A 60,948-nucleotide genomic window follows, 5' to 3' on the forward strand; every position below is an offset into this window, starting at 1 on the left:
AGAAAGATCAGCAGGATGGTCAGGCAAAAGGAAAAAAATATGGCAGCCTCCATAGCCTTCTTACTACATGGTAATAGTTTATTGACTGTTTCTGATCAGCCACAAGAATTCACTTCTTGTCAACAGAATGTTGATGAGTTTGTCCATTGTTCAGCAGTGAATATAGGCTTGTGTGTACAACGCTGTACAGCCTCCTAGGCAGAGGCCAGCCAAAAATGGGTACAAACTCATCATCAGCCCATGCCCAGCCGTTGGGATGTCTTTATCCAAGGCCAGCAGCTACTGCATGGTTAACCAATATCTGGTAATGACAGGTAATATGTAATGTCATAAACTGACTGACTAAAGTGTTATTAACAAGATATCGTTTAATGTATATTGTGTTTTACTTTTATTCATTTAATTTGTTGGATTGAAGATTTAATTTAAACCATACAAATGGCACTTTTGATGCTCTTACTAGCTAAATTCCATATTTTTTTGCTCATGTACTAAACTTTCTCCTGCAAATGTATCACCTGATTAGACTTTTAGGACAGGGAATACCGTCAGATGCTTCTACTGAACATGAAGTGACTGCCAGTATTGGATTGTTGTTCCATCATAGCACATAATCATGAGTGGTGTTACATATCACAGGGCGTGTGCAATTTGTATGCTATTCTGTGTGTACATCGGTTTACGTATGTTTTTATTGTGAGCAATGACAGATTGTTTTTCTGTATAGAATCTATAGTATGGGTCAGAATGTGATCACATACAGGTTAGTATGGAGATGATTAAATGTGATATGTAACTTTTACAAGTCTGAATGTAGTCTCCCATGGTTAAACAACAACAACAAAAATCTGTGACTCTTACTTATCAGTGTCTAAAAGCTGGTACACACAATGCAATTTTCCAGACAGATCAACGGGTCAATCGATAATTTCCAGCATGTCTGATCTGCTCCCAATTGAGAATGGGATTCACTTTGTGCAGTACTGATTTGAGAATTGATCCCGTTCTGGATCGGGAGCACATCAGCATGGCAGAAGTTATTGATCGATCTGTCCATCTGACTGGATTGCACTGCGTGTACCAATCTTTGAAGTGAACCTGAGGTGGAAATAAACCGATGAGATAAACAATTATACTTATCCTCCTACTCCTAAAAATGACTTTTAAAAGAATCCAATGGTTTTATTTTATACTTAAACATTTACAAAGTAGGTTGAATGCCTTACTGTCTTTAATCAGTGGCAGCCTATTAAGTGTCCCAGACTTAGAAATAGGTCAATAGTTCATGTATTTTATCTCTCTATGCCCTCAGAAGTTGTATTCAGCCAGGAACACTTTTATGGCTGTAATTTGATGTTTACTATATTTCTGACAAGGTACCGATAAGACAGAAGCTGTCACTTCCATGCCTAGAAATTAACTCTTTCAGGCAGCAAAATAAAACAAGTAAAACAGCCTGGTTATTAATAACTAGTACTATACATATACGTTTATCTCATAATGTTGCATATCGACTTGGGTACACTTTAAGAAACCATTGCCTACAGCATGCAGAGTCTTCCAGTTATTGTCCTGTAAAGTGGGAGGATAGTGGGAGAATCTGACAGCAGATATTGTGGCCACTGATAAATAAGGGCTGCAGGCATGCAGTAGCATATAGTGAATGTTAGCTGTGCGTGTGTGGTGGTAAAGGTTGGTATGTAGCTACATCCTCCATGTGTGATCCAGTGAGTACACAGTGACATCTGCCAGTGTGTGGCAAGATCAGTGCCCCTGGAATGTCGGCGTGTGAGTGCGTGCCAGCGTGCGTGCGGCGAGGCTCTGCGGATATGGGTTCAGACGCCTCTCTTCTTGTTTCTGTGTGTACACTGCGTGTCACTCAGTCTGCGCAGTAGTTTGGTTGATGTAACTCTTTATGATCCTCTGATATATTCAAATAAATCCTGTTTCTTTCTCATCTTGGTTTCTAATTCTGTCTGTCTCATTTTTTGGGGGGAACCTTGGTAAGCATTAACAGAAGAAAAAAAACCTTGTGCTTAGCGGAATTTGTGAAGGTTCTGTCTGGCACCGCTGCGCAGCGGGAGGGCCTGGCCTGCTCTCATTTCCTCTAATTACTGCCAAACAGTTTTTAGTTACACTCCTCATTCATTGACGAATTAGTGTGGTTAATGATCTGTGAACTTCAGGAAAGTTGCTTCAAACAACCATTATCCTGCCTCATTCCGCCACTGTAAACAGTGCTGCAGGCTGACCCCAAGTGACAGGCGCTACAATGGCTGACGGGGGCAACAATGGCTCAGCCTTGCTTTCACTTGTGTCTCCTTGTGGCACCAGACAGAGAGAAGTCTGAGAGTTACACAACAAAGAAGCGCTTTGTGTTCTGCACTTTCCACGTCTGAAAGTGAAAAAATATATTTTTTTCCATGTAATTGAAAGATAAAGATTTTTGCAATGATTAAATTTTGATCTTTCATGTTAAAGTACATCTCAACTTTGGAAGAAAGAAAACAAAAACTGAAAAGATTGCAATTACTTCAGGAAAGATAATAGTGCCATTTTACCCTTTTTATTGTGCAAGGTCACAACAGGGCTTGGAGCTGGGCCATTCAAAATGGAAAAAAAGTGCATTTGGTTACACTGGTTCCAACCCGTATATAATATGCATTACATTTGCATTCAAGATGAGAATTATTTACATCTCTTTGACTATATCTGCTAACCTGACTGAACACCTGATGCACTCTGGGAGCTTTTAAAACGGAACCTAAAGTAATTGAAAAAAAAAAACAGTTTGACTTACCTGGGGCTTCTACCAGCCCCCTGCAGCCACCCTGTGCCCGCACATGACAAACTGAGCCTGCGGTCCTCCGCAGCGATGCACTTTCGGTTCCAGCAATTCAGCGAGTCGATGGCCACTGCACCTGCGCAGCCCTGGCTGCATGTGTCCTCGTTCACGTTCCCGGCGATGGAAATCCTCTGCAAGTTAAAATGGCTTTTTCAATGAGTTAAGGTTTCCTTTAAAGCAGGTATGTCAAACCGGTCCTACGAGGGCCGAGATCCTCACACATTTTTGATACAGCTCAAATGAATTGATGGGTCTGAATCAGGAAAGGTGTGGTCTAAAAGGTAGAACACATTCCTCTCTTTCTCAGTCCATCCTAAACACTGGCATGGATCTGGCCCTCCAGGCCTGGAGTTCGACACATGTGCTTTAAAGGGAACATGAAGTGAGGGGGATATGGAGGCTGCCATATTTATTTTCTTTTAAGCAATACCAGTTGCTTGGCTATCCTGCTGATACTCTGTCTCTAATACTTTTAGCCTTAGACCTGAACAAGCATGCAGCAGTTCAGGTGTTTCTGACATTTTGGCAAATCTGACAAGATAAGCTGCATGCTTGCTTCTGGTGTGATTCAGACACTACTGTAGCCAAATAGAATAGCAGGGGTTCCAGGAAACTGGTATTGTTCAAAAGGAAATAAATATGGCAGCCTCCATATCCCTCTCACTACAGTTGTCCTTTAAAGCTCTGCAACTGGCGCAACTGGGTATTTTTTTTAGATAAATCTTTATTTAACAAGATGAACATTAAACAAATTTGGTACTTTTGATTCAGGACAATGAATATCTGAATTATACAGGTACATTATGTTGATAAGGTACCCATACACCTCTCAATCTGCCACCAGATCAACCATTAGATAGGTCACCTGTACCATGTGACAACGCATGTAGTGACACCAGTGCATATGGCTGTGTCACACGGTATAGCCATTAGAGGGGGCAATTCCAAAAAACATCAGACATAGGAGGAGGCAAGTTGTCACGTCAACGTAACAGATGAGCCTGCAACACTCACTATGGGCCCAGGGGGTCTGTCAGTCATCGAAAATTGAACATTGTTATTGCTGTGCACCTGATTGAGTCTTGCCGATTGAGATTTTACACCATGCCCGATCAATCATCACTATCGATTTGGACGGAGATTGATTGATCTCTGCCTGATTTGATTATTATGATCAAATTAGCTGGATATGGATGCTGAAAATCAAGTAATGTATGGGTACCCTCAGGTTATCAAGGTAGCAGATTAGATTATGGTGATACCGTGATCTGATGCATTGAGAGACATCCATGGCAGCACCACTGTATCGATTTCCCAAAAATTTCCCAACATGATGTGAATGCATAGCAAAGAAATGAACAGCGCTACTTAAAAACAGATAAGTGCCTACCTGCAAGAGATTGCAAGCCCCTGTGGGATAAAATACACACTTAGCATACACATATCCTGTCTACCACTGGAGGATGTTGGTTTCCTGTAACAGCTTGCATGCAACTTGTTAAGTACCTGTCCCTCCCACTGCGGAGAAGTCATCCCCCTATGGGAGGGGACCTAACACTAACTAAAACCTAACCTATGCATATGCATAGCCTGGGTGCGCTACCAAATAAAATTTAAAATTGCGCAAAAGGTGGATCAGCGCATCACCAGGCTGCCTCCGAATCGCCTACAATCAGAGGTGCGCTGAGCCCCCCAGAAACTGCAAACGCACCTTGAACCCAAACAGAAGCTCTGCATATACACTGCATACTCTGCATATACACCAAAAGCAAGGGAGCAACTGACCAAAAATGAATTAAATTAGTACATAGCAAAGAAATGAACAGCGCTACTTAAAAACAGATAAGTGCCTACCTGCAAGAGAGTGCAAGCCCCACTTGTGTGATAAAATACACACTCAGCATACACATAACCTGTCTACCACTGGAGGATGTTGGTTTCCTGTAACAGCTTGCGTTTGCAGTTTATGGGGGGCTCAGCGCAGGCTATGCATATGCATAGGTTAGGATTTAGTTAGTGTTAGGTCCCCTCCCATAGGGGGATGACTTCTCCGCAGTGGGAGGGACGGGTACTTAACAAGTTGCATGCAAGCTGTTACAGGAAACCAACATCCTCCAGTGGTAGACAGGTTATGTGTATGCTGAGTGTGTATTTTATCACACAAGTGGATTGTCCGGATCATGAACGAATCGTTCATTTGATCCGGATCTTTTTTGTGAGTGGAATCATCCGGATAATCACAATGAAAGATTCGGTTCACAGTGGATGTCTGTCTGGAAGAAACAGGAACATACAAAATGTACAGTGCAGGGAAAGTCCTGTCCTGCTAGTCATTTCACCCCCAGTCTGCTTCCCTAGTAAAATTATTATTATTATTATTGTACAGTCATGACATTGAATAGAATAAATACAGATACATACATAGTTGATATGTAGTTGGTACATATGCATATGTTAAAATTACAGCAGTATGAGAAACACTAGGAGGAGGTCCCTGCCCTTGCGAGCTTACAATCTAGAGGGTAGTGGGGAGGAAACAAAGGGGAAGGAAACACCAGGATTAGTGGGTGAGCCAGTGTGCCTTCAGTGCTGCCTATAGAAAATTATAGGCTTTTCTGAACAGGTGTGTTTTCAGAGTACGTTTGAAGGTTTCCAGACTCGTGGCATGACGAACCGGCTGAGGGAGAGAGTTCCAAAGGAGAGGGACCGCCCGTAAGAAGTCTTGGATGCGAGAGTGAGAGGAGGTGACTAGGCTAGAGGACAAAAGGGTCTCCTGTGAGGAACGGAGGGTCCGAGCGGGGAGGTATCTGGAGATTAAAGAGTGAAATGTATGGAGGGTAAAATGGTAAAATGATTCAAATGATTTAGTTCAAAGACCCGGATCTTTTCAATGATTCGATTCGAATGATCCAAATCCTTAAAAAGATCCAGACTTCCCATCACTATCCTGCAGCGGCTGCTTGGAGAGCCGCATAACAGGGCTCAATCTGACGTCCAACTTCAACACCACCAGGCGTTGCGTTAGGGGCACGTTATGCGACCTTAACGTCCCCTAAAACTTGGTGTGAAAGTAGCCAAAAGCTAACATCCAAATATAGTTAGAATTCCAAGAAGCAGGCTAAATCATTATGATCATTAAAACCTAGAGGTCCCATCGCTTCACTTTTCATTATAATCCAGGATTCCTGTCTGTTTGAGTGTGGACAATTGGCTGCAGAGAGGGCGGCGGTAACCACAGGTGCAGACACTGCTCCCACTGCCAGTTTATGCAGACAGGTATATTTTTCCAACTGGGTGGTTTCAGTTGGAACATGCGGGAGCTTATTACATGTAGCACTAAATTTGTGGTGTATGCCCTGTGGTGTTCCTGCGGCCGCTTCTATGTAGGCAAGACCACCCGCCCCTTAAAAGAAAGAATACAGGAGCATTGGCGCTCCATTGATAATGGGAAGGGTGCCTCGAGGCTCAGTCACCTCAGTACCGGACCTACAGCGCGTGCGCAGAAGACTCAGGCTGGGCCCGACTGAGCCAGTTACTGGGGCTGATCGCGGCTGAACGGCAGGAGGATGGCGTGGGACGTGTTTATGGGGCGGGAGGTAACCTCGGGTAGCATCAAATCTTTAGTTTTTCAGGTCTCTGGTACACTTTACCCCTAAAGGACCTTTCAAACCCAGATCCACTGTAATCCAAAGATTTTACAGAAAGAAAACTAAGAACATGCTTTCATTATCATCGTTATTTTACTGTTGGCAATATATTGTTAGTTTTTTTTTACATTTTTCCGTAATCTTTTAATGCACTGTATTTCCTTTCTTTAAAAAATTTCTATAAAATCATTTAAGGTTATTTCCTGTTCTGAGTTTTCACAATTGAAACCCGCCTCTGAACGTTACCTTAGAAATATTGGCCCATATGCAATTCACTTTTTCTCCTGCGTTATCTCCAAGTAGATATGTTTCATGCGCAAAGGTGTACAGGGGCGCCGGTAGGATAAAAGTAACTAAAAAGTTTAAAATTGTTTTGGTTGCAGTGGTGGACCAGCCAACCATTAACAGACAAAGGCTGTCGATTTTCAAAACATATATACAGTTTATTCAATTACTCCCAGTAAAAAAGTCGCAACGCGTTTCACGGGCAATAACCCGCTTCTTCAGGCAATAAAGGACAGGAGCAATACACAGCGTTTCGTCTAGATGATGCTTGACACCTCTGCCTTCAACTGCTTTATTACCTATTTATTGGTGATAAGCTGGTAATGGTCACTTCTATATATATATATATATATATATATATATATATATATATATATATATATATATATATATATATATATATGCTTTGATTAGTTGTAACCATTCATAGACTGTTCTCCTTCCCAGCTTTCACCTCTATGACACTGCAGATGTATTTGGTAGATTTTGGTGCTCTATACCAATTGTGAAATATAGAGCGCTTGAGGAGGGCCCAGTGTAAAACTCACACTGTGGCCCAGAGCTCCTTACCTATGCTACTGGCGAGTTTGTTGTGTGTATGAACACCCTGGTTCTCTTGTTCACCTGCTCTCACCTGGCTGGAATATATCTTGTAGTCCAGGATGCTGTAAAATCTATGTGCAAGCTGTGAGAGATGGGACTGAGCACAAGGGGTAGTGTGGCAGTGATTGGCAGGGTTTGGGATATCTGACTGTATATACAATTATCAAAGTTGTCATATTGGCTCCACCAGCCTTCGCACTCCCTAGCCTCTACACATTTATTCTAGTAAATGTGCATCCAGATCACTACAGTGGTTGATGATGTGGTTTACATGAATTTGCACATTAGGTATAGTCAAGGAGATTTTAAGTAAAATATATGATGCTTGGAAATGTGCCAACCAACTGCATAATATCATAAAATTAGAATCAACACAGAATTATTAGAATCTCATTGACAATCCCTAGTGCACACATATGCACTACAGTCCTGACCAAAAGTTTTGAGACTGTCAAAAATATTGGAAATTAGAAAAGTTAGTGCTTAAGTTTTTATAATCGCAAGTTGCATATACTCCAGAATGTTATGAAGAGTGTTCAGATGAATTGCATAGTCCTTATTTTCCATGGAAACTAACTGAATCCCCAAAAAAACCTTTCCACTGCATTTCTCTGCTGTCATTAACCACTTCACCACTGAGGGGTTTTACCCCCTGAGCACCAGAGCAATTTTCACCTTTCAGCGCTCCTTCCATTCATTCGTCTATAACTTTATCATTACTTATCGCAATGAAATGAACTATATCTTGTTTTTTCCGCAACCAATTAGGCTTTCTTTAGGTGGGACATTATGCCAAGAATTATTTTATTCTAAATGTGTTTTAATGGGAAAATAGGAAAAATGTGGGGAAAAAAAATAATTTTTCAGTTTTGGGCCATTATAGTTTTTAAATAATGCATGCTACTGTTATTAAAACCCATGAAATGTATTTGCCCTTTTGTCCCGGTTATAAAACCGTTTAAATTATGTCCCTATCACAATGTTTGGCGCCAATATTTTATTTGGAAATAAAGGTGCATTTTTTTCAGTTTTGCGTCCATCCCTAATTACAAGCCCATAGTTTATAAAGTAACAGTGTTATACCCTCTTGACATAAATATTTAAAAAGTTCAGTCCCTAAGGTAACTATTTATGTATTTTTTTTAATTGTAAATTTTTGAATTTTTTTTTTAATTACAAAAAAAAAATAAAAAAATGGGGAGTGTGGGAGGTAATGAGTTAATTTTTTGTGTAACACTCATTTATTTCTATGTGAAAAATGCTTACGGTGTAGTTTTACTATTTGGCCACAAGATGGCAACAGTAACTTTTGGTGTATTGCGACCTGCGAGCGTCCTTCCGAACGCTTGCAGGAAGTAGTAGGAGGCTGTGTTTGTTTTTTTTCACAATGATCGTGCTGCCCCTCGGAGAGCAGCGGATCATTGTGGGGCTAAGATCAACGAACGGGAATGGATTTTCCCGTTCATTAATCTCTGGGCGAACGGGCGGCGGCGTGTTTACTAGCGGCGGGCGGCGTGTTTACGAGCGGGAGCGCGGACAGCGTCGGGAACGCAGAAAGTACGGATTTCTCCATCCCTGGGGGTTAAAAGATGGAAAAAGGAACGGAGAAATCCGTACGGGCGGGGGTAAAGTGGTTAAAGGACCTGCTGAGATCATTTCAGTAATCGTCTTAACTCAGGTGAGAATGTTGACGAGCACAAGGCTGGAGATCATTATGTCAGGCTGATTGGGTTATAATGGCAGACTTGCTTGAAATCATTGATCTTCCATTGTTAACCATGGTGACCAGCAAAAAAACGCATGCAGCCATCATTGCGTTGCATAAAAATGGCTTCACAGGCAAGGATATTGTAGCTATTAAGATTACACCTAAATCAACAATTTATAGGATCAAGAACTTTAAGGAAAGAGGTTCAATTCTTGTTAAGAAGGCTTCAGGGTGTCCAAGAATGTCCAGCAAGCGCCAGGATCATCTCCTAAAGAGGATTCAGCTGCAGGATCGGAGTGCAACCAGTGCAGAGGTTGCTCAGGAATGGCAGCAGGCAGGTGTGAGCACATCTGCACACACAGTGAGGCGAAGACTTTTGGAAGATGGCCTGGTATCAAGAAGGGCAGCAAAGAAGCCACTTCTCTCCCAAAAAAACACCAGGGACAGATTGATCTTCTGCAGAAAGTATGATGAATGGATTGCTGAGGACTGGGGCAAAGTCATATTCTCTGATGAAGCCCCTTTCCGATTGTTTGGGGCATCTGGAAAAAAGACTTGTCAGGAGCACTACCTGTGTCATGCCAACAGTAAAGCATCCTGAGACCATTCGTGTGTGGGGTTGCTTCTCATCCAAGGGAGCGGGCTCACTCACAATTTTGCCAAAAAACACAGCCATGAATAAAGAATGTTACCAAAACACTCTCCAACAGCAACTTCTTCCAACAACAGTGTGGTGAAGAACAATGCATTTTCCAGCACAATGGAGCACCGTGTCATAAGGCAAAAGTGAAAACTAAGTGGCTCAGGGACCAAAATGTTGACATTTTGGGTCCATGGGCTGGAAACTCCCCAGATCTTAATCCCATTGAGAACTTGTAGTCATTCCTCAAGAGGCGGGTGGACAAACAAACAACCAATTCTGAGAAACTCAAAGAAGTGATTATGAAAGAATGGGTTGCTATCAGTCAGAATTTGGCCCAGAAGTTGATTCAGAGCATGCCCAGTCGAATTGCAGAGGTCCTGAAAAAGAAGGGCCAACACTGCAAATACTGACCGTTTGCATAAATCTCATGTAATTGACAATAAAAGCCTTTGAAAACGTATGAAGTGCTTATAATTATATTTCAGTACATCACATAAACAACAAAGATCTAAAAGCAGTTTAGCAGCAAACGTTGTGAAAACTAATATTTTTGACAGTCTCAAAACTTTTGGCCAGGACCAGGGGTGCTCGGATACCCCTTTTTAAAAACCGAATTGATTCGGATCCGGATAGCCAGATATCCGAATCGGATATCCGAATCCGAACTTTTTGGTATCCGAGTAAACTCGGATATCCGTACCCAATATCCAGCCGGATTCGGATAGAAAACCGGAAGTAACCTGAAAAGTCTCTTCAAATGGCAAAAAACTCTTTCGGAGGTCCCTCTCTCTCTCTCTAGGCCTAGATGCCTTCGAAAGGGATTTTTGCCATTGAAGGTGATTTTGGCTTCTACTCGGATATCTGAACTAACTATCCGCCCGGATTTCGGATGGGAAATCCGAGTTTGCTCGGATAGTCTATTCGGATTTTAAAAAATATCCGAATTGTTATTCAAAGTTCGAATAGTGGAAAAAGTTTGGATTATCTGGGTAGTTCGGATATCCGAAATCTTGCTGAGCACCACTGGCCAGGACTATTTTCCCATTCAGCTCAATGATGCAATAGCAGCTAGTAAAGTCTCCAAAAGTGCAATAAAGTGGACATTAGGCTGTGTGCTGCTGCTTCCCCACTGCTTAGCTGATAGCTGCAGCACTACAGTGGACTGTAATGTGCAATGCCAAGGGATACGGAGGTTGCTATATTTATTTCCTTTTAAACAATACTAGTTGCCTGGCATCCTACTGATCTCTTGGGCTGTGGTAGTGTCTAAATCACACACCTGAAACAAGCATGCAGCTAATGCAGTCAGACTTCAGTCAGAAACACCTGATAGGCATGCTTGTTCAGGGTCTATGGTTTAAAAAGTATTAAGAGGTCCAGTCTCAGCAGTACAGACAGGCAATCTGCATTGTTTAAAAGGAAATGTATGCCAGCCTCCATATCCCTCTTATTTCAGGTATGCTTTAAGTGTAGCCCCTTGATTTTGGGAAAGTGTGTGTTGACAAAGTGTGCAGGAACTCAAAAGAAGCACAGTCCTCTTACACAACTCCGAATTTACAAACATTATGTGTAGTGTTATGAGACAATAGTGGGGTTAGTTCAGCACTTACATCTTTTGGTACTGCAGGTGGAATGCACATACTGTGCCTTTAATTTGCTAATGGGCTTTTATATGGGAGGTGCTGCTCTAAAGCCAGTTTTAACCCATTTGCTTTTTTTTAAACAACCCTGAAATTTACCAGATATGTGTGCAAGGGTCACTACATATACAAGAAAAATTGAACATCAAATGTATCCTATTCTGCTGCTTTCCTCTATGCTGGAAAAAAACAAACCCCAGTAACCAGTTTGTAGAAAAAATGACCAGCAGGCTTCAGAAAACCTTGTGAGCTGCTGCTCTCAGACTGCACTAAACTTTGATTCACAATTGATACGCAAACCATTGTGTATTTTAGCAGTGCAGCCTGCAGTCATATGCTAGACCTGCTGTTTTATGCTTCCTTGCAGCCATGGCAACAGCCAGTTGTCTGCTTGATGTAACTACTCCAAATGTCCATGTTTGCACCCCAATATCTTTGTGCAACAAATGTTTCATTCATGCAACCAACTTATCTCTCCTTTCAGTGCACCTGGGGCTGCACTATGTTCAGAGGGAGGAAAAGGGAAGTTCTACACCTCCTGAAATATTTGAAATGTGTGCTATAAATATCCGTCCCTTATTTTGTGCATGGAGACAGGTAAACTTTAAAGATTAACTATCTATAAAGAGCAACATTAAAGGACTCCTGAAGTGAGGGATCTGGAGGCTGCCAAATGTATTTCCTTCTAAACAATACCAGTTGCCTGGCCACGCTGCTGATCTCCTTGGCTAAAGTAGTGTCTGAATCACACACCTGAAACAAGTATGTGGCTAATCCACACAGACGTCAGTAAACCATGAACTGCATGTTTATTAAGTGCCGGTTCACACTTGCGTTTTCTGCAAATATTGACCGGTGGCACGGATCCGTTCCTGTCCGTTCTGAGAACAGCCGTTTGCCACCCGGATCCGGTCAGTTCACGTTCAGTTTGCATCCGGATTTACTTCCGTTCTTCATGCGGATTTGGATCCGTTTCCAGTTTCAAAGAGGGGTCTGGAAGGTCTGGAAAAGCGCTGGGGTCATTTTTTGGAGAGAGCCTGCTGTGTGGACATCATCCTTGGAGAGAGAGTGCTGTGTGGACCATGGATCCAGTGGTCTGCGTGCCCCTTGTCCCTTGGGGCTGCGCCTCGACGGTCGGGTCCTCGGTGGAGTATTCCCTGGCCTCCCGGGTACCTCTGGGAGAGGCTGGGGGCTGTCCGGCGCTGGGCACATGCGTTTCGCTGTCCAGATGGCCGCCTTTACCATAGAAACCTCACAGGAATTGGGGTAGGACGACCGGCTTTCATCCGGAAGTGTGCTGTGCACGTCCGTTTTTCATTGGTTCCTGTTGTGCTGGGTAATTTGTCCGGATCCGTTCCGGCGGCGGTGGACGGAGGTCCCGGTCAGGAAAAACGGCGCAGGTTGGAAAAATCCGTCCGCAGACCGGACCGCAATCCGCATCCGGAGGAACGGACGAGTGTGTACGCATCCATTGATAAACATTGGACCCTTTCTCGTCCGTTCTGTTTCCGCAGTATGCGGTCCGCAAAATAATGCCAATGTGAACCGGGCCTAAGAGGCTAAAAGAATTAGAGGCAGTGAATCAGCAAGACAGCCAGGCAATGTGCCATCCTCCACATCCCTCTCACAACAGGTGTGCTTTAACATGTTTTTTTGTCACAATTAGCTGCTCCATGTATTCTATTCAAACCAAGTGCTGCGGCATATGGTGATCCAGGGCACTGAACACAGGAATGACTGTAATTCTGTGCTAACTTATTGAACAAAAAGGGGGAGGGGAAAAAAAAAAAAAAAAAAAAAGGTACATTGGTTCTTTAAATACGACACTATTAACTTAACCCATGACAAAGCTTTATTCAACAACAAAAATATTTTTAGATGTCTTATTTACAATAAATATTCTTAAAGTGCAACAGCCTTGCTCTACAGCGTAGCAAAGGCACATCCTACCTGTAGGTATCCTGGTATATAGTTGCTCATGGGAATAAAGTTATAAAACATCTCAACAGCACAGAAAAAAAGAAAAGAAAAAAGAAATGCAGCAATGTACGTTAACCCGCATCACAAACAGTTCACTTACGTCTTGGCTCTGAACTGTGAACTGAATTTCAATGACAAAAAGCATAAATGTACTTAGAGCGCTAACTGCCACCCCTGAAACGTGCTCCTACCTTGCTGCACCCACAAGCACCTGAGGGTCCTGCGATCAGAAAAGCAGAGGCAGCATTGGATGTAAACAAAGAGAGCTGGCTGGTCGGATCCCTGGTGCCTGCAGGTGTGGAAAAGGGGGTAGAAGGTACTGAAGGGGACCGAGACGAGCATTTTTTGATAACTGCACTCTACAAGTGCAGACGTCCTTTAAATTATTACAAAGAATCAGGCCAGAAACGCACTAGGAGTGCTTTCTAAGCGCTAGTGATTCGAAAAATGCTAATCAATGCTATGGGGGATTTTGATAAAATCACATCGCTCCAGTGGGATCACACTCATAGCATTACATTAGCAAGAGTTTTGCACATCCTAGTGGGTTTCTGGCCTCATCAGGAACGGAAGCAAGACTCCTGTGTGATACGTCTCATATGAAAGCTGTACACAAGATCTAAAACATCAGTAATACTTATACTGTATATGGCTGTCGCAATACACCGCCGGAAGATGCTATGTGTCACGCCCCTTCTACCTTCCCCATAGAAACAGACATCACTCTGCTACAGTGAAGCGAGGTATCGGTACAAGACTCAGCCTCCTCACACACTTCCTTTAGCTCTGAGATATCTGCTCCCTATCACATAAGATAATCGTTCAATAGCTAACATGTTTATCAACTTATGGACTTTGAAGAATGCCAGGTGAACAAAAGTGCATAGTGTCACATACATACACAACATGACCTTTTTCATCTGACTACAAGTAGCACCATGGTCACATTCTCTGTCTACTCCAGTATTACTACAATTCGTCAAGCTGCAGTAAGTTAACAATGAATGGCACACAGGGATTATGGTTCACAAAGTTATAGTACACTAATGCTTTAAAGGATACCACAACCGAATGGTTGTGGTAAAATTGATTGCCGCACTGTGTAGGGGGTGATGCTGCATTTCCTCCCGCCCCCCTCCGTCTGCCGCCGTTCATACTCTATACACTCCAGTGTGCGGCGACTTGCTTGACCTCTGCCCCAGACATACTGCGCCCTGTGTGCGCAGTATGTCCTTCCCCCTTCGATTCTGGCCGGCGCATAGTGCCAGGCTCAGAAGCACGCTGTCCCTTTTGCTGCGTGTGCGCTCCATTACACTGAGCGTCACATGATTAGCATGTGACGCTCAGTGTAATGGAGCGCACACGCAGAAAAAAGGGGACAGCGTGCTTCTGAGCCTGGCACTACGCACACAGGAAATGCAGGTATGCGCTCATCACCCCCTACACAGTGCGGCAATCAATTTTACAACAACCATTCGGTTGTGGTGTCCTTTAAAGAATAATTGTTAGCCATACAATGCATAAATAAAAAAACACATTAGCAAGTAGATAATTACTTGCTCTACTTAACAGATGTATTGCGCTGTCCACGGTTTAATTCAGATTTTACAACGTTTGTAAAATCCAGTGACTTTTGGTTCTGGTGGTGGCTATCTTGGATCCCATATGCTTAAGTATTCCCCCTGGCATCCCCTCTCCTCCCCGCACTATTACAAAGCAGAGCGGGGAGTGATAAAGGTAGCGCAGACCGACTCACCTACTAATAGTTCCAAGCACTGAAGTTCCCATGCATAATCTCTGCACTACCACCGGAGGCAGTGCAGAGAGTATAGACGGGAACGCCACCGTCTGGAACCATAAGGAGGAGAGTCTGTGTGCGCTGGCTTTATCCCTCCTTGCTCTGCTCTGTAATAGTGTGGGGAGGAAAAAGGATGCCGAGGGGGCATGCAGGGGGAGAAAGATGCGGCAGGAGTGCGGACATGGCACACTGCAGGAGGGGGGCCGAGGACAGTGTCAGGGGACAGCTTCTGGCCCCCCTTCCTGCGCCCTAGCAGCTGGCAGTGACAGGAGTGACTGCCAGCTGCTGCATTTGCATGTGACGTCACTTCTCTTTTGCGGCAGCTACTCTGCGTACCACATTAGAGCCAGGGGGCACGAGGAATAAAAATCAATCAGCAAGAAGGTGAGATTGATTTTAGACTTTTATATTGCCTCTTTAGCATCCATTTTACTTGTAGAACAGCTACTTATAGAGAATCGATTTTAGATTTTATGCCTAAGAGTTACCCTAAGTAACTGGTCTCTGCATGCTTCTTGGTGCTATAAAAGGCAATTATCAGAGATGCCTTCAGCAATATGAACAGAACTCCAGTAAGATAAAGGCTGCGCCCAGAGGTGGACAAATGTATATGGAATTCAGGGGCCAGTAGGATTTTTTTTAGGGGGCAGCTCCATTGCCAACACGTTAGGAGTCAGCTGCCACTGTCAAGCAGCTACCTGGGATTTGTCCAAATCTTATCAAATTAATAGCAGCCAAGTATGCATTGTTATGTGTCTGTTTTTGTGTATTGTAAGAACTACATGTATAGGTCCAGTTAAATAAGAGTTCAACGACTCCTGCTCAAGCTGTGCTGAATGCAGACCCTGCCAAAACAACATGTAGACCTCCCTGCGAGACAGTTTATATCTATTTTGTGGATTGCTTTATCATTTATGTTACCTGGTTTCATCGATTTGCTTATCAATAAAGCACCTTTTGAACACTAAAACATACACGTAAACCTTCCTTTTATCTGCATACCCAGCGAACATTTTTAGGCACATTAAAGGGAACCTAAACTGAGAAGGATATGGATTTTTCCTTTTAAAATAATACCAGTTGCCCGACTCTCCTGCTGATCCTGTGTTTCTTATACTTTTAGCCACAGTCCCAGAACAAGTATGCAGATCAGGTGCTCTGACTGAAGTCAGACTGGATTAGCTGCATGCTTGTTTCAGGTGTGTGATTCAACCACTATTGCATCCAAAGAGATCAGCAGGACTGACAAGCAACTGGAATTGCTTAAAAGGAAACATCCATATCCCTCTCAGTTAAGGTTCCCTTTAAGATCACTGTATAAAGCTCTAAATCAGCCTTTCTCAACCTTTTTACCTAGGAGGAACCCTGTAAATAACTTTTGGATCTCAAGGAACCCCTGCAAACAATTTTTTGATCTCGAGGAACCCCTACATTTATTTTTCAGGAAGCATGGTCTTTAAATAGGTTAGGCTGCTAATTTCACTATCTCCTATTACACTGCCAATCATTATACTGTCTCCTGACCCCCCAATTTAGTGCTTCTTGTTACAGTACCACCTATTATAGTGTTCTCTATTATACTTCCCCCATGATGGAATAAAATGCCAAGGAACCCCTGGTTGAGAAAGCCTGCTCTAAATGGTCTAAAAATCATACAACTTCTACACTGCTTTCGTAGCCAATAAAATAAAAATAACTTAATCCTATACCGGTAATTCTCTGCCTTTGACGGTGGTTGTCAGAAACCAATTCTTCTACCTGTAGATTCGTGCAAACTGATGGGAGAATTAAAGGTCAAGTTTATGCATATTTTTTTTATCCTTGCAAAGTTTATTTTTTAAAGGACAACTGAAGTGAGAATAGGGGGGCTGCCATATTTATTTCCTTTTAACCAAAGCCAGTTGCCTGGCTGTTCTGCTGATTTATTTGGCTGCAGTAGTGTCTGAATCACACACCTGAAACAGGCATGCAGCTAATCTTGTCAGATCTGACAATAATGTCAGAAACATCTGATCAGCTACACGCTCGTTCAGGGTCTATGTCTAATTGTATTAGAGGCAGAAGATCAGCAGGATAGCCAGGTAACTGGTATTGCTTAAAAGGAAATAAATAAGGCAGCCTCCATATCCCTCATTTCAGTTGTCCTTTAGGCTAGTTACACACCGGGACGTTGCTTTATAGTGGACGTTATGGTCGCATAACGTCCCCTAACGCAACGCCTGCCGGTGTTGGTAGAGGACGTTGAGTGAGCCGCGTTAAGCGGCTCTTTCCGCATTAGGGCAGTGAGAGTGGTGCTGATTGGCCGGCGGGACCACGTGATGCGGAGTGAAACACTCCGCATCACGTGGTACCGCCAGCCAATCAGCGGCCACCAGTGCAGTGCATATTGAGTAGCCATGTGCGTGGCTACATAGCGGCCTCCTCCCGCCTCCTCTCCGCCCCAACACTGAGCATGTGCAAACAGTCTAACGCGGCTTAAGCCGCTGGAACGCTATAGTATGCTGCACGTTCTGAAGAACGTGCAGCGTTACATGTAACGCAACGTGGGCAGTGTGAACAGCCCCATTGACTTTGTATTGCTGTGAGTTGGGGAGCGTTACAAGCTGCACTAACGTGCGCCTGTAACGTCCCTGTGTGGAAGCAGCCTTAAAGAATACACAGTGCAGGTATAGCAAAAAGCAGGGCAGTTTTTGCAAAATAAAGGGAAATATGTTCTGGAACAATGCATATATCCCCAGCCTGCTTACTCACCACTAGTGTTGGAATTCAGCATAATGAATTAGGAACGCCCGAATATTGCTGAACACCATACTTCTGTACCAAATAAGCGGATAGGGTCAGCTGGAGGTCGCAGTTTTTGCACTTCATTTCATATAACTGATACTTCCTCCTTCCAAAGACAGAAGGAGGAGGTATCAGAGTCACGTAACATAGACCTTGAATTCCATATAGTGACCACCACCTGACCCTGTTCGGTTGTTCAGTACTAAAATGTGGTGTTCAGCAATACTGGGGTGTTCCAAATTCACTATGCCGAAATCAAACACCAACACTACTCACCTCGCTCCCTCCCTCCAAGTCACTATGCAGCCACATCCCACTACTGGAGACTGACGGCCGCAATAGGTAATCAGTCAAGGGGGAGTGGTGCAGATTGACTGGGAATCAGCACTAGAGATGGTCAATACAATGCACCTAATTACTTGCATACAAGTTTAACGTAAATTGTTTGGAGTATGGAATTGAGCCAATCAAAATCAGCAGGAAATACATTTAATTAACCAAATTTTAATCGACTTGCAACCTGCATTAAAAGGGAACCAGAGAGGAATACAATCTAAAAATAGAAAAAGGCTTTTATACATACCTGGGGCTTCTTCCAGCCCCATAAGCCTGGATCGCTCTCACGCCGCCATCCTCCGCTTCCTGGAACCGCCGGTACCGGGCCCGTCACTAACGGCGGACGCAGCCAATTGTCCGCATCACAGGGGCTCCCTCCATACCCGTACGCATGCGGCTGCGCAGTAGGCAGCGGCATGCGTACTTGTATAGAGGGAGCGCCGTGTGATGCGGAGAATCGGCCGCGTCCGCCGGCCGACTGGCGGCAATGATGGGACCCGGTACCGGCGGATCCAGGCAGCAGAGGACGGTGGTGTGGGAGCGATCCGTGCGTATGGGGCTGGAGGAAGCCCCAGGTATGTATAAAAGCTTTTTTTTTTTTTAAATCATATCTGGTTCTCTTTAAAGGCTGCTTTCTCACCAGGACGTTGCGTTTAGGGGACGTTATAGGTTGCATAACGTGCCCCGAACACAACGCCTGGTGGTGGTGGAGGAGGACGCTACCAAGAGCCGCGTTAAAAGCAGCTCTTGGTGCGCCTGTTCTGTCGGATAAGTGCAGTGAATAATAAGTAGCCATGTGCCTGGCTACGTAGCGGACTCTCCCCGCCTCCTCTCCGCTTATAAAATAAAAAAAAAAAATTCACCCATACTGAGCATGTGCAAACAGTCTAACGCGGCTTAAACCGCTAGAACGCACAGTATGCTGCACTTCAAAAGAACGTGCAGCGTTACTGTGCAACGCAACGTGGGCAATGTTTTTCATTGCTGTGCGGTGGGGTGCGTTACAGGCTGCACTAACGTGCGCCTGTAACGTCCCACTGTGAAAGCAGCCTTAATTTGCATGCAAGTCAGAATTATTTGCATCTCACTGGCCATGCAGCTATGGTCAATAAAGAGATAAGGATTTACAATTGATGCAGCAGATAAGTTCCTTAATCAGTTTGCACAAACTTTATAACAACACAGTTTATGTGAGGCTATTTTTTTAAAATAATGTTCTATTAAATGAATATCTCAAAAGGTTCGAACTGGGGCTTTACAGTGATGTGTAGTGAGAGGGATATGGATGCAGCTATATTTATTTCCTTTTAGACAATGCCAATTACCAGTACCTGGCTGTTCAGCAGACCCTCCATCTTTAATGCTTCGTGCACAGGTGTGAGGCATGTCGCCCTACGGTGATCGGAACCCAATCTCCTGGGCGATAATGCGAGTCCAAGGCTGTACAGATACATCACTAGCCTGCAGGTTAGTGATGTGTTATGTTTATAAACGGGAGGGGGGGGGGGGGCAGTGAAAGGCTAATGGAGCAGTGGGCGAGATAAAAGGGGAGAACAACGCACTTGGCTGTGGCAAATGGGGAGAGAAGGGGCTTGTGTCGAGGGCTGCTGTACACATGCTGGATTCTCGGCAGAGGTCAAGTTTTATCTAGCGTGTGTACAGGAGCTTAACACTTTGAGCTACTGACTCAGGCCCCATACACACACTCAACCAACAGCGGTCTTTTATGCAGCACAATTATCAAAAAACTTTTGTTGTGAATCAAGTTGAAACAACCAAAAAAAAAAGGTTGTTTGTATTTGTTCAAACTGATAAAACGTCAATCTTAACTTTTGGATTGACGTCTTATCAGTTGTTTGAACAATAGTAAACAGCTTTTTTTTGGTTGTTTCAATCTGTTTCACAACAAAAGTTGTTTGATAATTGCGCTGCATAAAAGACCGCTGTTGAGCGTGTGTATGGGGCTTTAGACTGGAGTGGGACAGAAACTACTGAAGACAGAAAGATCAGGAAAGCCAGGCAACTGGCATTGCTTATAAAGGAAATTATTACAGGGTTACTTTGCGTCTCTAGACATATATCAAAAATGATGTTGGAAAAGTTGTCCCAGCCTCTCCAAGAGTTGCCAATAAGAACCTACATTTCATTGTCTTTTCCTTGATACCCAGAAAAAAAAATATAAAATATAATTTGTTAAAATGGACACTTTTGCAAAAAAATAAATCTGACTGTTTTTTAAACTTCTTCAGATATGCCCATTCGCTATAAATGTTATGCCGATTACAAATGCAGTAATCTAATCAACAGTTGTGTAATATGATCTTGACACAAGAATTAATATAATTACTGACTATTAAGGCATCATAACAGGCTAGTTAGGTAGGCCCTCATACTATACAAATGTGGTAAGATTGCCCAATCACATTGCAGTGAGTGTCAGGAAGTATCTGCATTACAGATGGGGAACAAGTATTATTATGACGTTTAGATGGGCCCATCAGTAAGGTGGCAAAACCAAAAGAACATTTGTACAGTGAATTTGGTGGGGCTTGATCAGTTCTTGAATGAGAGAAACAGGAAGACGGCAGGCAAGACTAGGATAACTGTGACTAGTCCCATCATCTCACTTCGTTGATTCACAAACGTTTGCTTCTCTCTCTTTTGTTTCTGTAATTCTTCCCGCCTTGCTCTCCAAGCCTGCTCCCTTGCCAACTGTTCTCCATAGTGTGCCTGATAAAAAGCATCAAAGTCAAACATGGGCTTTGAAGGGGTGGAAGATGTACTAGATGCCTGCCTCTGGCTGGTGGCCTCTTTGCGCGATGGGCTTTCACTTTTCCCACTGGGCTTTTTGGCAGTGCGGACATCCTGCAAGCTCAGGATCCCACGGTCATACTTCTTCCTCAGGCTGGTGCTCCCCAGTACATGATAAGCCTCAGTCACCTGGCCAAACCGCCTAGAAGCATCCTCATCCCCAGAGTTGCGGTCTGGGTGGAAACGAAAGGACTGTTTGTAGTACGCAGACTTGATCTGAGCCTGTGTGGCATTGGGAGATATTTCCAGAATGTTGTAGTAGGCAGTAGGGCTTGAGAACAGTGGCATTCCTAGGTCCTGCGCTCCATTGTTGGTACTCCATTGGCGACTCCTGGTCTGGTGGAAGGAGGCTCTAGGACCACATCCTTGAGAGTAGAAGCGGACCTCCTGTGGAGAAGCTAGCAGACTGTGTCTAGGCACCCACATAGACCTGCCCCTGGATACTGTGGGGGGCCGTTCTGGCTTCTCCCTAGGGCTGCATTCAGAGGTGGAGGATGCAGCTGTCTCTCTGCTACACACAGCGACAGAAACTGGGCATGATAAAACCAGCAGACTCTCCGGAGCTCTTCCTCCCGGGATCACATCAAGCATATGGAGCTGAGTACTTCTTCCCAACAACCTCAGCCTGACCTCCGCCATGTCAGCTTCAGAGGCCGGTTTCCTCTCAGCCAATAACATCAACGACCCCCGGGGGGAGGCGGGACACAAGCACTCCTTGTAATAGGCGGATAGTCCTGTCACTCACTGCAAGCCTCCAATCGAGACGCTGTAATCTCAGGACTATTACAGCGCACCTATGTTCGCAAAGCGGAAGGGCTACGTGGAGGCCATTTTCTTGGAGACTTCGGTCCTGTCCTGTGTGTTTTAGTAGAGCTGACAAACGCAGGAAGCGGATATCGAGGTGGAGACAAAATAATTGCGGAAGGAGTGCGCCTCCTCACAGTGACGTGTATTGTGTGCGCGGTTTGCACGTGTGTAAGAATCATGGCTGGCAGTATAAGGCGCCCGGAGCAGACTGGACCCCCAGAGCTGGTGAGAGGGGCACTCTGAAGCTGGGAGCGATATGCTGTGGCGTGCCGGGCCAGACAAACTGCAGATGTCACCCAATAGTTTTACTGTACATACACTCGTCTTAGGGGGTTTCCTCTGGGTGGTTTAGCTAAGCTCCTAGTTAGGATTAGGTATCAGACGGGGATTTGAGCAATGTACGTATAACTTTCAACATTAAGAAATGGTAAAGAGGGACACGATTGCAAAGAACACGACCCTGATGATACACAAGTAAATGTCAATTCACATCTCTGTAAATGCTGCAAACGTCACATAAAAAGTACTAGAAAAGCATACCGCCTAACTGTGAGATGAGAAAAAGGGAGAGAGGTCCCTGCTACACATCTAATCACACCACTAGCCACACATACCACTAATAATTCATAAGCAAAATCATAGATCCCAACTGTTTCTCTTTTGGAGGGACAGTCCCTCTTTTGGAGCCCTGTCCCCTTTTCCTCCTCATTTGTCCCTCTTTCAGGACTTTGTCCCTCTTTCTATGTAAATATATCTATATATATATATATATATATATAAATATCTACTAAAAAATGTTTGACTCCACTTTATTCCCATCCTTTGACTTGATATATTACTAATTTTAAAATGAACCAGGATAAAACGTACCAATGTGGTTTGAATTATAAATCAACATATATTTCTTATGAAATCTTTATGGTATGCGTGACTAGGGGTGTGATCAGGGGTGTGGCTGAAGTGTCCCCTTTTCTCATTTCAAAAAGTTGGGAGGTATGGCAAAATATTTAATTTTAGATTTCAAACCACACTGGTTCTTTCTGTCATCAATATTTTTTCTTTATATTATTATTTGAAATTTGGGAATAAAGTTTGGAGTTAAACCCTTTTATTTTAGTGGAAAAGTACATAGATCAGTGTTCTCCCCAGGCTCTTTTAGCCGGGTGCTCCACCCGGCTAGATTTGGTGACCACCCGGCTGTCATCGGCTCACCTCCTCACCACCTCCTATGCTGTAAGCACAGTTGCCCTGCATTTTCAACTCGCCCACCCGGCTACTTTTTTATGCCACCCGGCTATTTCATGCCACCCGGCTGGGAAAAAATTCTGGGGAGAACACTGTAGATATGTACATTAGTTCTGAAAGGGGGGCAGAGGGACTGTCCCTCTGAAAAAAGCACAGTTAGTAGCTATGAAAAAGCAAATTGCCTCGCAAACCCCAAATACAAATTGCAAAACAAATTCAAATAAAGTATAAATGTACTTTTAAACGTAAAATATAAATATTTGAAGTAGTTTTAAGTACTAATATAGGGAAGATAATACTGAATGAAGCCCATGATGGGCTACATTACCTCCTGCTTAGTCTCCTGATGCTGCTCGTTGTCTGTGGGGTCCCTTCTGTTTCTTGTGCCCAGTCTTCTTTTCTCCCTGCCTCCTAGAAGTACCTCAGAGCATTGTTGTGTGATCATGAACTGCGCATGCACAAATTTTGAATTGTACATGTGCTCATGGATGGGTGCTTACGGTGCACATGCATTTTGGAACTTGTCCCTGTGCAGTTATTAATTTGCTTGGTGGGATCCAGTTGAATACTTAGAGGACCTGGAACAGGGAACGTGTGGGGGTGTCAGAACTCATGAATATGCGTTTGATCATGTGATATATTTGTAAAGATTTTATTTTTATGATGTCCTGTTTTGGCACATGGTAATGAGAAGCAATTCAAATCCTTAAAGTGTACCTGAGATTAAAGTAAAGAAGAAATTTATACATGCCTGACGTACCTGGGGCTTCCTCCACTCCAGAGAAGCACCTATGATCTCTTCCTTTAGGGGGTGGGTCTACGGACAGAAGAAGTTTTTTATTCAAAAAATCGCAAAGCTGAAGCATTGTACAGTCAGGTAATTGCAAATGTCCTAACAATCGCTGCACACACATTACTACAGCGATTTTAAAGCACTGCAGCAATTCCTTTTGGATTTCTAGGCTGACTGCCTGATGAAGCACGATTGTACCTGCGCAATGCATTGTATTGTGGAGTATTTTGAATAAAGCTACTTATTGACAAAAGCAACATAATTGTCTTTGAGGAGGTAAGTCCACCACTGCCTCCTCTTTTAAACAGTTTTAGTATATTTTACTCTTGTACTGGCGCCTCTGTTCCTACCTACAGTCATTATTTAGTTCACCCTCGGTGGAGGGTTGCAACCACCTTTTTCTTCCTATCCACAGAGAGCGACTACTTGAGTGGGGTAAGGTCTAATCTCCCCACCTACCTATTCAGTGGTTACTTGAGTGGTAACCTTTTGTGTTTCCTGCACAATAATTGTAACCTGTCTTGTTTTGCTTTTTAGTTTTACAATGAGGATGAAGCAAGAAAATATACACAAAAGTAAGAAAATAAGAACATTTAATGAATTAATATATTCAAACATTGCTCCATTGTTTGAATACTTTTTCTTTCTTTCTTTCTTAGCTCCCGTATTATAGAGATTCAGAGTCAGATGTCAGAGCGTGCAGTGGAGCTCCTGTGTTTGCCAGAGGATCAGTCGTGTTACTTGTTGGATGTGGGGTATGGTGGCTCCCTTAGAACTGAAGCAATTGTTGGTTTGTGTTCCATTCTCTGCATGACACCAATAATTTGTCTTCACCTTTTATCATTCATCTTCTAGCTGTGGCTCTGGGCTGAGTGGGGACTACATAACAGAACAAGGGCATCACTGGGTTGGAATAGACATCAGTACTGCCATGTTGGGTAAGTTGGCGTACCATATTTTTGGGGACTATAAGACGCACCTAGGTTAAGAGCAGAAAAAACAGAGAAAAACATCTACTAAAAAGAAACAGAACAATTATTAATTGGCCTCAGGCTCCATGTCATCTTGGTTCAAACAACAATTACTTTATTGCACAAACATGATTCAAATCACAAAAAGGCTCCTTAATTGGAACCAATACAAAGGTATCAGTTAAAAACTTATTTCTGCACAGAAAGTCTCTACATTAAAACCACCAGAGCCTGCCCACATTACCCCTCAGTAGATGCTAGGCTTGGGTGCATGGAGTCTGTCCTCAGACCATTGTGCTCCATGCACCCAAGCCCAGACCACCTAACTGTCATACAACAGCACACCACCAATCACACAGCAGCTGCCTCCCCCTATTGGGGATAAGTCCATTCAGGATGTAAAGCACAAAGCTGCAGCACGAATAGATTAGCCAGTTTAAGCACAAAAAGGCAGGTTAGTTGACTTAGCAAGCCACATAGAGACAATGCTGCCCAGACATCATTCCTCCAGCATTAATCATGGATTATTATACTTGCGTTGGTCCACAGGGTATGGCTTCTCCCAGCTGGATGCCAGAGCGCTCTTTTCACCAGATGATCTGTGGCTGTTACTGTAATGATCGTATTCTTTGTATGGGAGCTCAATCTCTTCTTGATGTTTCCCAGTATTTCGCCTCAGTGCCACCTCACACGTGCCCCCTGTTTATGGGTTGCTGCACTCGGCTGCCATAGCCCTCTCATGCCCTTTAGTTAGCGCTTGCTATTACCGGCTGACTGTGTCAGTGTATGGTGGTGGGGGACGCTAGTACAGCGTGGTGCGGGGTCAGGCTCCTCCCACCGACCAGTTTCGCGTCACATGACGCTTCATCAGGGCGTGGCTTAAGGGCGCTCCGTCCATCTCTTTATAGGGAGGTAAGATTACTTCCTAGTGTGACTCACTCGCCTCTTGGTGATGTCACACTGTTCTTCAATCCATTACAGCTTTATTGTTCACATTGTCCCATAATGTTAATCACGTATTTGTTCGAATCTCTTTCCTTTCTTGGTGTCATTTTTCCCCCCGATAGTCTTCAGATACACTTCATTTCAATCACCATTTTTGGCATGTTACATTTTATCTAAAGTGATATATCCACATAGAACGTGGTATTTCATCATTATTCAGTTCTTCCATGCCATCTAGTGGATTTTATATATATTGCAGGAGTATTGCTAAAAGGACTATCGGTCTCTTTTCCCTATTCATTCAGCCATCAGTCATACATACCTACTGGCTGCATTTTTGCATATCTTTAACCCAGGATTACATCTTAGTTTTTAATTTTTATATCTTTAGCAGATTTCTAAGGGGGATTTTTATTTTTTATTTTTTGGTATTTAATATATCCTTTTGTCCTCATCTCACCCTAGTTTACTGCTTCTTTGGAAAAAGGTTATTACTGTATGCTTTAATTCATTCCTTTTTACAGTCCTCTCACCAGTAATCCTTGTTATCTATGTTTTTTTAGGGCTTAATATCACTTATAAGCCATCTGACGTAGAAAAGGGGTTAGGTTTACCTCAGAATTGAATCCGTGCGGCTCCACAGTGTTTAGCTTGTAGATCCACATTGACTCCTTTCCCAAGAGCACATCATCAAAGTCTCCCCTCCTCTCCGAGAGGTTCAACCTGTAAATGGCTTTCACAGTTGTACCCCTCAGGGAAGCTCCATGTTGCTCCCTGTAGTGTTTATATAATGGCATCTCAACCTCCCCCTCCTCAAACCCCAAACTATTTATGCTGATATATGAGAACAAACCCCAAACTATTTATAAAAACATATACTAAACCTGGTGCATCCATGGTCCAGGGAGTCTCCGGGTGATCATAAGTCGGAGGCTCCCTGTGTTTGGACTATAAGACGCAGGGACTTTTTCTCCCCACTGCATCTTATAGTCTGAAAAATATGGTATATATTTTTATAAGTTCCCAAACGGATTATGCCTAAATTGAAAACTTGTTTATTTCTCTAGATGTGGCATTGGATCGAGAGGTGGAAGGTGATTTGATCCTTGGAGATATGGGTCAAGGTATTCCTTTTCGTCCTGGCACCTTCGATGGTTGCATTAGGTAGATGAACTATATAGAAAACTCACTATTTGCTTTGTTTGTTTCATGAGTGTAACCCTGAACACATTAAGATGGCCATAAGGATATGATGGGGAGTGGAAGAGTGCTCATCACTGTGTTAATGATGTACTGTGTGCTGACCAGCCCATGAAAGACCACACACACACATTTTGCCTCCACATACATGTGTTATGCCTCCACATGCAGAAAAATACTTTGGGACTCATTTCTGAGTGAAATAATTCACCTCCTACTGCCAAGGTCTCAAACACTATGCATCAGCAGGAATGACATCACTTACAACTAGAAACCATATATGACCATCGCTAGTGACATCCCTCATGGCTCCCAAAATATTAAACACAACTTTATCCACTTTAGTGATCAAAGATTCAAACAGCCATTAAAAACACTTAAAGAAGACCTGTAATAAAGGAAAGTGCACCTGGGGGTACTTAACTCGGGAGAGGGAAGCCTCTGGATCCTAATGAGGCAACCCCCGTCCTCCTGTGCAGCATCAATCCAGTGCTTGACCCCCGGATAGTGGAAAATAGCAATATTTACCTCTGAGAACCAGTACAGGCGCAGTACCACCTCACCCCCCCCCCCCCCCCCAAACCACCACCAGCCAGGCACTGGCGGAAATTAGCCAAGCCTGATCGGGTGTGCTGTACTGCGCAGGCATCTCGCACCTGCGCAGTAGTGCATACCCGATCGTGCTTGTCTATATCCGCCTGAGGCAAAGGGGAAAGCTTCACTACTCATATACTATATCAGAATCAGAATTCGTTTATTTCGCCAAGCACGGTTGCACCGTGCCCGGAATTAGTTTTGGCACATTGATTGGCAAGAAAGAGTTGTACAAACAGACAGGAATAAAAACAACATAACGAGTGCAGCAGTACAAATCAACAGATACAGGAGTAATATAACATTTGCAGTAGGTCAATTGCGGGTCTAGCAGGGACAGCAGCGTGTAGCAGAAGATAATTCTAGTACGACCTAGGCAGGGCAGTAAACAGAGCGGCCGCAGCCAAAGTCAGGTATTAGTCCGGTAGATGGCTATAGGGGCGGTCAGCGGAATGGGCAGAGTTCAAGACTCTGACGGCCGTGGGGAAAAAAGTGTTCATACGCCTAGTAGTCTTAGCAGGGATGGACCGAAACCTCCGGCCCAGTTTGAGTCGAGTGAAAAAACTGTGGCCAGGGTGACAGGGGTCGCCCACAAATTTCCTTGCTCTATTCCGCAGTCTAGTATTATAGATGAGATCCTAGAGGGGGAAGAGGTTTCCCAATAATCCTTTCCGCTGAGCTGATGACCCTCTGGAGTTTGTATCTGTCGCTGGCGGTGCAGCTAGCGAACCAGACCAGGATGGATGAGCAGAGGACTGACTCGATCGTAGCAGAGTAGAAGGACCTCAGAAGATCATGGGCCATGCCAAACTTCTTAAGTTGGCAAAGAAAGAAGAGTCTTTGCTGTGCCTTCTTCTGAGTCGCGGTAGTGTTTGCCCTCCGGGTCAGGTCAGTAGAGATGGTTGTACCCAGGAGGCGGACGTTGGGAACCCTAGCGACCTCGATGCCCTCGATATATATCGGAGGGGGGTTGCTGGCATTCTTCCTGAAATCAATGACCATCTCCACGGTTTTGGCTGTGTTAAGAACTAGCCTATTCTCTCTACACCAATTGCAGATTCTGTCTACCTCCTTGCGGTAAGCCTGCTCGTCGTTCTCACTAATAAGGCCAATGATTGTGGTATCGTCCGCAAATTTGATGATTTTGACAGTCAGCTGTGGATGTGCAGTTATTCTCTAAATAAATTCACTTTGGTACAGGTACTAAAACTCCTCCGAAATCTTCAGAGTGGGGAGATAATGGGGGAAATATGGATGAGATAACACTTGCAGCTTCAGTTCTTATCACTGTAATGGAATCAGAAAAATCCTGATCAAGGCACCCTCAATACCTGGTGTTCAGGTGTTTTACTCTGTGATTGTCCCTGATGCTGGCGGGCCACACAGTACAATGGCTGGAGACTTTCGCTGGGACACAGTGTGCTCGCTGATCAGGTTTGCCAGTTCCTTTGCTGCAGCCATTAGGAGTGCTCACCACTCCTGCAACAGTCAGCTTTAGGCTTGGTACACACAATACAATTTAATTTTTTTTCTAATAGATTAGATGTTAGATTCAACATAAACATTCGATCTATTATGACTGGATTTTATTCATGTGACACCAGTTATTCAGGATTGATATAGCTGGGTGCCATCAGTATAGCTGGGTGACATCAGGCCATGTTTTTGCATCAGGTTGCCAGATGGTAGCATGTATGTTTTGAACAGTATCGGGCAGATGATTTAGCATTGAAGCACACCATACTTTAGTGGTACAGGGTTGGACAAGATAGATCCATCCCAAGGATACTATTTGTGTGCTGCCAGCAAAGAAGGCCCAGTCCCACAGGCAAACTAAAGCTAGACATACACGCTACAATGTATTTATTACATTCGATTTGCTAGATTTTATGTTATATTGAAAATGTATTAACTAGGGCAATTCTGATCGATATTTGACCAAATATTGATGGTCATCGAGTGGGAGTGCCTATTACTTGAGCGATGCTGAATGGAGAGCAGGGAGGTCATGATCTGGAGTATTATGTGAGCATTGTGTAGTACAAAGCTGAGAAGGTGTGGTGGGGTTATTGAATATTAGATCAGGTATTTCTGCTGAAATGTTGTCTATTACATACTGGTGCAGCATGGTAGAACAGCTACTATCAGGATCATTTACTTGATCTACCACTTATTGTAATTTTAGCTTAAACTCTCTATTCATCAATTATAACCATGAAGATATCAGTATAATGATGATTCTCAGTTTATTGTATTGTTGGTTTTTTAGTATTTCAGCTCTGCAGTGGCTCTGTAATGCAGATAAGAAGACTCATAACCCACCACGTCGGCTTTTCCAGTTTTTCTCCACGCTTTACTCAGCACTGGTAAGGGATATCATTTAGATACAGTGACCCTTGTTCAATTGACGTTTTATCCTAGGAGATCATTTCTCATCTTCTCCTAAAGTGTACTCGAGGTGATGTGGTGAGATAAACAATGTGTATGTACAGTGCAAAACAACTACCTTAAGACCGCTCCACGCCGATTGGCGTCAAGTCCTGGGGCTGCAGTTTGCTCCGCCCCCTCTTCAGTCTCCGAGGGGCGATCGCCACTTGGAAGACTGTTAGACGGCGTGATCGACGTCTATTTACATGTACAGTGCTGCAATCGGCAGCAGCGCTGTACTGGGGACAGCCATGTGACACGGCTGTCCCCTCCTGAGGCTGGGGAGTGATTGGCTGTCAAAGGCTGAAGCCTATGACAGCTGATCACCCTGATTGGCTGGTGGAGGGAGGGAGCAGGGAAATCAAAATAAAAAAAGCAATTTTTATTCAAAAATAAAATAAATATTTATAAAAATTTTTTTAAAATAAACAACTGTGGAGTGATCAGACTCCCCCCCCCCCCTCCCCCACAGAGAGCTCTGTTGGTGGGGGGGAGGGGGGGAATCACTTGTGTGCTGAGTTGCATGGCCCTGCAGCTTGGCCTTAAAGCTGCAGTGGTCAATTAATAAAAAAAACAGCCTGGTCTTTAGGGGCGGAGCAGTGCTTTCCAGCGCTACTAGATTTGGGCGCAGCCAGCGCCGCCATAGACTGTAATGGGAATCAGTCTATAGCGGCTCTCAGTGAGTAACGTCGGCTCCGTCAGAAGACTGAGCCGAAGTTGCTTAAAAACAGAATACTTCGGCCTCCAGCAATCGCTGGAAGCCGAATTATTTCATACCCCCACTATCCATGGCGGCCTGGAGGGGGAATAGTAATTAAAACGGCCCGGACTTGTGCAGAAGCAGCATCAGCCTTATAGCGCTGTATCCTGCGCCCAAGTCTACCGGCGCCGATTTCAAATGTACTCCTTTAGGGGGGTTTAGCACTGTGGTTAACCAGGCTGTTTATATGTTTGAATTTTGCTGCCTGAAAGAGTTAATTTTTAGGCAAGTGACAGCTGCTGTCTTGTCTACTTTGTCAGGAATATAGTAACCATCACTGATAGGCAAATTATAACCATAAAAGTTTGGCTGGAAGAATACAACTTCTGATAGCAGAAGCAAGAAAAAAGGTCATAAGTTCATGTATTTTCCTCTGGGACACCTAATTGGCTGCCATTGAGCATGGACAATAAAACATTTAATCTTTGTAAATGTTTAAATGTATAATATATCATGCTTTCTGGATTTATTTTGTAGGAGGTATGTTTTTTTTAAAAGTGGCCCCAGTTCGTGTTAGTTTCTTACTGTGCTCCCTATCATAGTAGAGCATGATAGTGTTTCTTATTATTGCTCCCACAATTATAGTGCGCCCCCATAAGTTAGTATACTACCTTCCATTACAGTGCTCCTAGTGTTTTTTTTTATTAGTGTGCTTGTAGTTACTCTGACCAAAATGTAGTGCTTCTTTTTATAGTACGCCCTGTTATAGTGTGCTCTATTACATTCCCACCTCTTTCTCCCTTCCACCATTTGGGGTGAGCATATGTTTGAAGGGGACACAGAGGTGTCAAAGAGGTACTGTCATAGGAGGGATAAAATGCCTGAGAACCCCTGAAAAGTCCTCGAGGAATCCTGGTTGAAAGAGCCTGATTCTAGACGTTATGTATCTGTTCAGTTTTTCGTTGTCGTGTGGTATAGGCGCCTCTCATAACCCGTATCTTTGTTTGTTTTCCCCAGTCTCGTGGCTCTCGTGCCGTGCTGCAGCTGTATCCTGAGACTGCACAGCAGGTTGGGGAAATGTATTTTGTGATTATTTTTACCTTTTTGTCTTTTGGTTGAATATACAAATTATTGAAGAGAGAGTGATGAGAGATGACATGATAGAGAGAGAGAGAGATTATTTGAACACCCTGTGATTTTGCAAGTTCTCCCACTTAGAAAATAAGAAAATATGGAGGAGTCTTAAGTTCACATTGTAGGTGCATTCCCAGCTCGAGACAGAACTTAGGAGGAAAAAAAAAGGAAATCGCATTGTAGGATTTTTAACATATTTGAGCACCTGAGAAATCAGTGTTACTCTTTGGTACAAACGCCTTTGTTTGCAATTACAGAGGTCAAATGTTTCCTGTTCTTGACCAGGTTTGCACACACTGCAACAGGGATTTTGGTCCACTCCTCCACACAGATCTCTAGATCTGTCAGGTTTCTGGGCTGTCGCTATGCAACACAGAGTTTCAGCTCCCTCCAAAGATTTTCTATTGGATTTAGGTCTGGAGACTGGTTAGGCCACTTCAGAACCTTGATTACAAAGCCACTCCCTGGTTATCATAGCTGTGTGCTTCGGGTCGTTGTCATGTTGGAAGACCCAGCCATGACCAATCTTCAATGCTCTGATTGAGGGGAGGAGGTTGTTGCTCAAAATCTTACAATGCATGGCCCCATTCATCCTCTCCTTAATACAGTGCAGTCGTCCTGTCCTCACAGAAAAGAACCCCCAGAGCATGATGTTAATCCCCCTCCCCCATGTTTCACAGTTCAGGATGCATCTCCTTCTTTTTCCTCTAAACACGGCAAATAAAGTTTAGACTAAAAGGTTCTACTTTAGTCTCATCTGACCACATGACTTTCACCCACACCTCCTCTAGATCATCCAGATGGTCGTTGGCAGTCTTCAGACAGGCCTGGACATGTGATGACTTGAGCAGGGAAACCTTCCGTGCAATGCATGATTTTAAACCATGACTGCATAGTGTTCTACTGACAGCGACATTTGAAACTGCGGTCCCAGCTCTCTTCATGTCATTGATCAGCTCCTTCCTTGTAGTTCAGGGCTTATGCCTCACCTGTCTTATCACCAATGATACCCCAGAGTCAGAGGGGAAACTGACAATTGTCTTTAGCCTCTATAGCCTTTATTCCCTTCTCTAACGGTTACTCCAACAGTTGATCTATTTTCACCAAGCTGCTTGGCAATTGCCCCCTAGCCCTTTCCAGTCTTGTGGAGGTCCACAATTTTGTCTCTGGTGCCTTTTGACAGCTCTTTGGTCTTGCCTTTGGTAGTAGTTGAAATCTGACTGACTGTGTGTCTTTAAAGAGCCCAGAGAGGTGCTAAAATTTAGATTAGTGAGTGGAGTAGAGGAGGACTTTTTAAAGGCAGAGTAACAGGTCTTTGAGAGCCAGAATTATTGCTGATTGCCAGGTGTTCAGATACTTACGTGTAGCAGTGCAATACAAATACATTCTTTAAAAACCATACAATGTGATTTCCTGAATTTTTTTTTTTTAAATGCTGCCTTTCACAGTCGGAATGCACCTACAATGTGAATTTCAGACCCCCTTCATGATTTCTAAGTGGGAGAACTTTCAAAATAACAGGGTGTTCAAATACTTATGTTCCTCACTGTATATACATGCAAGCATACAATAAGTAACTAATTACTATTTATACTATTCATAGAACCTTAAAAATGCAGAATGTTAAAGAGTTTAATTTCTAATACACCTATCAATCTTGACTGCCACCTTCTTTCTGCTCAACAACAGAGCAGAAAAGACTTAGCGTACCTGAGACGAAGGGACTAACAGAAGTGACACTACCTGTGGCAAATGGACTAACATAAATGATACTTACCTGGGGCTTCCTCCAGCCCCCTTCAGGCTGTGGACTTCTTTGCTATCTCTTTGTGCCGCTCTGATTGTTTGAGCCGTGCAACTTGGCCAAGTTACTGGGGCGCTAGTGGACAATGTGAGTAGTCTGGGGAGATGGAGAGGGAGCCCACAGCCTGAAGGGGACTGGAGGAAGCCCCATGTAAGTATCAATTCTTTTAGTCCCTTTGCCTCAGGTTTCGTTTAACCTGCTGAGCGGTCTGGACGAGCTCAGCTCGTCCAGTACCGCCGGAGCCTGCCGCTCAGGCCCTGCTGGGCCGATTTGGCTCAAATAAAAAGCAGCACACGCAGCCGGCACTTTGCCAGCCGCGTGTGCTGCCTGATCGCCGCTGCAGTGCGGCGATCCGCCGCATGCAGCGGCGAAAGAGGGTCCCCCTAGCCGCCTGAGCCCAGCGTAGCCGGAACAAAAAGTTCCGGCCAGCGCTAAGGGCTGGATCGGAGGCGGCTGACGTCAGGACGTCGGCTGACGTCCATGACGTCACTCCGCTCGTCGCCATGGTGACGAGGTAAGCGAAACACGGAAGGCCGCTCATTGCGGCCTTCCGTGTTACTTCTGGCCGCCGGAGGCAATCGGAAGAACGCCTCCGGAGCGCCCTCTAGTGGGCTTTCATGCAGCCAACTTTCAGTTGGCTGCATGAAATAGTTTTTTTTTTATTAAAAAAAAACCCTCCCGCAGCCGCCCTGGCGATCTCAATAGAACGCCAGGCAGGTTAAAGCATAGATAAAAAACAATGAAAAACCATTAACCTTGTATGTAATTATCCTTTTCTTATTGTCCAAAAAGACTCCATTGCAAAGCTCATGGTTATAGCAGACCTCCAAAAGTGAAATTACATGTTGGCAAGGGGGGGGGGGGGGGGGGGGTCTGCAAATCAAGTACAAAGTACACATGGTAGACAGGATCTACTGCAACATTTACTTGAACAACTGAATCTTTTACTTGAACAACTGAATCCAATGCGCCTGCGACCTCCTCCAACCCCTTACCTTAGGGACTTGTCATGAGGGTCGGCATCTGCTGCTGCTGCGTGAGCATGTGGACATGCTGCTTGCACTCATTGGGCCTGGAGCGTTCTGTGCTGGCGCAGAAGTACTGTGCCTGTGCAGAACGCTCCAGACCACATAAGTGCGAGCGAGCAGCTGTGCACTCGCGCAGGCACAGTAGATGAAACAGGGAACCACGAAGCTGTGGCGAGGGACATGTTGGTGGCCTGGGGCTGGAGGAAGGGGGGGGGGTTCCTCAGACATTACCTTTAAGTTGGCAGATCGAACCTTATAAATAGTAATGGTATGGCAAAGAGGGAGTTTCATTTAATATTTTGATTTACTAAGAACAAGTATGCAGATCAGGTGTTGTGACTCCAGTGGGTCCATGTCTGATCCAGGACTGTGACTCAGAATCTGCTCAAATCAAGAAAAGCTCAAAAAGCAGGCCATTGACGTTGTTAAAAAAGGGCGATCAGAAAGGACAGCCTTCATATTCCTCTCACTTCAGATTTCCTTTAATAAGTCTATGAAAGCAAACCGATCCTGAAATAAGGTTACTACTGATAGAAATCTCCCTCTGTCAGCTGAAAAACAAGAAAAAGATCAGACAGATTCCATACAGACTGCCGCTAAAGTAATTTCTGGTTACTCTATAATACAAGCAGATTTTTTGCTGCACAAGTTTAGCACAGATTGTCTATAGCTTGTAGAAAATCCACATAGGGTAAACTGAATAATGAGGTATGGCGGATGCTGACTTGTGTGTCTTCTCTTTAGCTGGAATTGGTGACAGCCCAGGCAATGAGAGCTGGATTCACAGGAGGGATGGTAGTCGATTATCCCAACAGTACAAAGGCTAAAAAGTAAGTCTTATCACAAAACCCACATTTTCCCACTAAACACATTATGGATGGAAATGGTGCACGCTAGTGGTGTAGCTAAGGAGCTATGGACCCCACTGCAAATTTTACATGGGCCCCCCAAGCAGTCTATACACAATTCATATGGCGCACCAAAACCTGTCAAGGACAGCCACAGTGTCAGAGGTGCAAGAAGGAAACAGGAAACAGATTATTAATGATTACTACTATTCAAAGCATCTATGGAAGTGATCATTACCAATAAAGGACTGAGAGAGCTAATACTGTGGTTGAGGGATGGCCACTTGGGGCCCCCTGGTTCAAGGGCCCTGGTGCAGTTGTAGCCTCTGCATCCCCTATTGTTACACCTCTAGTGGAATCCATAAAGTCCTGCTTTTAATTACGCAGTTAGGCAATGTCTACATTGATCACCTTTTTATTTGCGGTCTATAATCCAGTATCTGTTAGCATCATAGACTCTGCCTATGCATTCATTTCCTATGAATTTACAATGATATTTGTTTATTCCCCAGGTTCTTCCTGTGCCTGTTTGCAGGTGTATCAGGAGTGCTGCCTAAGGTAGGTTCTGCCAGCCTTTGTTCTAGGAATGTATGCGCAGCTGTACATTGGTCGGATGGACAGAAGCACCACTAGTCTGGCTTATGAAAGTCAGAAAAATACAAACATTAGTCCGCCACACTCCTGCATGCAAAGGTAGTCACCACAGTTCACACTGAAAGCGATGCTATGCAGCCTGACCAATAGCCAGGAATTGGTAGAAGTACTGTGATCAAAGAAGAACGCCACACAAAACTTGAATTAATGATATTTATGTACAGCTGGTAAAATTACACTTGTAAACTTTAAAGGAGACGAGGGTGCCTATAAAGTAAACCAGAGACTTTTATAACTAAAGATTTGATTCTTACCTGGGACTTCCTCCAGCCTCATAAGTTCCTCGCAGTCCTCCCGCGGTCTGCCGCTCAGCTGTAATCAGCCCCGGTAACTGTCTCAGTTGCATCAGTCGCGGTCTTCTGCGCAGCCCCCAGTTACTGGGGCTGAATGGCAGACCAGGGAGGACTACGGGGGACTCAGACGTGCTTAAAGTGGACCTGAACTCTTGCACAGGACAGAAGGAAAATGAAGAGAAATGCACCCTGTATGTATTTAAAGAGTAATTCCCCCTCATTTGTGTCTAATTACTAGTTGTAATGTCCCTCTGTCACATGACTGCCTATGGCAGATAAGCCGATAAGCCTATTTGAAAGCACAGGCTGTAAACAATGTCTGTTTCCATGAATCCGGAAGTAGAAACAGTGCAGATTTATTTTAGAATTTGTCAGCTGTAACAAAGCAATGGTTTTCGTTTAAAGGTTATGCTGTTGTGTATCGTTTAGAGCAGAGGAGTTCTGAGTTCAGGTCCACTTTAACCTATTTTGGTTCCTGGACGTAGTTTCTACGTCCAGGAACCATGCGCGCTCCCGCGGCAGATCGTGCACGCGCACTCCCGGCCGCGGATTCGGTAGCCACGGAATCAATGTATCGGGCTATGGTGCCCGATCACTGATTCCTCTCCCCCGCTGAAAAAGCGACAGCTTTTCTCGGAAGCTGTGCTTTTTCTGGCTGTTCCCTCCCCGATGCGTCACTCTAAGCGTGTGCTACGCTTAGAGTGACGTCATGTAAACAAACTCATGGCCGCCATCTTCTGGCCAAAAAGTAATACTACACCTGAAAGAAAAAAAAAAATAAAAATTAACACACATTTACATTATAAATCTATTGTTTACCTCCCACCCTCCCAAAACTACCCAAATAAAATGTTTACTATAAAAAAAACAACATTACAATAACAAAAAAATGTAAATATTTACCTAAGGGTCTAAACTTTTTAAATATCAATGTAAAGATGAAATATTTCTATATTTTTTTTTATTTTAAACTTGTAAATAGTGATAGATGCAAAATGGAAAAAATGCACCTTTATTTCCAAATAAAATATTGTCGCCATACATTGTGATAGGGACATAATTGGAACAGTGTAATAACCGGGACATGTGGGCAAATACAATACGTGAGTTTTAATTATGGAGGCATGTATTATTTTAAAACTATAATGGCTGAAGACTGTAAATCTGATAGTTTGCACTCGTCTATATAATAGCTAACCAGCAGCGTCCAAACTGAACGCGCTGCTAAAACCGATAACCAGCATTCAGCTTAATTGTAGTGTCTGTGACCAAATACCCTTTGGAACCAGAGCTGTGGAGTCTGTACAAAAATCATCCGATTCCGACTCCTCAGTTTATGAAACCATTGACTCCTGCTCTGACTCCAGGTACCCAAAATTGCTTTGACTCTGACTCCACCTCCACAGCCCTTGCATGGCTATGGAGTGGGTACAAAAATCACCCGACTCTGACTTCTCAGTTTATGAAACCACCGACTCCAGGTACCCAAAAATTGCTCAGACTCAAACGCTGACTCCACAGACCTGTTTGGAACTAGCGCAGTTTTACATTGCAGTCTATGCGGTGCCTAATTTATAATGTTCTTTTGGCTGGATCTTACTGTATCTCCTACAAGAAAAGTAGTATTAGTGTCATGACATTTCCATTGGCATGGACTTCATGACCCCTATTTATTTAACTTTTCTTCTGCGTTTTCTCACAAGAATCATACCTTATGAATAAAATTCCTTTTAAGCTCCCAGCAAGCAAGGACATACTCAAAATCAGTTTGGTAGAATTTTTTTAGTGACTTTTTAGTGATTTCCTCTTACTAAGTGCTGAAAAAGAATTTTGACGTTGAGATGAAAAATGAACTCCTGAGAGAAAACCCAGTAGAAAAGTTAATTGAATAAGGTCAATAACCATAAGCTACGACTCCTGATAGGAGAATAGACTGCCAAGGAAGGGAGGAGGCAGCACAAAAGTATAAGCTAATAAAAAAAGTATAAAAATGGTAAGGATACAGCTTATCTCAGAATCACTTTATTTCGCCAAGTACAGCAGAGATATACTCGGAATTGATTGTGGTTCACATGGCATACACATAGTGTAACAGGACAGAGGACAATTTCGCAACACATACAGTTAACAGTGATACAAGTACAGAAATGCAGTAGTGATATAGATATGGCTTTTAGGTGAAAAACAGTCCCGAGGCAGTTAGTCCGTTAGTCCAATAGAGCTGCTACTGATAGTGGATGGGTAGTGATGATACAGTGGTGATAAGGACGGCGACAGAGACCCGGGCAGTGGGGACCAGGCAGGCACGGGCGAGAGCAGGCTGACCGACCCCGCCAGGGCAAGCTAGTGGGCGGGCCTTGTCGAGGGAGGGTTGGAGTTAAGCAGCCGAACCGCTTGGGGGAAGAAGGAGTTGTCCCGCCTGGTGGTTTTGGATGTTAAGGACCTGTAGCGGCGGCCCAACGGGAGGAGTTCGAAGTAGCGACTGCCTGGGCGGGAGGGGTCTCGAGAGATCAGGGTGGCTCTCTTCATCATCCTAGCAGAGTGGAGGAGATCAAGGGGTGGAAGAGGAGACCCGATCTTCTCTGCGTCCGTTATGACTGTCTGCAGTTTGTGCTTGTCGCTGGCCGTTGCACCCCCGTACTAGACAATGACTGAGGAGCAGAGGATGGATTCTATGGTGGCAGTGTAGAAGCTTGTTAGCAGTTTCTGGGGCATGCCGAAGCGCTTCAGCTGGTGTTCTGCCCCCATTTCAGGTCATTCGTGAGAGTTGTGCCGAGGAACCGTACCGATGACACCCTTGAGACTTCAGTTCCCCCAATGTTGACAGGTGGGAGGGGGGGAGGGTTCCTTCTGAAATCTACGACTAGTTCAACCGTCTTTGCTGTGTTGAGTACAAGGTTGTTGTCTTCACACCAGTTACAGATTCTCTCGACTTCACTGCGGTATTTGTGCTCCCCGTTGCTGCCAATAAGGCCAATGATAGTGGTATCATCTGCAATAATTTGATGACCTTCACAGAGTCCGCGGATGATATGCAATGGTTGGTATAGAGGGAGAACAATAGCGGTGAAAGTACACAGCTTTGTGGAGCCCCAGTGTTGGTGATTCTTACGCTGGAGTAGCAGTTTCCCAGCCTCACCTGTTGAGTTCTGTTCGTCAGGAAGTGCTTGATCCATGCCCGGAGGGTGGGATCCACACCGAGCTGCGTCAGGTTTGTGAGCAGGATGTCTGGGCATGTTGAACGCTGAGCTAAAGTCCAGGAACAGTAGCCTAGCATAGGAGGCAGGGTTGTCTAGGTGCTCCGTGACGTATGCCAAGCTGGCATTGATGGCGTCCTCCACTGATCTGTTTGCCCTATATGCAAATTGGAGTGGGTCAAGGTGGGCGTCCGTGAACCTTTTCAGGAGGGCAAGGACCAGTCGCTCCAGCAGCTTCATGATGTTAGAGGTTAGGACCACCGGTCGGAAGTTATTGTGCTCAGTGCTGCCTGTTTTTTTGGGAACTGGTACAATTGTAGATCGCTTAAAACAGGAGGGGACTGTGCCATCCGATAGAGACCGCTTGAATAGGGAGGCAAGCACAGGGGCTAGCTGATCGGCACAGGTTCTCAGGCAGATCGACGACACTCCATCGGGGCCAGAAGACTTCCTGGGATTCAGCTTACGGAGGAGTCGGAGTACCTCAGTTTCGTGGACGGCAGCAGGAGCCAGGGTGCCGGATTCACCCAAGGGGGGGTTCACCATGGCCGCGGCTGTGCGGTCTGCGAGCTGGGTGGGTTGTCGCTCGAACCTGCAGTAGAACTCATTGAGCTCCTCTGCCAGACGAAGACTTGGGGTCACCGGTTGAGGAACGGGTTTGAAGTTCGTGGCCGCCCTCAGGCCCTTCCAAACCTCCCGTGTGTTATTAGACTGGAGGCAGAGCCCCACCTTCTCGGAGTAAGCCCTCTTTGCTGATCGCAGCTCTCTTTTCAGGGTGGACCTGGCCTCCCTGTACTCCTCGGGTGAGCCAGACCTGTGCGCTTCCTCCTTGCGTTTCCGAAGCCGGCGGAGCTTGTCGTTGAACCAGGGCTTGTTATTGGGGAAGACCCTGAAAGTCTTGAATGGGATGCACATTTCCTCACAGAAACTAATGTAGGAGGTGACATTTTCGGCCCATTCATCTAGGGAGGGTGCCTCTAGGGTCGACCAGTCGGTGGTGTCAAAGCAAGCTTGTAGCTCCATTTTAGACTCGGCTGTCCATTTTTTGATTGTTTTGATGGTGGGCTTTGAGGTCTCCAGGAGCCTCCTGTAAGTGGGAATCAGGTGGATTGTGTTGTGGTCGGAGTTTCCCAGGGGGGCACCCCGGGAGGCCTTGTAAGCATTCTTGTGGACCGTGTAGCAATGGTCCAGGGTGTTGCAGTTTCTGGTAGGACAGGTTATGTGCTGCTTGTATCGGGGCATCTCATGTCGCAGGTTCGCCTTGTTAAAGTCGCCCAGGATGATGAACAGGGCCTCCAGGAGGGCAGTTTCCCACTCCGAGATACAGGCCTTGAGGGTTTGCAAGGCAGTACTGGAGCATGCGTCGCGAGGGATGTAGACTCCGACGAGGACAAGGGAAGATAACTCTCTGGGGGAGTATTTAGGCCTGCAGTTAATGGCTAGAAACTCGACATCAGGGGTGCAGGTTTTGTTGAGTGGTGATGTTGGAGCACCAGGAGGAGTTGATGTAAAAGCAGATGCCCCCCCCCCCTCTCGTTTTCCCAGAGAGGGCTACATCACGGTCTGCTCTGAGGAGGTTGTAGCCCGGTACGAGTAGGGAGTTGTCAGGGGTGCTGTCACTCAGCCAGGTCTCGGTAAAACAGAGAACAGGGGTATTTTTGTCGATCTGGGGTTTGCTTCCTAGTAGGAGGAGCAGCTAGTCCAGTTTGTTTGGAAGTGAGCAGACGTTGGCTAATAGGATGGCAGGGACGGGAGTGCGCAGACCTTTTCTTCTGAGTCGGACCTGGGCCCCCGCCCTCCTACCTCTGTGGCAGCGGCGTGTGTTCGGTGCACGCTTGGCGACGAGGAATTTGGCGTGGGTGGTGACAGCATCCCACAGGGCAGAGCACCATGCAGGCTTGGGGCTGACCAGGGGTTCCCATCTGAGGACCTCTCTAGATACGGTGGCAATATATTGTGGCCGTTCCGTGCACATGGTGCAGGTGCCGGTGCCCCAGTAGAAGATGGTAGGCCCAGTGATAGTATGGGGCAGGCAGCACAGTGTAGGGCACAGGTGGGTGGTATAGGGCACGGGTAGGTGGTAGCGCAGGCAGCACAGCACAGTATAGGGCCCAGGTGGTTGGTATGGCGCTCAGCCCAGTCAGAGTGGCACAGTACCCGTCCGGTGGTGTGGCAGGCAGCACCAGTGTTGATATGAGGCAGGCAGCGCAGCACAGTGTAGGGCCCAGGTAGGTAGTATGGCAGGCAGCCCAGTCAGAGTAACACCATAGATTGGAGGTGCGAGCAGCACAGCAAGGCAGAGGGCAGAGTCAGGAGGACAGAGGATCCCCGCAGGGGCGTCAGTAGGTGATGTAGCCGGCAGCACAGTTAATATTTTGAGGCAGGCAGCGCAGCACAAATATAGTACCCAGGTGTAGGCACAGGTGGGTGGACTAGCAGGCAGGCAGCACAGCACGTTATAGGGCACAGGTAGGTGGTGTAGCAGGTAAGTGCACAGTACTCCTCAGCACAGCAAGGCATAGGGCAGAGGCAAGACAGGGCAGAGACAAGATGGTGGATAGTGGATCCCCATGGGGAGCGAACATCTGAGGGACTCACCATGTGTGGCAGGATCCTCAGCCGCTGGAGTGGTGTATCCGGTAGGGGAGGGTGGTCCTGGAGGGCGCAGATCCTGGAGGCTGGTCACTATTTGCGCACCTGGGGGAATCCACTGCTGCCCCTGTGGTCGCTGGGTGGAATTTGTGCAGGCCAGGCCACGTGGAGGAGGTTGTCTCCACCGCCCGGGAGTTGCGTTGGAGAGGCGATCCGGGAGCATCAACTGACTCTTGCCTGTTGCTGGAAGGCAGGAGTTGCAGCGGCTGCCAGGGGCTAGGACTTCCCCGGGGGGGGGGGGGGGGGCAGCAGCCAGGAGCGGGGATGCGTCCGGTGTGCCAGCAGCAGATATGGAGGACCAGGAGCAGAGGTCCGACAGCGGCAGATGCTGGGATGCGGAGACCAGGAGCGGAGGTCCGACAGCAGCAGATGCTGGGATGCGGAGGCCCGGCAGTACCCTCCGCAGGTGGCAGCAGGCACTGGTGGTCCGGCGAAGTAGCGGCAGGCAGGAGCAGGGTCCGGAGCATAGACCAGAGGCCTGAGACTCGGCTGAGGGTCCACGTGGTGACGTCGGGTGAGTAGCCGCTGACCTTGACGAGCTAGCTAACGGCTGTGGCTCTGATCGAGAGGACCGGCTGTCTGGATTCAGAGGCGGCAGAGGGAGCAGAGGCCTCGGAGATAGAGTGCAGCAGGGGGGAGTTGGGCGGAGAAATCCTAGGAGCTGCGGCAGCAGAGGCCGTGCCGGTGGCGAAACTGTTTCGGAGGCGATGGGAGCCACGTGGGAGGCCAGGCGGTGATGGAAATCTGTTTCGCTGGGGCAGAGGCAGAAGCGGCAGAAGCATGAACGATGGACCACAGTGGCGCAGGCAGATGGATTTCGGCGCTGCAACACTGGGAGTATGCCAGTCGGGGTCCCGCAGGATGGACGTAGTTGGAGGCCCGTAGGTAGCCCAGCAGTCCCAGAGGGGGGGATCACGGCCGTGTGAGTAGTTCTCAGATGTAATATAAACTAAACTAAGCTATAAGAAGACTAACTAACTCGATACTGCTAACACTAAAAACAAAATAAACAAAAAGCAAGGAATTGTCGGGAGCCGATGTGACCGAGGCTGCTCACGTGGGCGCCATCTTGGTTGAGAGGGCGGATCGCTCAAAATCAGTCTTATCACCCGAACGACAGTCTGCACACACGCCCGATTTGGCGTGCGGACGACTGGACGTTCAAACAACCTGTCGTTCGGAAAAATCCGACTTGTGTATGGGCCTTTATCCTTGATTGTCTGTACAGTAGTTCATCTTTGAAGATATAAATCAGAACTAATAATAGCATTGGTTTCATGTTACAGGGCTTAGGAGAAGAGTCAACTGAACAAGGGCTAAAGCATCAGGCTTCATTCACTAAAGACAGGTAATGATGGTATATGTACTGTATACACCTGTCTTTGAAGATGAGTTGTCCTGCCTATATATAGTTTTTATCCTCTGCCTACTAAGTGTTTTTGTTTAAGATAATGTGGAGAAGAATCAGCAATTCTGTCACGTTGTTTTTTGTTTTTTTTACCTGTGCCCTCAGGGAAATATTCCCTCACTTCCGGTCTTGCCAACATTTGGCACAAGATGTAAAGTGTTGCGAGTTCCTAAGATTTTGTGGTTTAGACCAGGAGACGGTGATCAATATTCTAATGTGCCGTCTGTTACTGTGACATACATTGAAGACCGTCTATTCTCCTCTTTCTTCTCCCCTTTCTTCCCCCCATCCCCACCCCCCTTCCTTTGGACTGCCAGGCAACTTGTTGAGAAATATTACCAATCAGTCTCTTGGACGTATAGTATAGGTTTATTTACTGTACAGGATACAACATATTCATCCTACCTTGACTCTGACTGGGTCCTTACAGATATCTAAGCTAACTACTGAACGTACTTAATCAAACACTAGAAGGAGAGAACCCACGCCATTGGGACCTTTCTTGCTAAAATATCTGCATTGCAATTACTGCACAAGAAAAATGTAAATGTCCAGATTCTTCTTGACCTCTCTTCTACTAAACAGGACCTACTTAAAGGACACCTGAACTGAGAAGTATATGGAGACTGCCATGTTTGTTTCTTTTTAAACAATACCAGTTGCCTGGCAGCCCTGCTGAGCTATTTGACTGCAGTAGTGTCTGAATCACACCAGGAACAAGCATGCAGCTAACTGACAATGTCAAACCTCTGATCTGCTGCATGCTTGTTCAAGGTCTATGGCTAAAAGTATTAGAGGCAGAACATCAACAGGTCAGCAAGGCAACTGGTATTGCTTAAATGGAAATAAATATGGCAGCTTTTATCCCTCCTTCAGTTGTCCTTTAAGCTTATTGATCAGAATTATTTGATGTACAGGGACAGGATTAGGAAGGCTTATTAGCAATTTGAAGGGAAATGTGGCAAACTCCTGGATAGACAGATTCACACCAGGTCCCAACGCACTCATGTCCACACAATCACTTGAAATGACGGATCTAGCTCTCACCGCAGTGAGGTTTGCCTCTGTTAATCTTTAAAGATAAAAATGTCTGGAGTTGCCCTTTAAATAACTTCTAGCCATTAGTTTGGAGTCATACTGGTAGATTTTAATAGTCACAAATAATCTAAAGCAATGGTTACCTTATTCAAATTCAATCAAATCTAACTGAAACGTTTGGGTTCCTTTGTTTGATACTGTGAAAGCATTTGACGAGAACAATCATCCCAAATAATCATAGATGTGATAGCTCTATATAACCATTCATTTCATTGTACGCTTGCATTTCATTGCAGATTACGTACTGGGATTTTTTTTTTTGTGTGTGCAACCGTGCAATAGAGTATGCGTATTGTTGTTGTGTTCAGATGACGTCATTTTTGTTATGGAGCAGTGCATTATCACTTGCATGGCAGTCCTGATGTAGTTGCACTGGGCTGCCAGGAGATGGAGCTGCTCTCCTTCAAATACAAAAAGCAATCCTATAGGTTGGTTGTTATAAATTTGTCTGTCCTGATGTTCTGGATCTGCAGATTTTTTTCTGCAGAGATTACAAAGTATGAAATGATTGTGTCACATCTGCGTTCCATATGTCTGTCAGCTCATGCTGGGAGGGATCGAGCCCCCTCACAGCTTACAGGACAGACTACAGTAATAGAGGTTCTACGTCATGCCTGCTACTAGCTGCTGGCATGTTTTCCTTCCTCTTACAACAAATAAAGAGAACCTGTCACTTCCAGGCTATTAACCATTTCATAATATACACACAGAATGAGATTCAAAACCACCAGAGGGAAATCGGCTAAGAAGAGCAAAGACTGGATACTGGAGAAAAAGGAAAGGCGCAGACGGCAAGGAAAGTAAGTATTGTATGGTGCAATATCTGTAACTACTGTACATCCTCCTCTCTTCACCAGAGAACTTCTCCTCACCCTTCCTTCATGCTGCAGTTCAGCCCATTTATTGGAAGCAATGGTGTGAAAGGGAAGCCAAGTTACTTTACTGCCTTATGGAGTTAGTCACACTATGGGAGAAGCAGTGGAACAAAGCAGCAGCAAAAATCATAGATCCCCATTGCACAAGTTTGATTGGGCCCCCATGCCTAGCAACACTTGAGTACTGGCATCTCCCCCTGCTTCATGGATACAACTGGAAAATGCATTGTACTCTCGCATGCAGCGCTTGCAGCTCAGGGACATCGATATAAAATCACTGGGTGGGAGAAATACAAAAACTTAGTAGTGGAAACATTATGAACCAAGTAGAATAAGGAAAAAAGGGAATCCTCTCAGCACTGCTGATCAAGGTTCACCGTTTATTGGCACGTGTAGATTCACAATGCAGTGTGCTAGAACGTGCTAGCCTTATCAGTTGTTGTTCATGGATATTGTTTGACCACATCAAACAATACCACATCATGCTGGGGCTGCAAGTAAAAAGCCTCCCAAACGGAGAGAGGAGAGGTGAAAACGGGTAAAAAATCGTGACCACGGTGGAAAGGAGGAGAGCAAGGTGAGACCGGGCGCAGGCTTACCAGTCCGGATGATCGGGGGTTGGGGGGGGGAGAGAGAAACGCGGGCCACTCATCCACATTTTTTCCCCCATTCTCTTCACCTCTCATCTCCGTTTGGGAGGCTTCTCACTTGCAGTCCCTGCATCCCTCTACACCCAGCTCTCTCGCATTTCTAACCACACATTGGGTTTACTACTTGTTCCCTTTTTATACTATCCCTGTGTGGATTTATATCACGTTTCACCTTTCTATTGGATTGTTTGGTCGTAGACTGCAATATAAACATATATTTTTTCAATTAGTTAAATTTGTGATTTGGATATACCTGTGTCATTTGATGTCATCCCAATTTATCTGGGCTACCAGCAGTAGTTGATCTGTTGTGGGAAGCTGTATTATTGTATTTATACGGATTGTCATATAATAGCGTGCCACCCTTTACCTGTTTTTTTTTTTTTTTTATTGTTTTTAGATGTCTTGTTATTTTGATATGAATAAAGATGTATTCTTTTATTATATATTAGTGGTGCGGTTTATCTCCGATCGCTCTTTCCTTTGTTTGTGCACAGACAGTTACTCTTTAATCTACTTTTTGGTACTTTTTCAATTGCAAAGTCCTGAAAAGTTATTTTAAAAGGAAGTTGAAAAATTATCTCCTAGGAGAAAACCCGGGTGAAAAAGTGAATTGCATGTGGGCCCATGTGTGTTTTGTGCTTATTTGTACAGGTAGCCAAGGTATATTGGAGTTGATGCACAAAAGTGCGGTAATATTGTCAGACACAGACAGAGCACATCAATATTACTGTTACTATGGCAACGTTTACACCGATTTACACTAATAGCTTGACCAACAATACCCGAATAACGCGAGCATTGCTTTGGTAATGTGCGCTACTAATGAGACACCATGACGCTCATTACTGTGCCAACGTTTGCGCTACACATCATAACTTGCGTTACACGCTGACAGAAGTACCGGTTATATTGCCTTTCATTGTCTGTGCACAGCAATATTACAGATAGTTAGTACATCAGGCCCATTGGGAGAAACTAATGCATCAGGATTAAAAATGCTGATCTAAGACAAACTCAGCTGAGTGTATCGTCTTACAAGTTTGTCAGGGACTAGTTCAACATTTCTGTTCTTACTAATCAGAAACGTGTCTTTGTTAATACAGGGAGGTTCGAGCAGACACCAAGTACAGCGGGCGCAAGAGAAGACCTCATTTTTAACTATGTGCTGCCTACTTCCGTCTGTGGAGAATATTTTGGCTGCTTGTTCTGCACAGAGCAGTGATTGCTGGGATATCTGCCACATCAGTGTGGAGACTAAATACAGGACAGTGTCTGCTGAGCTGGAACTCTCATGGACTCCCCAAGGATAATGGTGTCACTTATACATGAATTGCATCCACTTTGTATCAAGAATTTGAAAATTGAGTGTGAGATTTCTTGCTTTAAATTCTGAGAACGGCAATGTTAGAGCTAAAGCTGAACTCCAGGGAGATAAACACCCCCCACCCCATGTTTTAGCCACATATAAGATCCGTAAATGTATTTTTGAGCTCGGCTGTTAGATACTTGGATATGTTATAGTGTTAGAATCTGGTTGTTCCCCGCACTGGAGGCTTATCAGAGGGAGAACCAGCATTGCAAACTCTGGAAGCTTCTTACATGGGGTCATGAGGTGATATCATCTGTTCGGTGAAGCTCCTTCAGTCAGCAGGCTGGGATGGTGACCACTAAGCTTTATTCCAGGCTCAAGGAAATAAACCCTTATTAGTCCAGAATTGCTGACCTGACATTCAATTGGAAAAAAAGGGGCGGCTCTGTGATGTAATGGCTCCTGACTGCTGTGGTTGCTGCTGTATAAAGGAGCTGCCACACTCGGCAGTGGTGCAGCCACATGACTTCTGGTTTACTGGATCTCCGATGCAAAGCGCAGCTTGGTTGTGTTGACTAGCAGAGATGCCAAGAAAATTTAAATTATCTTATGTTACATATCTTATGTATTACATACATGCTTTATAGGCTGAAAATGTAACTGGTCACCGGAAGTTCAGCTTTAATTAAGTGCCTATAAAGGGAATCCGAGGTGAGAGGAATATGGCAGCTGAATTTTTTTTTTTCCTTTTAAACAATACTGGTTGCCTGGCATCCTGCTTATCTTTCTGGCATTAGTGGTGTTTGAGTCACTCACCTGAAACAAGCATGAGGCTAATTCATTCAGACTTCAGTCAGGTATCTTGCCTGCAGGCTTATTCAGGGGCTATAGCTACAAGTATTAAGGCAGAGAATCAACAGCCCAGCCAGGCAATTTGTATTGTTTAAAAGGAATAAATATTGCTGCCTCCATGTCTCTCATACTTCAGGTGTCTTTTTATCAGATTAATGTACATGAATTACTGGCGCTGCTGGCATCATTCTGTAGATGAGTGGTCTGCACTGCCTGCAGAGAGAAACACTGGCTGAAAGTCGGCTGCATCCTATTCACGGTAATAAATGTAGCGACAACATTGTAGGTATCATGCTACACTTTTGGACAATTTACCTGTGACTGTGTTTTTATTAAATATTTATTTGGCTACGAGCGAATGCATTCTTATGACTGGGTGTCGAAGGCCTGAAGGGAGAATCAAATGTCACAGTTGAGAAGTTTACAAAACTTCAGTGCGGTTATTGCATTTCCTATAGAAATAATAATAGTTTTGAGTGAACCGAATATCAAAGTTTTTTTCACAACCTCGGCTGGCTTTGATCTGTTTGATGGGTACAACTCCATAGCTGGCAGTGCGGAAGCTTCACATTGAGGATATACAGAAAATGGGGCGAGGATGCTGAAACCTTTTGTGCTTTCGGTCTTTTTATTCAGCTTTTTACCTAACTTTTTAATGATTTTATACAGATCTGCTTACAAGTGAACCTGAACTGAAAATGAAACTTATGAGAGAATGAATTGTACATGTAGTACGAATGGTAAATACTGTAGAACAGTGATCTGCAAACTTGGGTCTCCAGCCTTTAAGGAACTACAAGTTCCACAATGCATTGCAGGAGCCACAGTCGTAATTCATAAAGGCAAATGCATTGTGGCACTTATAGTTCCTTAACAGCTTGAGAGCCAAGTTTGCAGATCACTGCTGTAGAACATTAGTAATTTTTATTTTCAGTTTAAAGTGGATCCGAGATAAACTTTGACTCATTGCATAATTGTGTTTCTTTCATATAGTTTATAGGGCATTCCTCAAGCCAAATATATATTTTTTTGTTTTAATACTCTAATTCCCTATAAACTATAAAATCCTCGCCCACAGGTTTTCACAGTGCCCTGGCATTTTCAGACAGTAGCAAGGGCTCATGGGAGCTTAGTCTGGGCAGGAGGAGGGAAGATGTTACTAGCCAGAGTTTTCAGAGGCAGAGGGCAGGAGGAGAGGAGACTGAATTTACACACAGGGAAGCTGATAGCATCTCCAGCCCTCAGCTTGTGACAATGTGACTTTTGAAGCTGTTTGCAGATATACGCTGTGTAAACCATCTAAAGTTTAGATAACATATATAAACAAGTTACTAGTTACAGTTAGTTTTTCATCTTGGATCCGCTTTAAGGGTGGCATTTAGATGACTTTTAAACAGCAGCCTTGACAGTCTAAAGTAAAATCTGCTTCATTCAACTGCAAAACAAACACAAGTAATGACCCTTTGAACTCTGCAGCTCTAAAATGCTATTAGCAGTCTTTTCTCAGCCAGATGAAAGTATTTTGCCTTGTATTTTTCTTTTCAGGTCATTGGACTGTTGGAAACTTTGCTAGTTCCATTGTAACAGCAGACTAGACATGTCTGATGTTGTAGTTGAATGTGTCTTGCTGGGGAATACTGGATGTGTCCAGCTCTGATCATACTTCTACAGGAGCATTTTCCCTTTGCTTCCTTGTCTATACATTTTGGATTCCAGACCTGCTCTGTCTATTGAGGAGAATATCTATTCTTTATAAAACTTCAGATAAGGCAATATGTTTGCTTGTGCGTTGTTCCTATCAATCTGCTGTTTCCTGGCATATTTACAATGCTGAATCGCATTGATGCATTTGAGTTCTGTGAATGTGGAACCTCTTAACTAATGCTTCCAATCGAAACGTGTATGCAGACAGCGGGAGGGGGTGTCAGCCTGCCCTTGTTGCCACCTCTGGCTGCTGCACTCCACATTGCCTTTTTTTATACTTCCGCCTTCAAAGCCAGGAAGTAAAAGCTTATGATTGATGTGAAATGCGATGTGGAGTGCAGTGTGTAGAGGAGGTGACAAAGGTGAGTTAACAGCCCAGCCTTTGTCTGCATGCAGGTTCCTATTGGAAGAATTTGGATTGTGTTTCTTAATTGAAAGAACCCGACTATGTCAACACAGATATTCAATAAGTATTATTTGCAGTGCTGTAGTTGGCCACATGGTGTCTCTCTTCACTAAGGCAGGCGCATGACTCAATTCAGTTTAGCCAGAGGGCTGCTCCCAACTTGTGTGTATAAAATAGCTGTGCTGGATGAGCTCAGCTAGTCTCAAATCCTGCATTCCTTCCAGTTTACGGTAATGCTACCATACTCCCGATGTCTGCCACAGGACTACCAGCCATTAAAGTCATTCAGTTCTGTATTCATCAACATTTGTGTACATTACACATTTCCTGTGTGCTGCACAAACACACTTGGTTTAGGTTTTTTGTCATTATTAATTTACTATAGAACATTCTCCCATCTGTAAAGCTGATTCCCGGCAGGAGCTGTAGGAGGTTTGTGGATTTGAAGATTTTTTTTGCTGTGTGCTTACCCATTTACCAGCCGCTGTAACTTGAGCCAGAAAATTCCCTGTTTGCGTGATGGAAGATAATCAGTACAATCACCTTGTTCACAAGCTGCACGGGTGCCCTGAGCTGAGCACATAACTACATGGAGGAGTGAGAGAAGCAGACCAGTCTTCCCACGCTGAGGATCTGTTTAGGGAAGACCGCAAATGCTCCCTGGGTCCTTTCAGGTTTTCCAAATCAAAGCTGGCATGGACAACACACAAACTCTTCTGTCAATGTATGCTAGTTCAATCGAAAAATTCATCATCACTGTACTCAACACATGCCATTTACAATTGTACACTCCACTTACCGTATATAATGGTATACCCCACTTGTATAACGAGTTGTAGCACTGTAGGGTTCACCTCGTTCATCCGACAGTCATGAAGTAACAAATATGCCTAAAGGGTAAATACAAAGGGTTTCTGTAGAAAGACAAGTTCTGATCAATGTATCCCCAATGATTGGTGCAGAGATCTGTACTGCTGGTCACTACAGCCAGGCATACACTTATCAAGCCTGGTACACATCCAATCTTTGAATTTTTTTCCATGTAATATGAGCTTACCTACACAATCTGCTCGTATTATTAAAAATCTGTTAGCCCTCATTTACTACATGGAGGTTTAAAATTGGTCATTGATTGCCCATTCAAAATTGGATATGTGTATGCACCTACAGATTTATACACAGTCGGTCAACCAATCAACCGCAGCTCTATTATATTGTTCCTTGGATTCAACACCAAAAGCCAATTGATCTCCATCAGATTTTAGTACATATCTCTCAAACAGATCAAAATGATGCCACCGCTAAAGCTGATTTTGTTTTTTAATTGATATAACTATTCATTATTTTACGTCTGATCAACATTGTGGATCAGTCTTTAGGTCGATTTTAACCCTTAAGTGAGAGCTATATAGAGGCTGCTATATTTATTTCCTTTTTAACCACTTGCCGACCGCACACTCATAACGTGCGTCGGCAAAGTGGCAGCTGCAGGACCAGCGACGCAGTACTGCGTCGCCAGCTGCAGCCTAATTAATCAGGAAGCAGCCGCTCGTACGAGCGGCTGCTTCCTGTCAAATCACGGCGGGGGGCTCCGTGAATAGCCTGCGGGCCGCCGATGGCGGCTCGCAGGCTAGATGTAAACACAAGCGGAAATAATCCGCTTTGTTTACATTTGTACGGCGCTGCTGCGCAGCAGCGCCATAAGGCAGATCGGCGATCCCCGGCCAATCAGCGGCCGGGGATCGCCGCCATGTGACAGGGGACGTCCTGTCACTGGCTGCACAGGACGGATAGCCGTCCTGTGCAGCCCCGATCACCGGGGGAGGCAGCAGGTAGGAGAGGGAGGGGGGAATTTCGCCGCGGAGGGGGGCTTTGAGGTGCCCCCCCCCGCCACCCACAGCAGGCAGGAGAGATCAGACCCCCCCAGCACATCATCCCCATAGGGGGGAAAAAAGGGGGGCAATCTGATCTCCCTGCCTGCACCCTGATCTGTGCTGGGGGCTGCAGAGCCCACCCAGCACAGATCAATCAAACCAGCGCTGGTCCTTAAGGGGGGGTAAAGGGTGGGTCCTCAAGTGGTTAAAGAGACTCCGTAACAATAATTTCATCCAGTTTTCTTCCATCCTACAAGTTCCAAAATCTATTCTAATGTGTTCTGGCTTACTGCAACACGTTCTACTATCACCATCTCTGTAATAAATCAACTTATCTCTCTCTTGTCAGACTTGTCGGCCTGTGTCTGGAAGGCTGCCAAGTTCTTCAGTGTTATGGTTCTGTGATGCATCTCCCCCCTCCAGGCCCCTCTCTGCACACTGCCTGTGTGTTATTTAGATTATGGCAGATTCTCTCTTATCTTTTACAAGCTGCATAAATCGTGCTCTGAGCTGGCTGGGCTTTCACATGCTGATGAATTACATACAGGCACAGCTGTCTGCACTCTGCAGGAAGAAACAGCCTGACACTTCAGTGGAAGATAGCTGCAGGGGGAAAGAAACACACAAATTATCTCTTGAGATTAAAAAGGAAGGCTGTATACAGCCTGCTTGTGTATGGATGTATTTTCTATGTGTGGACATACTGTACATCAACCTACTTCCTGTTTTGGTGGCCATTTTGTTTGTTTATAAACAAACTTTTTAAAACTGTTTTTAACCAGTTTTAATGCGGCGGGGAGCAGTGAAATTGTGACAGAGGGTAATAGGAGATGTCCCCTAACGCACTGGTATGTTTACTTTTGTGCGATTTTAACAATACAGATTCTCTTTAAAGAGAACCAGAGATGAAGCAACCTCATGTATTTTACCTTATAAATCAGTGGGAACATGACAGTAAACACCTAATCTGCTCTTTGTTACATTGTTCTCTGTTTAATTTGCCTGTTATCACCTCTAAGATAAGAATCCCGACTAAGCAGTCGGTCTGGCTTTGCTACAGAATAATTATAGCTGAGACTGTGTTCTTTGCTGTCTTCAAGTCCAAGCCTGCCCCCTGCTGGCTTTGCTCAGGAATCATTATAGCTGAGTCATTATAGCAAAGCCAGACTCAATGCTCAGTCCGGGATTCTTATCTCAGCTAGATAACAGACACTTTTAGCAGTGAGGATGGAACAGAGAGCATGGTAAGTGTTTTCTCTAATGTCCCCACTGATTTCCATGGTAAAATACATGAGGGTGCTTCGTCTCTTGTTCACTTTAAGCAATACCAGCACTGGCCCCAAGGCTGTGAGGGTAATGAGGGGTTGGCAAGGAAAAGTGTAAATATTGGGGGACCCCATGATTTATAGTTATGCCCCTGCCCACATCCATTGTGTCTTGGCATTAGGGCCTCTTTCCATTGAGCCCAAATCTGCAGCGTTTCCCCACATATGAGAGGCCTATCTTGTCAATGGTTTGCTGTCCAGATCGCACTGTGGTGTGAATCTGGATGTCCTGGTGCAGATTTTTGCAGCAAGCAGCCAAATCACTATAGCTGTACAAGGCATGGCTTAGGGATTCGGGAAATGCAGCAGAACGGGAGCCAGGGCCAAATCCGTAACGGCCGCAGCTACTGATGGAAACCAGCCATTACTAACATAACTGTGATCTGCACCTAAGCCTATCGCATACGAAGATCTTTTCTGAGTGGGGTAGATAACCAATAAAGTATTATAAAATTGTGTTACTTATCAGGCAATTTGGGGTTCATTTTTCACATTCATGTGATGACACTAACCATTTAACTTATTTATGCCTAAAAAAATTCCATATTTGTTTCCTTTTAAGTATTTTATATAGCGCTGTACAGAGTATACTGTCACTAACTGTCCATCAGAGAGGCTCACAATCTAGTCCCTGCTATAGTCATATGTCTATGTATGTATCATAGTCTAGGGACAATTTAGGGGAAGCCAATTAACTTATCTGTGTGTTTTTGGGACGTGGTTGGAAACCGGATGTGGGTGGAAACCCACCCAGACACGGGGAGGACGTACATACTCCTTGCAGATGTTGACCTGGCTGGGTTTTGAACTGGGGATCCAGCGCTGCAGGGCGAGAGCACTAACCACTGTGCCACCTTGCTGTTCTTTTAAACAATACCAGTTGCCTGGCAGCCGTACTGATCTATTTGGCTGCAGTAGTGTCTCAAGTACACCAGAAACAAGCATGCAGCTAATCTTGTCCGTTCTGATTATATAGTCAGAAACACCTGATCTGCTGCATGCTTGTTCAGGGTCTATGGCTAAAAAGTATTAGAGGTAGAGGATCATCAGGATAGCCGGGGAACTGGTACTGCTTAAATGAAAATAATAAAATAAATATGGCAGCCTCCATAACACTCGCACATCAGGTTCACTTTAAAGAGGCACCGTATAGACATATAGAAGTATGAAGTAAAATATTCAGGATACCCACTTTTACGTTTTATTATCATGGTTTCAGCACTAGAAACACTTCCTATATCTGTATATTGGCATGTAGCCCCGCCCTCCCAGTGATGTCATAGCCTAGGTTGTTTAGCAATGCAGAATTCTCCTCCCAGAGCATTCTAGGAGACCAGGTATTTTTCTATGGCTTTGGAACATTGAGTATACAAACCACATACCGCAGGGATGCTCCTGCCAGGAGTAAAGATGTCACCACCCGTGATAAATTTCAGAATGGAAGGTAGGGTAAGGAAAGATTTTACAATGAGCACACACAGACTATTCATTTATAAAGTAATATTGAAAAAAAATGTTTTTATTCATAATGTTCTCTTCACTACAGGTCTTCTTTAAGGCCCATCTCAGTGACGTGAATTATTCAGTGTTCTCAATGAAAGTGCTGTGGGGCATTTTTAACAATCTCACCTCCTGGAATTCATTTTATTTTCCACACTCCTAGAACATCTCAGAAATGTTACTACTGTTCATTATTAAAGTGGTCTAAAACACTGACATGACATTCAATAAAAATGTGTTTTTCTACTTTTTATTATTCATACAGTTATCATATTTGCTTTTGTGCATAAGTAGTATTGTCTGTCTACAAATTACAAGTTTCCAAGTAGTTTTTCTTGTCCTGAAATCTGCCAATGCATTTTATTCTAACTGCTTTTTATTATATATTAAAATCTTCTAATGTTGTTCTGAACTGTGTGTGTGCCTGAAGCAGAGACAGCTTCTCGGAAAATGTTTATTACTTGTTACACACACAGGTATCAACATTGGAATGTAAACAAAGATACTGTTATCTCCAGTTTGGATGCAGATTGAAGCTGAATAGCAGGACAAAGTGCTTTGTTTAACCTTTTCAGTGATGTTCTGCTTAAAAACAATTCTGGGATAGTAGCTTTAAAGCTGTGAGGAATCTTTTAAAGCAAAGTAGAATTGCTGACTTACAGACCACTTTAAACACTACTGCAATACCTATTTTATTTTTCATACTGCCTGTGGGTTAACCTGGCCCCTGCATTGCCTCCCTCTGTTCCCCATGCAGGGGGCTGAACACACTATCACTTTCTTTAACCACCCTGGCGTTCTATTAAGATCGCCAGGGTGGATGCGCAGTAGTATTTTTTTTTATCCCCATCATGTAGCTAGCCTAGCGCAGCTACACGATGCCCCCCTCCCTGCGCTATCCCTCCCACCCCTCCGATCGCCGCCGGCACACTCGCCCAAAAGGAAATCCTGTTCTGAACGGGATTTCCTTGAGGGCTTCCCCCCGATCGCGATGACGTCGTGACGACATCCAGAGTTCCGATCCACCCCACAGCGCTGCCTGCCACTGATTGGCCAGGCTGCGCACGGGGTCTGGAGGGGGGGCCCTCTATCGCGGTGCATAGCGGCGCATCGGCGGCGGCAATCAGAGTAGACACGCAGCAAGCAGTTTGTGTTTGAAAAAAAGAAATGAAGAAAATTGGCCCAGTGGGGCCTGAGCGGAGCCCTCCGGCAGTAATGGACCAGCGGAGCTTGTCCATACCGCTAAGGAGGTTAAGTCACAGTTCCTGCATATTTGCAGACCTGCATGTTACAGGGGAAGGTTAGGTAGAACTTTCAGTTTTGTACACAGCAGAGAGGAATGGCAGCACATCTAAACCAAGCTGCACCTGACTGACATTAGGTGCATAGAGCTGCAGGGCCTCTTAAAAACACAACTGCACTTGTTACAGCTGAGACAGTTACTTACACTAATGGAGGATGTTCACTTCCAAAATGCATGCAAAGGATTCTGTATGTAGATCCTTTCACCATGATTAGGTCATCCTATTGGATTCCCTTGCGATAAGATGACCTCATTGCGGTGGAAGGGTCCAGGGCCGGCCTTAGGTTTCACAGCGCCCTGAGCGAAATCTGATTTTTGTGCCCCCCCCCCCATTCATCTGCTTCGTGCGTGCCCACACACTTACGCATGCACGCGCACACGCACACACACACACGCCCATATGCAATTCAACTTCTCTCCTGAGTTAATCCTAGGACAGTGGTTCCCAACCTTTCTGAAGTCGTGACACATCATGCCAAATGCTCAGATCTCCATGACGCATCACATATGTATAATAGAAAAAAAATATTAATAACCACAAAATGGATGGAAAGAGTACACTATCCTGAATAAACTTAAAAAATGAAGGCTAGAACCTTTAAGAATATTAATAAAAACAATCAGTGGGACAGTTAGCCCCCTCAATTTGGAATGATAGCACAGCACTGACAATTAGCACCACACGTTAATACCCCAGCACCCCCCCCCCCCAAAAAAATAAAATAAAACGCCATCAGACTCAGTATAGGTAGGTAGCCAGGTATAGGTGCCCCCAGTATAGGATCTCATGTGTAAGGTTCCCTCAATATAGGTAGCCAAGCATGGGTTCCCCCAGTATAGAAAGTCAATTGTAGGTCTCCCCCCATAGGTAGCCAGGCTTAGGTGCCTCCAGTATATGTAGCTAGGTGTTGGTTCCTTCAGTATAGGTAGACAGGAGTAGATGCACTCCCTCAGTATAGGTAGTCAGCTATAGGTGCCCCCAGTATAGGAAATCAGGTGTAGGTGCTCTCAGTATAGTAAGCCAGCTATAGGCGCCCCCCTTGGAAGCCGGCGCCCTGAGCGACCGCTCCGGTCGCTCATATCAAAGGCCGGCTATGGAAGGGTCTACTACAAAATCCTTTAAATGCAAATTATTTTGGAAGAGAACATTCTCCATTAGTGTGTAGCACCTGTCTCAGCTGTAACAAGTACAGTTGTGTCTTTAATGGAAGGAATACACCAGGCAGAATCGCATGAGTTTTCCCCATAGCACATAGTGGAAATCGCATATGCAATTCTGCCGAGTGTGTTCCTACCCTTAGAGGCCCTGCAACTCTATGCAGCTAATGTCAGTCACGTGCAGCTTGGTTTAGATTTGCTGCCTTTCCTCTCGAAATATAGGATTAGGGACTCGCTGGGCATTGCTGCTGCGCTTTGTGTAATATACTTACCGGGTGTCCTGATGTCTGGCTTCCGGCCTTTAGCCCCACTCCCCAGCACAAGAGGCCATAGGTGCTTCTTTAGCTCCAATTAAAGACGCACCTGTGATTAGGGATGGTCAATGAGATGTAAATAATTTTAAATTGATGCAGAATTATGCAAATTTGGTATGTAAATGTATGAAACTTGAAAATAAAGCAATCAAATCCTGGTAAAATTTGATTGGTCCATTTTCAAGCTGCCTGAATTTGCATACACAATTTGCATAATCCTGCATCAATTCAAAATTATTTTCATCTCACTGACCATTTCTACCTATGACCTCTTGTGCTAGGGGCGGGGCTACGAGACATTGGAACACCCGGTTAGTATATTAAGCTTCCAGAAACTTAGATTGCCCTGCAAACCAAAAATGCTGCCAAGAGCGATCAACTGGGTCCCAGGCCCGAAGAGCTTGTGGCTATAGAAAGAGAATACAATTAAAAAAATGTTTTTTAAATCAAAGCACTGAGACATTTACTAGATGTTCTGGAGTGGTGGTAGTTTAGGAAGAGTACAGAGAGAGAATGCTACTTGAAGATAGTTTTGCATAGTCAAGAACTGATCATATAGACATGTAACTGTTCTAATACAGTGGGATGCGAAAGTTTGAGCAACCTTGTTAATCGTCATGATTTTCCTGTATAAATCGTTGGTTGTTACGATAAAAAAAATGTCAGTTAAATATATCATATAGAAGACACACGTGTCATTTGAGAAGTGAAATGAAGTTAATTGGATTTACAGAAAATGTGCAATAATTGTTTAAACAAAATTAGGCAGGTGCATAAATTTGGGTACCACAAAAAAGAAATTAAATCAATACTAAGAAATTACAGCCTGTAAACTCTTCCTGTAGGTTCCAATGACATTCTGGATTCAGGTTTAAGGTACTGTATTTTGGACCATTCGTTCAGGTTTGATGGTTCCCGAGCATGGACAGCTCTCTAACTCACACCACAAATTTTCAATTATATTCAGGTCTGGAGAATGAGATGGTCATTCCAGAATGTTGTACTTGTTCCTCTGCATGAATGCCTTAGTGGATTTTGAGCAGTATTTAGGGTCGTTGTCTTGTTGAAAGATCCAGAACTGGGACAGCTTCAGCTTTGTCACTGATTCCTGGACATTGGTCTCTAGAATCTGCTGATACTGAGTGATATCCATGTGTCTCTCAAATTTGAAAAGATTCCCAGTCCCTGCACTGGCCACACAGCCCCACAGCATGATGGAACCACCACCATATTTTACTGTAGGTAGCAGGTGTTTTTCTTGGAATGCTGTGTTCTTTTTCCTCCATGCATAACGCCCCTTGTTATGCCCAAATAACTCGATTTTAGTTTCATCAGTCCACAGCACCTTATTCTAAAATGAAGCTGGCTTGACCAAATGTGCTTTAGCATACCTCAAGTGGCTCTGTTTGTGCTGTGGGTGGAGAAAAGGCTTCCTCTGCATCACTCTTGCATACAGCATCTCCTTGTGTAAAGTGCACAGTGACTCCATCTGCAGCAAGATGATGTTGTAGGTCTTTGGTGCTGGTCTGTGGGTTGACCCTGACTGTTCTCACCATTTGTCGCTTCTGTCTATCTGAGATTTTTTTTGGTCTGCCACTTCAAGCCTTAACTTGAACTGAGGCCCTTGTTCACAGTGGTCAGTTGCGTTGCAGAAAAATTCTGCATGTCAACTCACTGCCCATACAATTTTATGGGCCTGTTCACAGTAACAGATCGCATTATTCTAACTTGCTGCATGCAAGCTTTGTATTAAAGTCTATGGCCAGTTTCCATTGCAGTTCACAGTCATTCTAACGCGTGAGTTATGCAACTGACCACTGTGAACCTATTCTGAGTCTGTGGTCTTCTGTTTCCTCAATATGTTCCTAACTGTGGAAACAGACAGCTGAAATCTCTGAAACAGCTTTCTGTATCCTTCCCCTAAACCATGATGTGAACAATCTTTGTCTTCAAGTCATTTGAGAGTTGTTTTGAGACCCCCATGTTGCTACTCTTCAGAGAAAATTAAAAGAGGAGGGAAACTTACAATTGACCACCTTAAATACTCTTTCTCATAATTGGATTCACCCATGTATGTAGGTCAGGGGTCACTGAGCTTACCAAGCCAATTTGAGTTCCAATAATTCGTTCTAAAGGTTTTGGAATCAATAAAACAGTGCCCAAATTTATGCACCTGCCTAATTTTATTTAAACAATTATTGCACACTTTCTGTAAATCTAATAAACTTCATTTCCCTTCTAAAATATCACTGTGTATGTGTCTCCTATATGATATATTTAACTGACATTTTTTATCATAACAACCAACGATTTATACAGGAAAATCATGACGATTAACAAGGTTGCCCAAACCTTCGCATCCCACTGTATATTGACATCAGGCATCATATTGATGACTGTAGCTTCAGGCACACGGCAGTTCACGAGAAAAGTTTACTTTGAACGTTTTTATTTTCAGTTCAGTAAATACAACCAACTGTTATTGGGAGAGAACCTTCATGGAACAGTGGATATACATGATGGATGCAGAGAACCTCTCTATAGCATTGTTCCCCAACCCTGTCCTCAAAGTCCACCAACAGTGCATGTTTTGTATAAATCCACAGAGGTAGTTAATCATCTCTGCTGCAACACTAATTACCCCACCTGTGGTGTGTGATTTCCTGCAAAACATGTATTGTTGGTGGTCCTTAAAGAGGAACAGGAACTGTCGCAAAAATCTTAAAATTTAAAACACATACAAATAAGAAGTACATTTCTTCCTGAGTAAAATGAGCCATAAATGACTTTTCTCCTA

General features: G+C 44.5%; 2 protein-coding genes across 2 annotated transcripts; one reads left to right on the top strand and one right to left on the bottom strand.

Annotated features, from left to right (window-relative positions):
* Positions 1-18,854: 18,854 nt before the first annotated feature.
* Positions 18,855-21,964, bottom strand: DNAJC30 (DnaJ heat shock protein family (Hsp40) member C30). The gene has a single exon (XM_068270024.1). It carries the CDS (start codon positions 21,756-21,758, stop codon positions 20,823-20,825), a length of 936 nt encoding a protein of 311 aa, XP_068126125.1. The 5' UTR covers positions 21,759-21,964; the 3' UTR covers positions 18,855-20,822.
* On the top strand, positions 21,926-48,921 carry BUD23 (BUD23 rRNA methyltransferase and ribosome maturation factor). Its single transcript, XM_068270025.1, has 12 exons — positions 21,926-22,112; positions 24,463-24,500; positions 24,585-24,680; positions 24,781-24,863; positions 26,909-27,005; positions 29,905-30,001; positions 31,780-31,830; positions 35,473-35,558; positions 36,089-36,134; positions 43,659-43,720; positions 45,589-45,678; positions 47,510-48,921. Exons 1-12 carry the CDS (start codon positions 22,065-22,067, stop codon positions 47,562-47,564), a joined length of 849 nt encoding a protein of 282 aa, XP_068126126.1. The 5' UTR covers positions 21,926-22,064; the 3' UTR covers positions 47,565-48,921.
* Positions 48,922-60,948: the final 12,027 nt, after the last annotated feature.

Source organism: Hyperolius riggenbachi, chromosome 2, assembly GCF_040937935.1.
Source record: "Hyperolius riggenbachi isolate aHypRig1 chromosome 2, aHypRig1.pri, whole genome shotgun sequence".
In the NCBI taxonomy this organism is placed as follows: domain Eukaryota; kingdom Metazoa; phylum Chordata; class Amphibia; order Anura; family Hyperoliidae; genus Hyperolius; species Hyperolius riggenbachi.

Bases quoted from the DNA above. Each gene is read 5' to 3' on its own strand.
- BUD23 (XM_068270025.1), top strand. From the start codon at position 22,065: ATGGCTGGCAGTATAAGGCGCCCGGAGCAGACTGGACCCCCAGAGCTG. The intron at 31,831-35,472 runs GTTGGGGAAATG...TCTTCTCTTTAG, and splicing joins ATCCTGAGACTGCACAGCAG to CTGGAATTGGTGACAGCCCA. The intron at 45,679-47,509 runs GTAAGTATTGTA...TTGTTAATACAG, and splicing joins AGGCGCAGACGGCAAGGAAA to GGAGGTTCGAGCAGACACCA.
- DNAJC30 (XM_068270024.1), bottom strand. From the start codon at position 21,758: ATGTTATTGGCTGAGAGGAAACCGGCCTCTGAAGCTGACATGGCGGAG.